This window comes from Rousettus aegyptiacus, unplaced genomic scaffold (genome assembly GCF_014176215.1).
Source record: "Rousettus aegyptiacus isolate mRouAeg1 unplaced genomic scaffold, mRouAeg1.p scaffold_m13_p_14, whole genome shotgun sequence".
NCBI lineage: Eukaryota > Metazoa > Chordata > Mammalia > Chiroptera > Pteropodidae > Rousettus > Rousettus aegyptiacus.
In genome coordinates this window covers 10,817,332-10,889,420 of record NW_023416289.1, presented here as the reverse complement: position 1 = coordinate 10,889,420, position 72,089 = coordinate 10,817,332, and the positions used below count along the sequence as shown (strand labels likewise).

At 34.3% G+C, this 72,089-nt stretch overlaps 2 long non-coding RNA genes, 1 other non-coding gene and 1 pseudogene across 5 annotated transcripts in view; 3 read left to right on the top strand and 1 right to left on the bottom strand.

Annotated features, from left to right (window-relative positions):
- Positions 1-2,280, top strand: part of LOC107511916 — an 11,477-nt gene extending 9,197 nt beyond the window's left edge. The window contains exon 4 of the long non-coding RNA XR_001597171.2: positions 524-2,280. This is a non-coding gene — a long non-coding RNA (uncharacterized LOC107511916). The remainder of the gene's footprint in view (positions 1-523) is intronic.
- Positions 2,281-13,805: 11,525 nt separating this feature from the next.
- On the top strand, positions 13,806-64,559 carry LOC107511915. Of its 3 annotated transcripts, XR_001597169.2 has the most exons (6): positions 13,806-15,536; positions 16,578-16,696; positions 54,463-54,568; positions 56,663-56,909; positions 64,118-64,269; positions 64,393-64,559. It is a non-coding gene; the product is annotated as an uncharacterized LOC107511915 (long non-coding RNA). The 3 variants fall into 3 exon arrangements; XR_001597170.2 differs by lacking the exon at positions 13,806-15,536 and having other exon boundaries at positions 16,348-16,696; positions 54,466-54,568; XR_001597168.2 differs by lacking the exon at positions 13,806-15,536 and having other exon boundaries at positions 16,348-16,696.
- On the bottom strand, positions 22,781-22,899 carry LOC118611849 (annotated as a pseudogene).
- On the top strand, positions 57,374-57,492 carry LOC118611673. Its single transcript, XR_004954537.1, has one exon. It is a non-coding gene; the product is annotated as a 5S ribosomal RNA (ribosomal RNA).
- Positions 64,560-72,089: the final 7,530 nt, after the last annotated feature.

Below are 72,089 nucleotides of genomic sequence, written 5' to 3'. Positions count from 1 at the left end.
TATACCCATCTATTTCTCCATTTAAATGTTCCCTCTCTTCTCCCAGCAGAAGCTGTGTGCAGTTGCAATCCAGGATTGTACAAGCGGTGTTCTTTCCTTATGATTTCTATTTGTAGACCATTATGTTCCCTTCTCTGCCTTCTTCTGAGCTGTAGAATTGGCATCTTTCCCTGAGGTTTTCCGAATGGCAAGTGGCACCGGCTGTGGCATGCATTCAAGCCGCTTCCTATGGCATTTCTCTTCCGATGTCTGCTTTTTCTTTGTTTGTTGTTGACTAGGCTGAATGGTGTTTTTTTAAGTTAATTATAAATGAAGTTGAATAGCAAACAAGCCAACAGCTTGCCAAAAAAAAAAAAAAATAGTAATAATAATAATAGCCCCACACAAGCGCCTTCTGCTGCAACAGATGCCCAGATCACCCCTGGCATGGGCAAACGGGCACACAATTTTGGTGGTTGTTAATTTTTTCTGTTTGTTGCTGTATTTGCTGTTTGTTTTCCTTGTTTCTTTTTGATTTTTCAAGGAGTCCAGGATCCCGGCCTCTGCTTGGAACGAACAGTGTCATGGCGGAGACGACGGCCTTTGTCTTGCTGGGTGTGAAAGCATCCGCTGTGCTGGCTCCACTGCGGCAGAATGAAGTTTAAAGGAAAAAAGTGATTAAAGTCAGCTTTGTGCCTCTTTGGTGTGGAAGACCCCCAAACCCCAAGTAGCCGAGTCCCTGGGTCCGAGGAAGGGCTCATAGTTGGAGCAGCCTACGCTGTAATCCTGGCACTTGCGCCTTCGGTTGCTGCTTGCTGTTCGCTCCTGGGGGTCTGGATAATCTCCCCTGGCTTTACCGCACTGTCTGGCCCGCATACAGGGCCCCCGTAACATATACCCGCTGCTGCTAGCACACGAAACTGTGGCGTTGCCCCTGAATGGATGGCACTGTGCCAACTCTTCTGCCATCCGCCCTTGCAGCTTTTTTCTTTCCTCCCTCCCTCCCCTTCTTCTCCTCCTCCTCCTCCTCCCGTCGACTTGACGTTAATTAACACACGGGTTAATTGATTTTAAAAGCCGAAGAATTACAGTTAACTTTTCCCACAGGGTACAGACGCCAGCCGCTTGGCACACTCTGCCTTTCGTACTGGTGCAGGGGGGCAGGGAAAGCCCGCAGCAAAACTAGCAACTGCTGAGGGAATGTTGCCTGCTCATTGGAGTAGAGCCGATAGAAGTCGACGTGGTACTGTCTCATCCTTACAGTATACTTAGCCTTTCTATATTTTTTGAATAATCAAAGCACAACCCTGTCTTTCTTCTTTTCTCTTCCTCTTTTAAAACAGGAAAATCCTTCAGAAGTTCTTATAGGGGAAGAATAATCCGTCCCCCAGACCATTTATCTCATCCATAATTTCCTTTTTTCCAATAATAAGAAAATACCTGGTGCCTTTTTTTTTATTCAGTTACGAGGAGGAAGGCTACCCCCCCCCCTAAATATCATAGGCAAAGAAAAAGATTTTTTTTTAAGGAAAAAGTTCCATAGTTTCTTCCTCTATATTTCAGTGTTTTGTTTTATTTCTATTCCCCTTGACTCGGATGAATTATTATTTATGGTGAAAGATTTCGATGAGAAAGTAGGTACATTGTAATTAAGAACAAAATTCATATGAAAGCTCTTTGGGTTTTTTTGTTTGTATTGATATAGATTTTGCTTTCTGTCCCCCTTCACCCCAGTCCCCTGTAGAAAATGAAAACAATTGATATTGTCCTTGGGAAGGAGATAGGCAAGGCTGAGAACTTGATGCTTTCACCTTTTCATGCTTTCATTTTATTTCATTTTGTTTTTTTAAAAGCAGGCAGCAAGTGAAGCGACAAGAGGAATCCATTATGCAAATCATGTCACTTTGCATAATGTGTCATGACTGGAATATGCAAATGAGCTGTATAATTTATGAGTGCCAGTGTCTGTCTAAAAGTGTTTCACATAATTTACAAAGTGAGCCTGAGAGACATGGGGAAGGCAGTTCTTCTAACTCCATTGCCAGGAAATCTGTATATTTTCCTACAAGTTTTCCCTAGTAATATTGTCAAGTGCTATTTCAAAGAAATTAAGGTTCCAAATGTTAATGAAAGATGAAGATTTTCCTCTCACTCCCTTCACCCAAATCCTTTGCCTAAAAGTTTGCAAGAAAGTATTAAACTCTAAAGCATTAATTTTTAGATTTAATTAGGAAAAGAAAAGTTATTTGAGCCAAATTCGATATTTGTATATGGATTTTTCTTTCTAAAGCAAGGAATGTCTTAGCCACCTTATCCATTTGTCTGCCTCTATGAAGGCAAAAAAAAAAAAAAATGGAATTTCTCATTTTGATTGGTTTTCTGTGTTCCCTTCTGTGTGTAACATTTTGTAAATTACAGTATCTTGGAAGTATTATTAGATATGTAATATGGAAGGCTGATGTTTTCAATATTCTTCTGAACATATAAGTCTACTTCCAGAAAAGTCTTCAAAAGAGAAATGCCATTCAATAAAAACTAGATTTTAGTGAAATTAGCTACTTGGCCACTCCATGTCTCATTTTGATAACTTTTTTGAGTAGATCATTCTGAAACTTTAGAGAAGTCATAATACCTTTGATAATTTGACTTCATCTGGCCTTATATTTTTTATTTAAATCACAATAAGTTCTGTGAAAGAGAGGTACAGAATGCCATGAAAATGTATAGCAGGAAGACCTGATCTTTGAAGACATGTCAGAAAAGGTGTCCTGAAGAAAATAAATTCAAGATCAATTCTGAAATTTGAAGAGAAATTAGACAAAAAGAAAAGGAGAAAGTATTTTTCACACAGAGTATGTTCAGTAAATCCCAAGGTAAGAAAAGATTATGGATGCTTGGAAGAACTAAAATAAAACCAGTGTGGCTAAGCGTATAGACAATGGGTCATTGGATCATACTGGGAACAGACTGAGAGGTAAGCATGTGAAAAGGTAACTTTTTCATTATCTGAATTTATTTGCTGGTGCTCAGTCTTTTGTGCCATTAATTGCGTATGCATGTACTGACATGCACTTAATGAAGTTCATATGAACTACTTACTATTATAATACCTCTTATAAAATAATTGTTGATTTTTCACTCATGCATTGAACCATCAGTTTTTTTTAATCTAACCTTATGTAACATATGCCTTCTTTTTCTAAAGTTATATTTTCAAAAAGTTACTAACCATTTCATAAAATAAAAATAAGAACACTCCACCTACCAAGAGCAGAATACAAAATCTTTTCAAGTAAACTTGGAACATCCACAAAGGTAGACTATATTCTGGTCCATTAAAAAAAAAAAAAAACTCAAATTTTAAAGTATTGAATTCAAACAAAATATAATCTCTGACAGAAAACAAACTGAACTAGTAATCAATAACAGAAAGATATCTGGAAAATCCCAATTTTTTGGTGATTAAACTTATTTCTAAATAACACATGGGTCAAAGAGGTGGTCACAGAGAAATTAAAAAATATTTGTAATTGAATGACAATGAAAGCACATTATAAAACTTGTAAGATATAGCTAAAGTACTTACCAAGAAATAAGCTTTAATGCCTTATTTTAGAAACCAGAAAAAGTTTCAAATCAATAATCTAAGTCTCTTAAGAAAAAGGAAATAAACCCAAAAAAAGAAGAAGGAAGGAAATAATAAAGATAAGAGCATAAACCAATGAAATTGAAACCAATAGGGGAATTTTAAAAAAGATAAAATATAAAATTTTTAAAAGATAAAAAAACAGTACAGAAATCAATATACTCAAAAGCTGATTTTTTGCAAAGAATACAAAAATTGATAAACATCTAGCCAGACTAAATAGGAGAAAAGGTGAAAAGACACAAATTATCACAACCAGGAATGAAAGAGGGAACATCACTAGTGATCTGCCAGATAGTAAATGGATAATAAGGGATAAGTAAATTACAACTTTATCAATAAACATTACAACCTAAGTGAAATGGAAAAATTCCTTGAAAGACAAACTACCAATATTTATTCAAGAAAAAATAACCTAAATAGTTTTATGTCTATTAAAGAAATTAAATTTATAGTTAAATGATCTTTCTATAAAGAAAACACCCAGCCCAGATGCCTTCACTGGCAAGTCGTACCAACATTTAAGGAAGAAACCATGTCAGTCCTAAATAATCTCTTTCAGAAAATAGAAAAGAAAGGAACACTTTCCAACTCATTTTATGAGGTCAGCACTACTCTGATGCCAAAACTAAAGACAATATTAGAGCAAAGAACTACAGACCAATAACTTTCATAAATATACACACAAAAATCCTTGAAAAATATTAGCAAGCAGAGTTGGATAATATGTAAAAAAAAAAAAAAAAAAAAAAAATGATGCGTCATGACCAAGTCAGTTTTATTCCAAGAATGAAAGGTTGGTTCAACATTCTAAAATCAATTCAATTCACCATATCACCAGGTTTTTTTAAATCAATGATGTAGAAAAAAGCCATAGTAATCAAAACAGTGTGATAATGTTATAAAGATAGACTTAAAGATTAGTGGAACAGAATAGAGAGTCCAGTAATAAACACAATTTTTTTTGGAAAAAGGTCAAAGACAATTTACTGAAGAAGCAATAGTCTTTTTAATACATGGTGCTAGAACCAAATAAATAAATGAATATCTTTGCCCATACCTCACTATATACAAATATTAATTTTAAATGGGTATTGGAACAAAATAAAAAACCCAACACTATAAAAGTTCTTGAAGAAAGTATAAAATACAATCTTGGTGACCTTAGGTTGTACAAGAGATTTTATAGATACGGGATAAAGACACCTGAACCATAAATGAGAAAGACAAGTTGGACATTAGCAAAATTGAAAACTTTTGCTATTTGAATGACACTGTTAAATAAGTGAAAGTATATGCTACAGACTGGGACAACGTATCTACCACCTATAATGAAGAAAAAAATTAATCGATCTAAACTCAACCAAAAATGACACAGAAGATAGGATTAGTAGATGAAGACGTTAAAACAGCTATCACAACTGAAATCCATATATCCAAGAAGCTAGAAGAAATCAGGAACATATTAAATAGAGATATGAAAGACTGCCATGTCAGGAAGATACTGACAGCTTAGATATTTCAGAAAAAATTATTAGTCAAAGACATAAATAGAAATTATCCAGAATGATACACGGAAAGAAAAATAATGAACAAAGTGAGTCGCAGGACAACTTCATGTGACCTAATACGTATGTATTTGAAGCCCTTGAAGGACAAATGAAAGAAGCACAAAAAAATATTCAAAGAAATAGCTGAAATTTTTCCAAATTTGGTGATAAGTATAAACCTACACGTTCAACTATCTCAACAAACCGCAAGCACAAGAAACACAAAGAAAACCACTAAAATACATCATAGTCAAATTGCTTAAAATCAGCAAAAAGCATAATGTTTTAAAAGCATCAGGAAAAAAGACATTATGTACAGAGGAACAAAGATGAAAATGACAATGGATGTCACTGGAATTAATACAAGCCAGAAAACAGTGGAGAAACTTCTATACAGTATTGAAAGAAAAAAAAAGTTAAACTAAAATTCTGTCAAAAGCAAAAATATCTTTGAAAAGCAAAGGTGAAATTCAAACTTTTTCAGATATACAAAAACTGGGAGAATTCATTCTTAGCAGACCTACGCGACAGAAAAAAAAATGTTAAATGAAACGTCAGACAGATGGAAAATGATGAAAAGCTTTGGAAATGATAGTTATGTTGGTAAATTTTAAAACCTTTTTTATTACTTAAATGTATTTAAAGGTAATTGACTATTTAAAGCAAAAATAATAACAATGTATTCTTGTTATAACATGAGAAGGCAAAATACATGACAATGGCACAAAAGCTATTAAAATGGAGAAATGAAAGAATTCTGTTTTAAGGTTTTTATAGTGTATATTAAGTGGTATACTCTCATTTGAAGGTAGACTGATAAGTTAAAGTTGTAGATTATAAACCCCCCAAAAAGCTGAAATGATACAACAAAGAGTTATAGTTAATAAGCTAACAAAAGAGAGAAAATGGAATTTTTAAAATGTTCAATTAATCCAAAACAAATGGCAAGATAATAGACTGAAATATCATCTTCAATAACCATATTAAATATGAATGGCCTAAATACCCTAATTAAAAGTCAGAGGTTGCCAGATTGCATGGAAAACAACAAGACCCAAATATATGCTGCATACAACAAAACCACTTTAAACATAAATATTTAAATGTAAATAGTTAAAAGTTATAGGGTTGGAATACATATACCATATTAACACTAATCAAATGAAAGCTGGCATGGATAGGATATGTTAATATAAGACAGTATATTTCAGAGCTCATAGAACAGATTCCAGAAAATTGAAGTCAGCCACTACTATATTTTCTTGCTGTCTGTATCATCTTGGGTTTAGCATCACCTTGGCAAAAATGTGTAATCTCAGTCTAGTCATAAGAAAAATTTAGACAAAGTCAAATTGAAGGACATTGTACAAAATAATTGGTGTTCTTCAAAAATCTCAAGATCATGGAAAATAAGGAAAGACAGATATTGTCACAGATTGATGGAAACTTGGTGACTAAAGGCAACTCCTTCCTCCTGTACAGACACTTTAATGAAAGATTTGTCATTGTACTAAAACCATAATAGCTACTTCTTATATCTAGTATGAGATGCTCTGTAAATATACTAAGGACATCTTACATACACAAGTGACCTTTAACACTGTGGCAAAGACTCCTTTCTTTACCTATTGCTACCTGTTCATGGACCATAAGTCTGTTGGCATGCCTTTTCCATGTAATCAGAGGTGGTAGTCAGCCAGCTTATGGGGAGAGTGGAGATCATGCTAAAGAAGCAGTTGACAGATCTACAACAGAGGTACAAGAAATCCATGACGACCAACTACCACAAACAACTTAGTTCTTCATTTAGAAACAAGATTTATGAGGAAAATCAGCAAAATGAACATGAAAGAATTAAATGAGAAGAATTAGTTACTGACCCCAGAGGAACTGTACAAGATGTAAGAAACACAAAACTTTTTAAACTTTAGTTTGAATCTTTAGATTCAGAGAGGAAAAAATAACACCTAATAGGCCTCCATGCAAAGGAGAAATCAGAGCAGGAAAGAATTCTTAATGGTTCACAGGCATGACCATCAAAACAGAAAATTCAATAGAATTGAAAAAATGATATGTTACTGGCTGAATTGGTAATATGAAAGGAAATCCCCCATAACATAGAGCAAAAAGACATTAACAGATGAGTTGAGATGTAGTTATCAATGTTTATCTCAGTTGTTGCTTGTAGAGCATTCCTTTAGGTATTCTTAGTCATTTCATTTTGGAAAAGACATCTCACAATATTTTCACTACTACCTCAGAAGTCATAAACCTGTAAACATTAATAATATCCAAAGTGTTCGAGATACAAAGTAGCTTTTCTAAAGCCACCAATTCTGTGTGTTTACATTGTTCACATTGCCTTTTTCCAAAGCTGGATGTTTGTTATTTACTTAGAACATAGTAAGTTATTGTTGTAAGATAAGGAGCCCTATAGATATATGAAAAGCTAAAGTTTGGCCCATTCTCACCGCCACTCACCAAGGGTAACCATTGCTGACAGTGTTCTGTATAGTCTTTAAGACTCTCTGCACATACAACTACATATGCAGAATGTTAAACAAAAAAGGATCATATTTTTCAGCATCTTGACTTTTACTCAGTATTAAAGCAATGGAATCTTTTCTTGTGTATGTCTGCATATCCATCTCATTAACAACTACTACCTAGAATTCCACACTATGGACACATTATAGCTTAAATAACCATTTTCCAGTTAATGAACCTTGTTCACTTAACAAATAATTACAATTATATCTTCAGGTTTGATTCACATCAATCAGCCATCCTTTGGTATTACTTTAAATTGTTTTCTTCTTTTGATTTTCTGTTTCTGTTTTTAGAACACTCATCCTTCCTTCTCTCTGCCTTTCAAAATTGTGTTTCCCATGTACCTAGTTACTCTTGCTTCTTCCTGCTTATTATCCTTCTCAGTTGTATTTCTTCTTATTACTTACTCTTTGAAACCTTACATTAATTTTGAAGTTCAGCTAGAAATCCTTAGATTCTAACTAATGACTAATATTTTTTAGCAGATGCTGTTCAGTAGCACTTAAGGGTGGTAGGGAAGCCTGTAGTTTGGAGTATCTGGCATTCTGAGACTGGGGAGAAAAAAAAATCACGATTAATAGAGTAGAAATCTCTTAAGTAATATGTTTGGGACCTGTAATTGGTCAGTTAACTAAAAAAGTTGATCATAGCTGGGACTAATGAAAATGTTAATACATAAACATTTTCCATCTTTGAAACATGAAATAATATTCATTCACCAATCCTTAGATATAAGGCTACTAAGGTCTTTTGGAGTATAGGTTATTGATTAATGTTCTCAGTGCTCTCACCAAAGTCACACCCTTAATGCATGACATATGATTTCTGTTTCGATTTCTTTGGAGATAGTAAAATATTTTGAAACAGTTTGAATATGGAATACTTTAAGAAATTTAGTTATTCTTCTGATCTCTTCTAGTGTCTCATTAGCACCTAATTCAAGTTAATTTTTAGTGACCTCTTTATTGAGTCCTTTTAGAGCATTCAGCATAGTTCGTTACTATTGTTTGTACAGGGTACAGCTTCGTTTCTGCACTCATATTTTATCAGCTTATGTAATAAAAGTGTGTAATAAAAGTAACAAGTACAATGGGCATAAACAATATTGGAAACAAGCACAAATGATCTTTAGTAAACTTCTGCTTAACTGGAGGGAGAAGTACTTGGCCATATAACAGAATTCTTATTAGCCATGAACCTTCAGCAAAGTGTATTATATATCAATCATGTTTTTATAAAGAGAATGAAAAGAGCAGCAGGGTAATATAGTGAATTAGCTAAGTAGAGGTTAGTTAAGATAATTTCTCCTGTATATTGGGAATAAAGATCAGCAGTTAAACTAGCACATTGGCAAAACTAGGTGACAAATAAGGGCAAGAGAAAGTTCATGGGCTGTGTTTGCTTGGCTGTTAACACCTGTTATTTTCAGGGGTGTATTTTACATTTAACTGTTTTTTAGCATTATTAAGGATGTTGGAGGATAAACCCATTTTAATCTACCAATACCTTTTTGCATTATTGGAACATGGTTTGGGTTAAGACTGAATTTAACCATCTAAAATTGCTTTTTTAAAAAAGATTTTTTGCACTGAACTGTGAATACTAATGAAATGTCCTTTGCTTACTTGCTTAAAAGCAAAAATTATTTTATCTTTCCTTTATAAAATAAAAAATGTTCACCTGAAACAGATCTTAAATCCATTTGCACTTCCTAAGAATTTGAGAATTCCATTCGGCAACAAAACTTAAAGAATATAATTTATATTGCTTTTTCTTATTACAGTAAATCACTTTTAACCTCTTCCTTCAATGGTTGTGAGATATTGTAGTAAAATGCTGAGATTACCTCAGTGCGTTCTCCCAAATTCCTAGGTTCCTGGCCATGCACACTGCCTAAGGGTTCAATAAGTAGGTTAATTCTTCCTTCAGGGTTGGCCTGAGGGTTAAAGTTCCTGATGAGCCAAGTAAAACTTACATGTAGGAAGAAAGTGAGTAGATAAAGTGTACTGTATACTGAGGGAAAAAAATAAATGTGCAGCTGAGGTCATAAGATGATCCTTATTTCATGCATTTCATCTATTTCTGTTTTCTAGTTTATTCTTTGCTTGGGGTTTATTTTACAGCCATATTATAGCCAAGCTCTTTCAACATCTGACAAAGGTTTATTATGAAAACATCTTTCAGTATTTTCATGCAGCTGTTTTAGTGGAAGTTGTACATCCTATTTCTTTTTAACTTTTCATTCTAAACTTATTTTCTATTTTACCTTTTAAAGAATATGATGAAATAAGAAGAGAAAATCATAGAAAAGTTTGGTTTTGCTTGGCTAAATATTTTTCTATGACATCTCTAATAGTAATGATGATCTCCATATATGCTGGTGTTTTGTGTACTTATGAATTAGCCATTTTCCTCATTTTTAACAGACTACATTTTACTAGAGAAGAAACAACAGACTCCCTAAATTTAAGTAACTTTCCCAAAGTCATACAGCTAGAAATCAGCAGAATAAGAAATAATAGCTAAGAAATTGATTCAAACTCAACTCCTAAGCCAAAACTTTTTCCTCCATGCCAGTATTTCTCAATCTGGGAATCCTAAAAGATTGGGGTGTCTTATGACAAATTTTTCATTCTTTCAACACATTTACTGAGTGCTTATTGTGATTTTCATGCTGTTCTCAGTACTTATGGAGGATACATTATGAGGAGTGGGGGAGAAAATTTGCTGCCCTAATGCACTTGTGTTCTTGTGAGGATATAGGTAGTAAACAAAGAGGTTAAATATATAATGTGTTAGCTAATAAGTGCTATAAACAAAAGAAAATTTTCTGGCAGTTTTAAGTACTGCTTTCATTTTATTGATTATAAACAATGCCATGAATAATCTTAATGGTCTCCTATAACAAAGTACTGACTTGATTTCAGGGCAGCTATTTATATTTGTTTTTTCTCTCACATTCTTGGCTAGTGAATGCAAATAAATGTCATGGTGCAATCTTAAAATGAAGGTGTCATGGTGGTTCGAAGAAGATTGATTCATAGCTGAGCATGGTAACAAAGGCACTGTGAACCCAAAAGAACACATGCTGCAGCAGCCCATTCCACATTGAATTTGAAACTGCCATCGTATTGCCCGGACCCTACCTTAGTAGGCACCTCTTTGTTCAATACTCAGTTCTCAATCCCATCAGTCAGGTTACTTAGTGTAGGTTTAAATAACCAGAATATTTAAATGTATCTTCAAATAAAAGAAAGCTCTACAATATGAACAATGACACCTTATTAAAATAGACACTCAAAGATTGTTTTCGAGCGGGGATTGGTTAAGTATGAATCTGATCACATTGTACTATGAAAGCCTTTAAATTATGAAAAAATTAAATTACTGTTTAACTTACGTATATTAAAGTACAGAAATCTATAGTATTCAGCTCAGGGAACATTAAGGCCATTTTTCTGTAAAGAGGCAGTATCCACATTAGTAATATTAAATTTAAAATTACAGAAACACATTAAATATAGCACAAGAACTGAAGAAACATCACCCAACATTAGCAATTAAGTTTTAGTAACTAACAAAGTAATTTATCATTAATATTTTTATTTAAATATTTTTGGATTTTTAATTTGTAAATATGCTTTAATTTTATAGTTATAAAGGCTTATAATGTATTATATCTAATTTTATGATTTTACGTTTATGCATATTTAAGTCATATAACATTGAGATGCTGTGGGATTTCATTTTAAAAGATCTATATATTTCTTACATTTGAGAAACATTACACTATGCAGCATGGTCTTCTAAATAAAAATTATTTGATAAACTATGAGCTCATTTGAGCATCTTTAATACACTCACCATAACTTTTCTTGTTTGATTGCCAAGTTACTATCTGGTCTTCTATAGAAAATGTAATCTATATCCATCTGGTTCCCCATTTGTAATGCTGTCAACAAGTAGTAGTCATTCAGGTTGGTGATCAGATTCAAACTATGTTGTCATTTCAAAACTTTTATTTGGTTGAGAAATTTTTACACGTATTTTTCCTGTATAGATCCTTATGGAAATTTTATCCTTTTCTTTGTTTTCATGTTTAATATTTTTACAATTCTAAATTTCTGAATTTTTGAATATAGATTATTAAGAGACTTGACTGAAGTAGAATTACCTTTTTAACTGAAATTATATTCAATAAGTAATCCATGTTTCCCAGACCCACTTGGGGGAAGATTTGAGGAAGTGCATTTGAGCACATGTTTACAACACGGCAATGAAAAAACTTCCAATTCAGTATCAGGATTCCCTATTCTTAAAAAATGTCTTATGCCATCCTACTTTGAATACCATTAAAACCACTGAATTGTATACTTTAAATGGGTGAATTATGTGAATTATATTTCAATGAAGCTGTATTTATTTTTTAAATATTAGAGCCTTGCAACAATCCATTTCCATGGATTATCTTTTCTTTTGTGATATTATTTTTATATATAGTAGATCTATATACATTTTAACAATAGTTCAGTATTATTATAGTTCCATTTAATATTCATATTCTTTTATTAAAAAAGAAAAATGTATCTCTTTATATTTACCCAAGTATTAACTATCTCTGGTTCTCATCATTTCTTCCTATATCTATGAGTTTCTTCAGCCTGAAGAATTTCCTTTAGAAGGTTTTGTAGTATAGCTCTACTGACAACAAGTTTGCTCAATCTTCAGTAATTAGTAGTAAATTTAACCAAGAGATGAAAGACCTGTACACTGAAAACTATAAGACATTGATGAAAGAATTTGAAGAAGCCACAAATATATGGAAAGATGACCCATGTTAATAAATTGGAAGCATTAATATTGTTAGAATGTCTGTACTACCCAAAGCAATCTACGGATTCGATGCAATCCCTATCAAAATACCTGTGGCATTTTTCACAGAAATATAAAAAGACAATTCTAAAGTTTGTATGGAATAACAGAAGACCACAAATAGTCAAAAGAATGTGGAGAAAGAGGAACAAATCTGGAGCCATTAAGTTTCCTGATTAAAATTATATTACAAAGCTATAGTTATTAAAAGAGTATAGTACTGAATTTAAAACATAGATCAATGGAACAGAATGTAGAATCCAGAAATAAACTCAACTAATCTCTGACAAAGGTGCCTAGGACACACAACGAGAAAGGATAGTCTCTTCAAAAAATGGCACTGGGAAAACTAGATATCCACCTGCAAAGGAATGAAATTGGACCCTTATACCACAGACAAAAATTAACTGGAAATGGACTGAAGACTTAAATATAAGACCCGAAAACTTAGAATTCCTAGAAGGAAACAGGGAAAAGTCTCCTCGACATTTGTGTTGGCAATAGATTTTTGAATATGACACCAAAAGCACAAGCAACAAAAGCAAAAATAAACAGGTGAGACTACATCAAACTATAAAGCTTCTGCACAGCAAAGAAAACAATTACAAAATGAAAAGGCCACCTCCAAAATGAGAGAAAATATCTGCACGTATCTGATAAGGGGTTAATATCTGAAAACATATAAGTAATTCATATAACTAAATAGCAAACAAATAATCTGATTAAATAATGAGAAAATAACCTAAATAGACAGTTTTCCAAGGAAGACATAACAAATGCCAACAGTTACATAAGGTGCTGGACATCACTAATCATCAGGAAAAAGCAAGTAATACCACAATGGGATATCACCTCGTACGTGGTAGAATGACTATTATCAGAAAAATAAGAGATCAGTGTAGGTGAGAATGTAGAGAAAAGGGAACTCTTGTAAATTGTTTATGGTAACGTAAATTGGTATAGCCGTTATGGAAAATGGTATGGAGATTCCTCAAAAAATTAAAAACAATTACCATATAGTCTAGCAATCCTACTTCCGTGTGTGTATACACATTATGTATGATGTGTGTGTGTATATATACCCAAATATATACATGTATATATATATATACACACACACAAAGGAAAACAAAATTAGTATCTTTAAGAGATATCTTCACTTCTATGTTCATTGCAACATAATCACAGTAGCCAAGAAACAACTTAAGTGTCCATTGACATATGACTGGATAAAGGAAATATGATACAAACACGCAAAATTGAGTATTATTCAGTCATTAAAAAAAGAAGGCAATTCTGCCATTTGCAATGACATGGATAAACATAAAAGACATGTTAAGTGAAATAAGCCAGACAAAAACAGATACTTTATATCTCATGCATATGTAAAATCTACAAAAAAAAAAAATGGCAAAGAAGAAAACTCATAGAAGCAGCATAGAATAGTGGTTGCCAGAAGCTGGGGAGTGGGAGAAATGGGGAGATGTTGTTCAAAGGGTACAAACTTTCAGTTATAATATGAATGAGTTCTGAGGATCTGTGCACAGAATGGTGACTATAGTTAATGATACGGTATCATACAATTCAAATTTGTTAGAGTGGATGTTAAACAATCTCACAACCACAACAAAAAAAATGATAACTCTGAGGTGAAGGATCTGTTACTTAACTTGGTTGTGGTAATCATTTTACAGTATATGTTTGTGCCAAATCATCACACCGTATACTGTAAATACATACATTTTTAATTGTCTATTATAACTCAATAAAGCCGAAAAAAAAAAAAAACTTTGTTATCCATAATGAGGTACAGAATTCCAGATGCAAAGAATGGCATGAGCTGAAAAATGCTTAGAATCAGAAAGTGTAAGATATGTTCTAGGGGCAGTAAGTTACTCTAGTTCTATTAGATAATAGGGGATTTGGTAAAATATGGCAAAGTGTGAAGGAGCAAGATAGTTAATGACCTTTAATGGCATGCTCAACAGAAATAGATTTGTTAATAATACTGTTTTTGAATTATAGCTTCAGAGACAACTACTAAACTAGAAAAGGAGTTCCACTTATCTAAGAGATTTGATGCGGCTCTTATTTTATTGTCTCACACTTTTCTCCAGCATGTTACCATGTGCGTCTAAGTAGTTAGAACTAATTAGAAGTTTGAAAAGCTAGTACAGTTATCCTCTGCTTTTGGAAAGTTTCTGTTATCCCATGAACATCTGTGCTTTATCACAATTTTATTTTGTGCATCTGTTAGCAAGATGTGTCCTAAAGTATCAGAAAAGCCTAAGAGAGGTCATAAGAATGTTATATGCTTGGCATAAAACTGAACGTAATTAAGCATTTAGATCATGGTAAATGATATTAAGACATTGTGTGTGCCTTGAACTTGCCTGCATTCTCCATTTGTACTATTTACATGCAGAGAGATAGAATCTTAAAAGCTTCTGAAGTCACTATTGGTTCTGCTAGTAGCAAAGTGGTCTTTTAGTTGGCATCCAGTAATGGATAAAATGGAAAGTCTATTGCTTGAGTGGACTGATGGGTGTAAAAAACAGGGTGTGTATTTATCATATCATTCCCACTTTTAATATATGTTAGCATTACTTTAGATTTTATGTGTTATTTGGTATGATTTGGTACGTTATTTTGTGGACTATGGGAAATGCCCAACATTTTTTCCATATAAATTAATGGTAATCACTTCTTCACTTTATGCCATTTCAGCTTTGGAAAGTTTTCATAGGAATGTGCTACTTTCTGATGGTGTAGGAAACCTGTATTTGGTTTTTCTAGACCTTTTAGTGGAGATGGGCAAATGATGTTGACATTAGGGACTTGGTCAACGAAACAACGATATCTCTACAAGTACCCATCACAGTGGAGACTGTACGAATTGGAGAGAAGAAATTGATTGCCTTGTCCCTAACATAAGCTGGGTATATATGTAACAAGGCAAGTTTTTTTTTTTGAAAGCATTGTTACTTATCCTGGGGTAGAAAATGGGTATAGTCTTTGAAACAGCAGGGGACATTACCTTTGCTCTTGAAGAAGATATGCAAAAACCAACAGAAAAAAAAAAGAGTTGTATTAGTCACAGTAGCAACTGAGTCTGGAGATCTTTTCAAATTAATCTACGCTGGTACTACGGGCAGCCTTAGAGAAAATATTTGTGCTTATATGTGTGTCCCAGCCTCAAAGATCTGAGCCTAGCCTATAAGTACATGAAAACTTGGCTCTGAGACAGAGTCACAAGAGGCCAGATGGGTGAGTGCAGGTGAGCTCTTTCCATACATTAGGAGGTACTCAAGCTCAGCAGGCTTGCACTGGGCAGGGTAGCCAGGTTTTTAACGGAGAGCCATGTCCAATTTACTGTGGCTCATCCAGTACTGAACAAGAAGTGTGGCACCAGAATATTTTAATAGTTGCAATGAATACTGTGCTGGGGCTACTGGGCCGACTTTGTTTCAACAGGCATATCTTGTGTCAGTGACATTACTAACAGCTAAAAAAAAATTCACCTCCTTGTTTGAGTAAGCAAAGGATGGTCGCCAGAACTGACCTATAAGTCTAAATAAGCATCCTGAGAGATTTTGGAGTTTAAGCAAAGTGGGCATCCCTAGAAGAAAAGAAAGGAAATAGAAGCATTTATTTTGAAAATTAAGAGGAGTCTAACATTATTTTGTGTTTTAGACTGATGATAGAAAATGTGTATATATACATATAACAATCATATATATACTGAAATGTACTGCATACCAAAAAATTCTAAATAAAGAGCATAGATGCTGAGTAGAGGGCATATTTTATCTGTGTGCTCTCAGTCTAGGAGAGATTTCTAAAGTTAAAATTCAGACTGGATTTTGAAGAGGATAAAGACTATGGATCTCTGAAGATGAAGGAGAACAGTTGTAGAAAGTTAAATTCTAGGCTACCAAGCCAAAAGTTTTTTTCAGTTGAATTTCCTTTTTTGATCACAGAACAAATGATCACCTCCAGAAGTTTTGCCCTTCCTTTTGGTGGATTCCCACTCTCGTCACAGTAATGAAAATGTTCTTTCGGCCGTGTTATACCTATGGCAGACCAGAAAGTATGGAAGGTAAGCAAAGAAAACTTGAGGATAGCAAACTCAGTAGAGGAGTTAAGTGGAATTTTTTTTTTATGGAATTACGGTTGTGGTTAATAAAATTATAGTTTCAGTGATGAAATACCTTGAGTGATGAACTTACTAATTAAGACTTTATAAAATGAGGGATAGGCAGCCACTGTAGATACGTGAATAACAAATAGTATTGTACAAAAATTCTCAATGTTTAATGGGTGTGGAAAAGTCAAATGATGAGAATTCCAAGTAAACCATTGGACTTGTTATGTCCAGAGAGCTGGAAAGTGGAGAAATTAGGAACTGAGAGTAGGGGTGTTATGAGACTATAATGTTGATGGAAAAGTGAAGATTAAAAGTTAAAAATCTTAAGGTTTTTACAAAGAAAAGATTAAAAGAATTTGTAATTATAGATCAAAATAGAAATGGGGTGAGGGGAAAATGATACCTAGGTTTTGAGCCTAGAAACACTGAAGGTGTTGTTGTTGATTATGGGAGAATTTGTAAAGATAGCTCTTAGGAGGAGAGGGGACTTTTTTCCAATGTTTCAAAAGGTGTAGTGGCCTTTAGATTAAAATGGTCTATGGAGAATGGTGCATGCGGAACTGGGAAGAAGGTAAGAAGCGTCTTGGTAAATGAATGTAGGTAACATCTGAAACCATAAGACTCATCTAGAACCTTCAGATATGTCAAAGGAGTAAAAAGTTTGGACTTTAGCCTTGGGAAATTCTCAACTATAAGAAATGAACTAGTAATGGACACATCAGAGAGAGTTGGAAGGAATTGTTTAATCTCCAAGTTCTCATATAATCCATAATGCCATGAATTCACTTCTAAATATCTATAAAAGTAGAACTCCCATCTCAAGAACCTGAAGGCACAGTGTTTCACTTAAGCCAAAGCAAGAGAGAGGAGAGAATTAAGTTCGATGGTTTACATTGAATGACATTGCAGGATTGTACAGGGCTTGCTCAGACAATGTCTTACCTTCCATAGCAACTCAGTGAAACGACTTTTACTACCCCCTTTGTACTGTGGGGAACTATAAGAAGGGCTAATTAAACTTCTTTAAAAAATGAAAACAAAGTAGAAAAAGAAAGTACAAAATTTGGATAAAGTAGTCATTTGAGAGAACATCGTGATAGTTTCTCAAATTTTACATTGTGACTGAGGAAAAATTATTTCCACATTGGCTGCCTTTTAAAGGTGAGAACTTCTGCTCTCTTAAAAATCCTTGCTGATGATGGAAAACTTTCTTTAGTTTGTTGTAAAACAGTCTCTTAATGCAGAGCAGTAATAAGCAAATTCTCACAAGTTTATTATGAAAAATTGATGGGTTCATTGGTGAATAAACTATTTTAATATTTTATTCAAAATACATGTATCTGTATATTTCATCTTGACATGACTTTCTATGTCTATGGCCACTATACTTGAGGAACTTCTGTTTTCTATAAACTACTGATTTAAACTATAGCTAGAAAATGCCAGAAAGAAAATAAATTTATAAATATAATATGGAAAACACAACTATCTGCATTTTATTGTAGATTCAAAGAAGCACATGCTAACCCTTAACCCCTCCTCCTCCTCATTCTGAACCCTAACATTGTCTTCAATTCATTGTGATTTTTTTGCCACTTCACAGTCTCTCTTTCATCCCTATCTGTCTGTCTGTCTGTCTGTCTGTCTGTCTGTCTCTCTCTCTCTCTCTCTCTCTCTCTCTCTCTCTCTCGCTTTCGGTCAAACCTTCCCAGCATGGATCCGTTTTCTTAGCATAGTCTAGTCATTCAACAAGGAATAGCTAATCAGACAATCTCTCCAATATGTGGCCACAAACAGCCTTCGAGGTGAGAAGATGGAATGTGAGCTCTCCCAGCTGGATTCCATCTTCATTCCATCTTCCAAAATAAGCCCATTTTCTAAGTTAAGTACAACTTTTTACATATATAACAGTTAAAAATATTTTTTCCAGTAATATACATTGGTATGTTTATATGCATATCTTTCTCTTTTATAGGATATTTAATCTAAACATAATGTGTTTGTGGACTCCTAATCAGTCATACCATTTACTACTACCCTGCTCCAAAATTAGTTATAATCTTTGTAAATTTCAAAATCTACCTTTCTGTAGATGTCCTATATGTTTTCCATTAGTTGAGTGACAACCGAAAACAACTCCTAAACATTGGAAATATAAGATAGTCCCATATCCTTTATCCATATTTGCCAGTTGTTTCATTTTTCTCTATGCAAAAGGCTCTAGGTCCAAGGATTCCAAACTGTGTGCTAAGGTACCCCTGGGCCTTGCTGTCAACTCACAGGGGCCCTGTAGGATATTTTATGTTTTCGAGAGGAACACAGTGACATCTGTTGGGCATGACCTGAACTACTACTATTAAGTTGGGACTTTGTTTCCTTTTAGCCTAGGAAAGCCTTGGAAAAGCTACTGCAATACTGAGGGTCCCATGAACTGAGAAAGTTTGGGAATCTTCTGCTCTGGGCATTAAAAATTAACAAATTAACATTATAATTATTTTTTGCACACAATTGATCAAAATAGCATAAATATATTACCCAATTTTTTATAAGTAATTATTAAACAAAAAAGTAAAGTTTTATCAAAAACACCTACTAGTGAGTAGCATGAGAATTTTTCCCCCAATTAGGTCATGTGTCTGGATGTGAATTCAACTGACTTGCCCGAATCAATTCTTTTTTATATGTTTGTTTTGCTGATGTAAGCCTTGATGAAACTTTGTTTCCATAATAGATAGAAATAGGAAGGATTTATTATAGCAATATCATTATTCTTTGAACTCCTTTTGAATTATATAGCAAATATATAAGAAAAGAGTTGGCAAACTACCATACTTGTAGAGGGATTTGTTGTATAGACCTGTGGTGACCAGTAACCATTAGCCAAATGTAGCTATTTGTATTAAAATTAATTAAAATTAAATAAAATTTAAAATTCAGTTTCTCAGTTACACTAACCATATTTCAAGTGTAGCTAGTGATTACTATATTTGACAATGCAGATATAGAACATTTCCATCATCATACAAAGCACAATTGGTTAGGGCTGGTGTAGACATTAAAGTCATCCTCCTTCTCAATTCTTATACCAATATTTTAAATAATTTCTGGTTTTGGTACTCAGAGGTTTTCCTACCCCAAGTAAATGCAGCACAGTTTTTTTATTTTAATATATATGTTATCATACTGATGTACTTTTTAGTATTTGACTCATTCGATTTGTTTTTGAGATTGTCATTGATTTATGCTGGTTTTATTTTCTTGTTTTGCTGTTGAATAGTCCATTATATGAATATACTTTTTCAACTTTCCACATGGATAGTTTTTTTTCCCTGTTTCTTTGTCATTAACACAAGTGCTACTCTGAAATTCTTGTTTGTGTCTCCTAGGGACCATGTGCAAATTTCTCTAGGATACATTCCTGAGTCATAGGATATTTCCATCTTCAGCTTTACTGGATAATGTCAAATTGTTTCCCAAATAAGTATACTAATCCACACTTTCTTCAGTTTTCACTTCATATATTATTTCAGATTAAGTTCAGCTATGATTGACAAAAACACAGAAACAAGCATGAATAACAGTGGCTCAAACAAACAAACAGAAGTTTATTTTCCTTCATGAAGATAAGATATGGAGATAAGCAATTCAGTACAGTGTGGTGGCTCCAGGATAATTAGGGTCCAAGTTTCCTTTCTACAACACGTAGTTTTCACCTCATGCTATAAGGAGGCTGCTTGATCTCTAACCATCATGTTTGCATTCAGCACCTCAGAAAAAGGAAGAGGGAAAGAAATCCATGCTTCTCCTACCTAACATTTATAAGAACATTTCCTAGAATTTAATTTGAGCAATCTCTATCTACTTCATAACCTGTTAGCCAGACCTTAATCAGATAGTCACACCAAGCTACAAGAATTACTGAAAAGTGAGGTCTTCCAAGTAGCTATATTTCCAGCCAAAAATTAGTGGTCCTTTGACCAAATAAGATAAAGAGTATCAAGGGAAAACAAGTGCTTTTTTCCACTTTCCAAACATTTCCCTTATTACTGGGTAGGATGAGCATCTTTTTAAGTTTATAGGCCATTTGAATTTCTAGTTCTGTGAAGCAATTGTTTATTTCTTTTGCTCATTTTTTTTTCAATTCTGTATTTTTCTTACTAAGTTTTAAGAATTTACTAAATGTCCTGAAAATTTCATTTGTCTTTTTCTGTGTAGGCATTTTTCTTGTCACCAGCATATAACAGAATTTTTAAAACTCCAGTCTAAAATCTTCATCTTTTTCTGGTGAGTTTAGTCCATTTATTGTGACTACAAATATGTTTCTATTTCTTTTTACCATCTTATTTTGTGCTACTTGTTCTCATTTTTAAATTTCTTATTTTTAATTGAAACTTTTTCTTAACTCATTTTGTTCTTCTACTGGTTTAGCAGTTACATGCTATATTAATATTCTTTTAATAATCACATTTTAAATTCTAATATGTATATACATATAAAATCTAAAAACAATTGAAACATTTATCCCCTTTCAAGACTCATAAGAATTTCAGAATGTTTTAGTTCAGTCTTGTCTTCTTGTTTATTTGCTGTTGTCCAGTGTCTTTGTCCTGTCTTGTTTTTAATCATAGAACTTAGACAGTTTGTAACCTTTATATGATTTCATACTTACGTAAAATTTACTGAAATCATACAAAGAATTCCCATTTGTACTCTACCCAGATTCTTCAATTGTTTGTATCTTTCCTTTGCCTTATCATTCTTTCTCTTTCTCTCTCTCCTTCTCACCTCCTACCCCCATCTAAGAGGAATTCGGAAAGTTGGAAACATTATTATCTTTTACCACCAAATCCTTCAATGTACATTTCCTAAGAACAAGGACATTCATACATAACCAAGTATATTATACAATTCTGAAAACTTAACATTATACAATACTATTATGCCATAATCCATATTCATATTTGTCAGTTTTTCCCGTAATATCCTCATAGTCATCCCCCCAACTATTCAGGATGCTATCCAGATTATAGACTGCATTTAGTTGCCATGTCTCTATAGGCATATTTAATTTTAATCTAGAAAAGCTCTTCAGACTTTCTTTTTTACTTGATAATTTTAACTTTTAGACACGTGTGTGTGCATATTTCAGAATTTATCATTGTTATCTGTAGAAAGATTTGACTAAGATCATTTACTTTACTGTTGCCTGAAGTAGAGACCTAGTTTAATCATTTTATACAGCAGTGTTGATTTAGATATACCCATATCTAATATATCCCTTTTTTGATTGTTTCTGCTTGCCATTTCTAATTGTACCACCTACCTTCTTTCTGGGATCATTTACCCACTTTCTGAGGTATTGCCCTGAAGAATGCTTGTGAGGGTTAATAGTAAAAAAAATTATCAATTTTTGTTTGAAATGTCTTTATTTAAGCCTCATCCTTTGAAGATAATTTTCTCAGAATACAATTTTACATTGCAAATTATATTTTCTCAGAAATGTAAATATATTCTATTTCTGGTTTCTAATTTTCATTGTCGCAGATGAGAAGTCAAATATCACTGTTGCTTCTTTCATGGTAAATTGTCATTACTTTATTTACTCTTAAGATCTTCCCTTCATGTGTGATGTTTTACAGATTCACTCTGGTAAGGTAAAATGTATGTACAGATTTCTTTATATTTAGCATACTCAGGATAATTATGCTTCCACAGTCTAAGGATTCATGTGTTCCTGAGAAGTTCTTGAAATTTCTCAGTAATTATTCTTTCAAATATCGATCTTTTCTTTTTTTATTATTACTGTACCTAAATCTATGAATAGATGCTTATTAGATTTTTTTATTTTCTTTTACATATCATAATTACTTTTTCATATTTTCCATCTCTGTGTCTCTCTATTCTTTATTCTGGCTAATTTCTTTTTTTTCTTTTTTCTTTCTTTTTTTTTTAGGTGAGGCAACCCTTGGTTGACCTCACAGATTGCAAAGACCTTGTCAGCTTACAATCCCTTCGGTTTTTTTAATTTATTTTTTATACCTACAGCACCTGGTTTTTCTAGGTGGTCTTCCATCCAAGTACTAACCAGGCCCGACCCTGCTAAGCTTCCAAAATCAGATGGGATTGTGCTTGTTCAGGGTCGCATGGCCATAGACCATGGCTAATTTCTTTAATTTTATCTTCAAGTTCACTAATTCTCTCTTCATCTATGTCAAATCTGTTGTTCTGACTGCCCATTGATTTTTAAATTTTAATTATATTTTTTCCATAAACAATCTAGTTGACTCTTTTATAAAAATCTGGTCATATTTTGTATTCTCTTATATCTGGCTTATATTTCCATTCCCTCCTTTATTTCTTTGTACGTATTAAACATGCTTACTTTATATTCTGAATTATGTAATTCCAATATTTGAAAAATAGTATTTCTTTATCATATCTTTCTCTTTATTTCCATTGGCTCTTACTCATAGTATCTTGTTTCCTCATGGGTTTTATGATTTTTCTTTTTATTTTCCATCATGAAGTTGTATAAACTATGACTTTTTCTGAGCAAATTCTATGAGGCCACAGTTTAGGATGCTTTTTCGTAGAACGAATTTGAATTTTCTCCTACTACGTGCCTGTAAAGAACTATCAACCAAGGATTACTTTAATTCCTCATCTTGGATATTTTTTAACACATGTATGTAGTCTAATTTTTATCTCAGTACCTACATGACAGCTAACCTGTAGTTAAGGCAAATCACACATCCTGATTTGCCCAGTATAGTCCCAGGTAAAATGCCCTTTGTCTTGGTATAATTATTAATAATTACCTTTTTTCCCTCTCAGAAGATTCCCTCTTTGGATTATAAATTATATGTTGCTTGATTAAGAATAGTAAAAAGACATTTTTCTGTTTCTTCCAATCATAGCCAAGATAGAGTAGAGGTTTTATTATCTCTCCTTTTGCAGGACAGAATTTCTAGTTCACTCTTTCACTAAAGGTATATCTCCTATAATCCTGATTTTAAGGTGGGGTTTCCATTCCAACTTCTCAAATAAGAAGCTCTAGGTTTCTGTGGATTGGCAGGTGCCCTCAGGGCAGCTGCCGGCTTTAGCATGTTTACCTCTCCGGATTCATGCTTCTGCTTAGTTCTTTGCCCCTAAGGATTATCTTTACTTTATTGTGAACTCAGCTATATATTTAAAAGGATTTTGTAAATCTTTTATTCAGAATATTTAGTTGTTTGGTTGCAGGAAGTATTATTCCCACTAGAACAAAATCCCTGGGCTCCTCATAAATACTGACTTAACTGCATGTGGTATTGGAAGAACCGATTTCTCTGGTGTTGAGGTAGCCCAGAAACTTCAAAGAGCAGGTTTCCTACTTGAGAGCTGGCACTTGTCCCACTTTGTTGAAAATAGGACAATTGACTTGAAGGAAAAAAAGTGTTCAAAAAAATTCTGTTTTAATGTTTTATATTTTCCAGGTATGAACTGAGAGCATAAAGTAAAACCACTTTTGTTTTTCTAACAAAGGAAATAGACACATATCAGTGTGAAATATTAAAAAAATCTAGTATATGCATTTTATAGGTGAAAAAAAGAGACACTAGGAGGCTGAGTAACTTATCCATGGCCCACTATTAGTAAATGATGGAGCCAATATTAGAACCCACAGCCCGCCAGTCTATAATACTCATGCCCATCCCCACTGCCTCATCTACTCTTTAGCATAATTATATGCATTCTTCTATCTCATCATCATAAAAATCTATGATTATGAGGGAAAGTATAGCTACATTGATACCTATTATAGCCTTCCTAGTATTTGGGGTGTTGATAAATTTTCAGAAGGTATTCAGTGAAGAATATAAAGGATATAAAAAGTTAAGGGGGTGGGGAAAATGTCAGCTTTGTTACAGATTATAAATACTATGGGGAAACACAGACATTTTATTCTAAATCATAAACAATTTCCATTTTCACTTTCTGTTCTGTCTTCCTGGAAGTCTCTTTCATGTTTGTTTACCTGAAAATTTCTTGCTTATCCTTTTTATAAAGCTAAAATATCATCTCCATTTAAAAAAAAAATCTCTCATGAATCTCATCCTCCCCATAGGCTTTCTCAGACAGAATTAATGATTCACTCTATTGTATTCTCATAGCATTTTTACATATCTTTATAATAACATCTATCAATTGTATTATGTTCAACCATGTTAAATTATTATTTTTATAGGTCAAAAGTGGTTAAATGTCAGCAGTGTCATATGGTTCAACCTAAATTTATTGTGTATATGTATACCCCACTGGATTTAGGGGTAAAGACCATGCATCATTTATCTTTGTTTATTTAATTTAGTGCCTGAGAATATGCTCAGAATATGATTGTTGTATTGAATGAATGTTCATACCCCTGGGGCAATATTTAAAAATATTAATCACTGATATCTACTGCGTAGACATCAGAACTGATACTGGTGTTATACAACTGTTAAAACTGTGCCTGTTCTATCATCTGCATATTAGCCCAGCCTAGGCCAAGGATACATGCAGAATAAAACTTTTGATGTTGTAGTGAACCCCAAAGTGGGGTTCTAACCCAGTACATTTAATGCTTGAACCTTCTGTATAACAGTGCCACCAAATATTACTTACACCTGTAGTAACAGAGAACTAAGAACTTTCTATAGTAACCAGTCCTATCTTTGAGCACCTCTCATCCCTAGAACATTCTTTCTGCCATTAGACACTATAGTCTGTCTACCTTGAACTTTCATCACAGAGCCTAGTTATCTGCTCTTCTAATATTTGAATACTGTCATCATATCTGCCCCCAAGTCATTTCTTCTAAAGACAAAGTACCCTTGGTTTCTTATGGTATGACATAATACTCACCTTTGTCAGAAGGGGCAGATTCCGGTTATGATTTTACATGGTTCATTTTCTCGCATAATTGTAGTTGTCTTTGACTATTTTGTCTACCTATGATGTCCAGGAAAACCTTGTATTCCAAGTGGGATATGACCAGAACAAAAGAGAGCAGTAAGCAGTTCTGTCTTTGAGCACCTCTCATCCCATCCTTCAATCCCATTTAGGACAAGGTTTGACAATATATTACACATGACATTGTGATACACCAAAGCATTTCCTGTGGTATAAAACAAGAGTATGAGCCCAGTCCTAAGGAACCATTCTATAGGATGGATAAGCTAGATAACTAAACTAGACCTCTGGTTCTTAATCCTGGCTGTGCATCAGAACTGTCTGTAGAGCTTTTTAAAATGAACCCCATGCCAGACCTGCTGAATATAATAATCTAGCTATGATACCTTTCAAAAGGATATGGGAGGGAGTATAAAATGTTCAAGAATGTGTGCTATGGAGCAGGACTGCCTGGATTCAAATCTGTACTCACATAATTTTGCAAATTGTTTAAACTGTATTTTTTCATTTCTAAAAAGTTATAATGGCTTCAGAGGGCTGTTGTGAGGATTAAATGATGTACTATAAGTAAAGAACCTAGTACAGTTTCTCCTCTCACTTAACACATGCTAAGTGAATATTTTCTATTATTGTGATGTAGGTATATTAAATCTCTACTGCTGGCTTTCATCCACAGGCTGAGAAAGCTCTGGTGTAGGGCATGATATGACATGATGCTCACCTCTGTCAGAAGGGGAAGATTACAGATGATCCTCCTGCCTTTCTCAAGCAAGAATTCCTAATTCTGTACTTTCCTATTGGTTGGTTTATCACCACAGTGATCCTACAGAGACTTCAGTTCTCTGGAAGTCATCAGGAACATAACTGCTGCTTAGACAATGCCTTCTTTCCCTTCCTTCCTCTACACTTACTGAAACTTATTGAATGATCTGGATATATGCTTCTCACATCTTTAGATCTTATAAGCTACTTCATAAAATGGGAACATAGATTTGCCAACCTTTCATATTACCAAGCAAGAACATTCAAAAATTATAATTACATCTACTATCATTATAAATCGTATTGAAACACTAAAGAAGTAGAAAGTTTTAATCTCAGGATGAATAATAAGGCTACCATAATTAAGTTCAATCCAAGACCTCTCTCTCTTTGTCTATGACTGTAGTTTATCTTTGTTAATTGCATACAAGGGAAATTTATCATTAGTAAAAGTCATCACTTTCTTTGCCTGTATCCTCACTTAAGATTATAATTATAGCATAGTGAGCCTTTTGGTAAATACTGCCTGTATAAAAAAGAATAATTTTGCTCTTGATTTACAGCTAAGTTTTGGCATATTTATGTTTCTGTGGCTTTTATTTACTAAATTGGATTTGTTTTGATAATCTATTTTAATATAAAATTTATGTAGCTGTATTTTGGAATGAATATTAACATATTTTCCTATACAGTTTTTTTCTCATTTTTTGCTAATGAAAATTCTGCCAATTAGGCACTGAAAAAATATCTGCCAGTAGTTAATGCTAATAGAGACACCAGAGCATTCTCTCTGCTATTAATCTGTGGATAATGGAAGTCCCATTTCTTAAGTACACGCAGAAGAAAGAATAGAAAAAATACTAGCTATGACACCAAATGAATTGCCTTCTTTCCACACTACTGTGCCCTTGTAACCTCGGGCATGTAGAGCAGGCTGGCAGCCATCGCATTACAGATTTAAAAGTGCTGGAATCTCTCAGTCCTGTAGCAGGTTGCCTGATGGATTGGTGAGTAATGTACTTGAAGAGTGCATTACTGAGCTCTAGACTAATGGCCACCTCTTGCCCATGGCCTTTATGGTAGATCATTCATTGTGCTGCCTCATCAGCTTCCTGCCAGTCTTTATCTGGCATGAGCACTGGCTGTTCCAGAGCTGATTAATCCCCTAGGAACAAGTCCCCCTGCAGATCTCTGTGTGTATTACACAAAAGTGGGAATGTTCTGGTGCTATGAAGACAACACAACTTTTCTCTGAATTCAAGAAACCTCATTTTAGAAGATGAAATTACCTCACTAAGCAATTTGCTATATATATAGCAAATCTTATTAAAAATGTAAGAAATTTCCAATAAAATAAATGCAATGATTGGTAATTTCTAGGTTTTAAGTTCTACAAGGATGAAAAAAATCTTAGAGTGGATATCTACAATGTAAACTTGTTAGCATATAAGTCATCTAAGACAATATCATATCTCAACATAACTATATATTGCATTTTAATTTAGCTTTTCTTTTTCTCAGATATTTCGCTGAGTCCAGAATTTTAAAAGATAAAAAGCCTGTACTTTCCACCTATAAAGTGATGTAGGTATTTCTCTGAAAGGCTTACAACATAATATTTACTATAAAGAGTCACAAATGGAATTTGACAGTTAAGATTTTATCCAGCAGAAATGTATGATATAACATTTGATTTAGGTCAGAAAATTATCTTGAATATTTAAAGAAAAAAATCCTTAATTTATATATTGTCAAAGTAGAGATCTGTATTATAAATTTGCTACATTGTTATTAATTATAATTAGCACATTATAGGAATAACGCACATTAAATATTTTAGGCCTTTGGTGCTTTAATCAGCACAAGGATATCATATTTATTCAAATTAATTTTCTGAAATTGAGTGTGAAATAAGAGAAGCAAGAGCAAATAATAAAGGACCACATGTAACTCAAGATTAAATGCAGACTATAATTCTAGGAGAATTTAGAGAAGAGAGAAGTCAATGGTGGCTGGAGGAATAAGAAGCATCATAGAGGAGATGAAGGTTAAGCTGACCTTTAAAGACTAGAATTAACATAGGCAATGTGGAGAGTGGATATTCCAGGTCAGTAAAATGGCATGAACAAAAGCACAGAATTATTAAAGAACAATGCATATTATAGACTAGAAAGAAGAAAAACCTATCTAGAGCAGCAGATGTGGGTTTAGAAATAGAGTTGAACAATATGGGGGTTGGGGATGCCCACAACCCATGCAGTCAAAGCTCTGCATATAACTTAAGTTGGCCCTTCACATATGCAGATTCCCAGCCTTAGATCAAAACTACAGAAGTAGAAAATAAAGTACAAGCTGAGAGGACGTCTGATCCGGACAATGTGATAGACTAGATCATCTAAAAACCCTCGTGCTGCAATCATCTGGAAATGCTAACTAAAATGAAAATCTTTTGGAATACATAGATTACCTTCCGGAAAAATGATAAAAACATACAAGATTCAGAAATGAGCTAGAAACTTATTTTTATTAAATTTATTTGGATGACATTGGTTAATAAAATTATATAAGTTTCAAATGTACAGTTCAATAATACGTCATATATATATTGCATGGTGGTGTTCATCACCCACAGTTAAATTTCCTTCCATCACCATATATTTGACTCTCTTTACCTTTATCCACCTCACCCCACCCCACTTCTGATAACCACTAAACTGTTGTCTGTGTCCATGAGTCTCTGTTTGTCTTGCTTGTTTATTCCTTTCAGTTTTATATCCCACATATGAGTGAAATCATATGGTTCTCAACCTCTTCTGTCTAACTTATTTCACTTGGCCTGATAATCTCAAAATCTATCCATGTTGTTGCAGATGGCAGTATTTCATTTTTTCTTATGACTGAGTAATATTCCATTGTATATATGGACTATATCTTTTTATCCAGTCATCTATCAAAGGACATTTTGGTTATTTCTATGTCTCAGCCACTGTGAATAATGCTGCAGTGAACATCAGAGTACATATATCTTTATGGATAAATGTTTTCAAATTTTGGTGGCAGATACCCAGAAGAAGGATTGCTGGGTCATATGGTAATTCTATTCTTAATTTTTTGAGGACCCTCCATACTGTTTTCCACAGTGGCTATACCAATGTACATTCCCACCAGTAGTGTATGAAGGTTCCTTTTCCCTCACAACCTCTCTAGCACTTGTTATTACTTGTCATATTGGTGATAGCCATTCTAAAAGATGTAAGGTTGTAGTATCTCATTGTGATTTTGATTTGCATTTCCCTAATAGTCAGTGAAGTTGAGCATCTTTTCATGTCTGTTGGCCATTTGTGTGTCTTCTGCAGAGAAGTGTCTGTTCCGGTCCTCTGCCCGTTTAATTAAATTGTTCGTGTTTTTGCTGTTGAGTTGTATGAGCTCTTTATATATTTTGGATATTAGCCCCTTACTGGAGTCTCTCAATTTCATTGATTTCTCCAAAGAACCAGCTTTTAGTTGTTTCCATTTTCTCTATTATTTTTTTTCTATTATATTTAATTCTGCTCTCATGTTTATTAGCTTTTTTCTTCTCATTGTATTGGGTTACATCTGCTGCTCCTTTTCTTATCTCTTAAGGCGGAGTCTAAGGTCTTTGGCTTGATACCTTTATTCTTTTCTAATATAAAAATTTCACATTATTTCCCCCTAAGCACTCCTTTACAGATAACCCACAAATTTTGATATGTTGTATTTTCATTTTCATAAAGTTCAAAATAATTTTAAATTTCCCTTTGGAATTTTCCTTTAACCCACAGGTTTTTATATGTGTGTTAGTTTCCAAATATCTGTGGATTTTCTAATATCTTTCTATTGTGAATTTAATTTAATTTTATTGTGATTAGAATATATATGTTAGGTCAACTGAAATCCATTTAAATTTGAGACTTGTTTTATGGCCTACAGTAAGGTATGTTGGTAAATGTTCTATCTACGTCTGTAAAGAATGTGTAGTAATCTGCTATTGTTGGGTGGAGTGTTCAATAAATGCCAGTTAGGTCAAGATGGTTGACAGTACTCAAATCTGCTAAATCCTTACTGATTTTCTGTTTACTCGTTCTATCAATTATTAAGAAAAGGGTCTTTAAATCTCTGACTATAATTGTGAATCAGTCTATTACAGTTCAATGAGATTTGCTTTATGTATTTCGCATTTATTTAATGCATTTTAAAACTCTGTTATTAGGTGCATCAATGTATAGGATTATTATATCTTCATGATTTGACTCTGTCACTATGAAATAACCTTTCTTATCCCTGGTTATCCTATTTGCTCTGAGATGTACTTTGAGATTAATATAGTTACCCCAACTTTCTTTTAATTAGTGTTAGCATGATATATATTTTTATATTCCTTTATATTTAACCAATTTGTGCCTTTACATTTAAAGTGCCTTTCTGTAGGCAGCAAGTAGTTGAGTCTTATTTTTTATCCAATATGACAATCTCAGCCATTCTTAACTTATCACACTTTGTCTTAAATTATTTTTATACTCATTCACATGTAAATTAAGAACCATCAGCATTATACTTCCATTCATCTCCTTCCATACTTTGTGCTGTTTTGTCATATATTTTATTATTACATACTTTGTAAAGTCTACACTAAAATATTGCTTTTGCTTTCAACCATCGATTGTTAAAGGAATTAGGAAAAAAAATACTCTTATACTTAACTACTTTTTTCTTTCTTTTTAAGATCCATTTCCAACACTCTTCATTCTTTCCTACAATTAGAGTTTCTATTTAGTATTATTTTCTTTCTACCTAGAGAAATTTTTTTAGCATTTCTTGTAGTGTTGGTTTACTATTGACAGACTACCTCAGGTTCTGTTCATCTGAAAATATCTTTTTTTTGCCTCTGTTCTTAAGGATATTTTCACTGGCTGTAGATTCTAGATTGATAATTTTCTTTTTTCAGTAGTTTTAAAATGTCATTCCATTTTCTCCTGGGTTCGATTCTTTCTCTTTTTTCTGATTTTATTTTACTTTTATTTTTTAATTTTTATTTTACAATTAGGGTTGACGTTCAATATTATTTTATATTAGTTTCAGGTGTACAGCATAGTGGCCAGACATCCCTGTAATTTATGAAGTTATACCCACTACTAGCTCAGCACCCACCTGGTACTACACACAGTCACCACAATACCATTGACCATATTCCCCATGCTGCACTCTACATCCCTGTGACTATTTCATAACTAACAATTTGTACTTCTTAATCCCGTCACCTTTTTCACCCAGCCCCAATCCTCCCATCCATATGGCAATTGCCAGTTTGTTCTCTGTGTCTATGAGTCTGTTTTCATTTTGTTTGTTCATTTATTTTGTTCCTTATGTTTCACATATAAGTGAAATTATATGATATTTGTCTTTCTCTGTCTGATTTATTTTACTCAGCATAATACCCTCTAGGTCTATCCATGTTGTTGCAAATGGTAAGATTTCTCTTTTTTTGGCTAAAGAATATTCAGTTGCATATTTGTATCACCCCTTCTTTATCCAATCATCTATTGATGGGCACTCGAGTTGGTTCCATATTTTGGCTATTATAAATTGCACTGCAGTGAATATAGGGCTGCATACATCTCATTGAATTAGTGTTTTGGTTTTCTTTGGATAAATACCCAGAAGTACGATTGCTGGGCTATAATGTAGTTCTATTATTAAGTTTTTGAAGAACCTCACAACTGTTTTTCATAGTGACTGTACCAATTTGCAATCCTACCAATAGTGCATAAGGGTTGCTTTTTCTCCACATCCTCGCCAACACTTGTTTGTTGATTTATTGATGATGGCCACTCTGACAGGTAGTGAGGTGATATCTTATTGAGATTTTAATTTGCATTTTTCCAATGACATAATTTCCAATTACAGGTCTTTTACCTCCTTGGTTAAATTTATTCCTTGGTTAGATATTTTTTGATGCAATTGTAAGTAGGATTGTTTTCTTAATTTCTTTATCTGATAGTTCATTATGCAACCCAATTCTGAATATTAATTTTGTATCCTGCTACTTTACTAAATTCATTTGTAACTTCTAACAGTTTTTTGGTGGAACCATTAGTGTTCTCTATATGTAGTATCATATCATCTGCAAATAATGACAGTTTTATCTCTTCGCTCCCAGTTTAGATGCCTTTATTTCTTTTTCTTGTCTGCTGTGGCTAGGACTTCCAATAATATGTTGAATAAAAGTTGGGAAAGTAGACATGCTTGTCTTGCTCCTGATTTTAAGGAAAATGCTTTTAGTTCTTCCCCATTGAGTACACATTGTTTCTTATCAGAAGTCAACCATAGTTCTTATCATTGTTTCCCTTCTGTGACTTCAATTTCATATCGAAGTATTAGACTGCTAGATATTGTTGCATGAATCACTAATACTCTGTTCAGTTCATATTTTCTTATCCTTTCTCCTGCATTCGTTCCTTTTTAAGAGTTTCAATTTCTCTGTTGAAATTACCTTTCTTTCACCAATTCTGCCTATCTTGTCTAAATTTTTGAACATATTTATATTAGTTTTAAAGTCCTGGTCTGCTAATTACCCTATCAGAAGCATCTGTGGATCTGCTTGTTAATGTTTTTTTCTATTGAACATGCATCACATTTTCTTGCTCTTTTACATATCTTATGATACTTTTTATATGCCAGACATTGTACATAGAAGAAGGATAGAGACTGAAGTATATTTTGTTTTGTTTCATTTGGCTTTTCCCCCAAAAGAGTGAGCTCTCTCTGTCTGGCATTAAGGTGAAGAGGTGATGATTTTAAACTTCATGCGAGGTCAAGTTAATCTGTGACTGAGTTACAGCTTTAATAAAGATTAATCTCATCTTGGATAGGTCAATGCTCAATTTCCCAGGCTACCTCTGCTGAGAAACTAACCCCTTTCATCTTGTCAATAGTGAGTTTAGAAGGGTTTGGCCTGCAGTTTTTGTTAATTTTCATTCATCTTTTTGTATTGTACTGCACTAGGGTCCTAGGTTTCAGGCACCTCAAGAATGTAAAAGATTGTTCAAATTCTTTATTCTTTTAAGCCAGCTTACACTGTTGCTCTCAGCAAAATTTGGGATGAAGGAAGAATTATCATGTCAAGGAAACTAGACGTGTTTATGGGGCTCCTCCAGACTCTAGTCTGCCCCATCAGCCTTCACTATTACTAGTAGTTTGAATGATTCTATTGACTTCACAAATTCTCTCCATTTTTATGGGCTTTTTTTTATCTTTGATGCTTACTTTTGAAGGATTCCTTTTTATTTGCCACTTACCTTTGAAATGAGCTCGTCCAGACTACCTTGCATTCACCACTCTTTAATAGTCTCCTACGTTAGTATGATTTTTATTTTATTGTATTTTTCTCGTTACCATGAGGCAAAGCATAATGAAGTTTATGATTTAGGAAAATTCACTAGCAGCTGTATGATCCCCTAGATTAAAGCAGTAAGTGAGCAGAGACAGTGAAACTTGTTATTAGGTGATTGTTATAATCTGGACTGAAGGCATTAACATGAACCAAATTTATTATGGAAGAATGTAGAAGAGTGAACCAATCTGAGAAATGTGAGTCTGGACCTATCAATATTGAGTTTAAAAGAGTTTGGCCTGCAGTTTCAGCTAATTTTCATTCATGTAGAAATGCTTTAGGGTGGAAATTATTAAAGGGAGATAAGATTACAAGATTATCTAGGGCCAGTTTATGAATTTAACTAGGATTTTTTTTTTAACTCAATACTTCTTGGGGATTTTTGAGCAGAGAAGTTGAGAGATTAGTGTTTTAAAAATATTAGTCTAGAAATGACAAGGAGAACAGAAAAAAGAGGAAAGTAAATTTAAGAAAGGGAAAGTCAGATGGGACAGACGTTGGCATAATATGCAGGACTTATTAAAGCTCTAAACTTAGGGCAGTATAGTAGAAATAGAGATGAAAGAATAATAATAATAAGCAATAATAATTTTAATAAGTTTATTCTTTCCATATAGTGAAGGGGAACATCATTACCACTCAAGGGACTAATTTGAATCTGTGTCAAGTTTGATCATATTCAAAGTTTCTATGCACTTCTAGCATTTGGTACCACATTACTAAGTGATTACTCAATATGTGATAGGAGAAAAAAGGAAAATAAACCAATTTAAATGATTAAAAGCTTGATCGCATCTGGCTACAATTAGAATCCAAGCTAATAAATGAAGCCTCATAAATTCTAAAAATCGTTCCCTATACAAATACTTTAAACTGGAATAGAATTATGGTTTCAATAATGCAAAAGAATAGTTCAATTACATATACAATTATAAAAGGAAAAGTATCCTAATCCTGATTTTCAGCTACTATCATAAGAACATTTTTCTACATACAGTCAAACTTTCTGTAAATAAAGGCTTTCTCCAGTCTGAATATGAATCCTAGACTATCCTGAAATAGAAAACAGTAAAGCTTCTTTGTCTTCCCTCTACAGTAGGGGTTCAGCAAACTTTTCCATAAAGAGCCAGATAATAAAAGTTTTAGGCTTTATGAACCATACAGTCTCTGTTGCAACTATTCAACTCTGTTTTTATAGCATGAAAGCAGCTATGGACAATGTAAAAGAATGAACATGGCTATATTCCAGTAAACCTTTATTTATAAAACCTGGTGATGGGCCAGATTTGGCTTGTGGATTGTAGTTTGCCAGCCCCTGCTCTAGAGTCTATCTGTATGGGAACACCCTGGAGACTTTACTCTTCCAGTGTTGTCTGGAGCAGCAGTCTCCAATAGAAATGTAATATGAGCCACATATGAATCCTAAATTTTCTAATAGCTACATTTAAAAAAAAACAGGCAAAATTAATTTTTAACAATGTTTTATTTAACCCAGTATATCCAAATTATCCTTTCAACATGTTATCAACATTAGAAATTTATTAATGAGATATTATATATTGTTTTTTCTCACACTACGTCTTCAAAACCTGGTGTATATATCTTAGGCTTACAGTTCATCTTAATTTGGAGCAGCCACATTTCTAGTATGGCTGTTAGCTACTGCATTAGACAGTGCATGTCTAGAGACTTCATTGTTATCTGAGATCTAACTGCTTCTCTTCCAGCTTAGAAATTACCCCACTGGTAAGACCATTTTTCACCCAATAAGGTGTTCCCACTTCCCTCTTCCTTCCCTAGCCTCAACTTCATTAGCCTCTCCACTAAGAACTACCTCAAGAAATGCCTCTCAGACTTTAATATACATAAGACTCACTTGGGGATTTTGTTAAATTGCAGGTTCCGATTCAGTAGGTATGGGACAAAGCCTGAGATTTTGTATTTCTAACAAGCTCCCAAGTGATGCAAATGATTCTGGTCCAAAGACTGTACTCTAAGTAGCAAGGATAGAAAAGACCACTCCCAAGAGGTTAGCCAAAATTGGAACCGAAGGTCTACCTTCCTGAAGAAGCTATCAGATCTAATCCCAGCACACCTAATATCTCTGTTCAGGTCATCACCAGAAATGAAAGCTTTTTAGGCAGCACCATCCAACAGGAATATAACGAGAGTTATGTATGTAATTTAAAATTCTCTAGTAGTCACATTTAAGTTTTTAAAAAGCAAAATTAATTTAAATAACATTTTCTTTAACCTGATATGTCCAAAATATTATTTCAACATTTAATCAATAAAAAAAAAAAAAATGAGATTTTTTAAGTTCTTTCTTTTTTTTTTTTTCAAATGTAGTCTTCAAAATCCACTGTGTGTTTTACACTCACGGCACATCTTAATTCTGACCGGGCACATTTCAAGTGCTTAATACACACGTGGGCCAATGGCTACCGCATTGCACAGTGCAGCATTAAGGTCTTCATTATGACCTGTACGTTTATCCCTATGTGGCTCTGTACATCCCTGAAACTCACCCAGTGACCCATGCCTGTCTGTTCCCACGAAACACTCCTACTATATTTTCTGGAACTCACAATCTGTCATCAGGAAAAAAAGTCCCCTTTACTATTTACCTCATCTTTGAAATGTTCATTTCATCTTCTCGCTTTAACTAAAATCTGGTTATCCCTTAGGACTGCACCTTCTCAAATACCCACTATACCACTTCCCAAATCTAGATTTAAGAATCTCATTTTTTAAAAAAGTTTTTAGCTCACTGAAATTTAAGTGTCCATATGCCAACCATTCTTCACCGATTGTATCCACCCATCAAATGATTCAGCCTCATACTTACCTTCCTCATACCATCAATTCTCACATCATCAATATTAGATTCCATGGTCTATTATTGTAATCAATCTGCTATACTCATTTGCCCCTGTTTCCCTTATTATACTTGCTGGTAAACCCAGTGTTGGAAAATCCAGCACATTACCTACCTGAACAGCTAAATGTGCTTAAGGGAAAACATACAATCATACTAACTGCTGTCATTTAAATTTTTTTACTACAAATCTGAAATCATCCTTTGTATTACTCTCAATCAATAATTTTATGTCCTATTTCATTGAAAAATTAGAAACTTTCCGAAGAGAACTTGTTCCTCCCACAAACAAATCTACCAACTATAAATAACCTCTACCTTCTCTGCTATTACAGTGAATAGCATGTCCTTGCTCCTGTCGAAGGCCAGCGCCTTGACATGGGAACTGAATCGCATCCTTTCTTCAATCACGGCCATGGATCCTGCAATTACACATTCGTTCTTACACATCATCCTTTTCCTTTTCTGTTAGGATCATTCTTGATGGTGTACAAACATGCTGTGGTTACTCCCAACTTTAACTTCCTTCATCCCAGTATAACCCTCCAAACTACCACTTCATTTCTCTGCTCTCCTTTCTGAGAAGAGTCATCAGTAGAGTTTTCTATACTTGCCAGCTCAGTTTTTTTCACCACCATCCCCTATTTTGTCTGTAACTCACTTTAATCAAGTTTTTGTCCTTTTTACTCCACTAAAACTCTCTTGTCAAGATGGCCAATAACCTCCATTTTTCCAAATTATATAACCAATTCTCAGTTCTCATTTTACTCAAACTCTTGGTGGCAATTTATACACTTGGCACTCCCTCCTTTTTCAAATGTCTTTTTTCATTGTTGGTCGTAGTAGTGGTGGTTTCTAGTTATTTTCCTGTCACACTACTTACCCCTTTTCAGTCTCTGATACCTCCTTTTTCTCTTCCTGGCCTCTGATTTTTAGAAAGCCATCTTTGGGCCTTTTCTCAGCCGCAGTTCCTATGGTTATCTCATCCATTTAAATGGCTTGAAATGATATCTATAAGTTCGTGCTTTAAAAAGAATCTATATCTTTCTTAATTCCAGACTTATCCTCCAAGCCCCACTCTATCTACTCTTGGATATCCAATGGTCATCACAGATTTAACTTGGCTAAAATGAAGGTTTTTATTTCATCTTCAATCTTTTCTCTTTTCAGTCTTCTGCTACTCAGTTAAAGACATAACCGTTAAACTTCTTCATTTAATTCCTCAGCAAGTCCTGTAGCTCTATCTTAAAAATATATCCTGAATCCCTCCACCTCTCCCCACCTCTTCTGCTACCACCTTAAGTCCAAGATACCTTAATAATTTCTTGTTTAGACTTTTTAAAATAATCTTTTATCTTGTTTCCTTGCTTTTATTCTGCTCCGCTAACTCCACCCTTGAGTCTATTCTTTACAAAACAGCAGGGGTCATCTTAAAGCACAGATACATGACTTTTGATTGTTGCTATCTTGGCTAGGATAAAATTCAGAGTCTTAAACATAGAGTCTACTTCTGGCCACTGTTTATTATTCCCACCACTTTCTCCACTCTAGCCATACCAACTGTATTTAAATTTTAATATGCCAAGCTTATTCTGATCTCAAGGCCTTTTTACATTCTATCTGGAAACCTCATTCCGAGGTCTTCAGAGGGCTTGCTCTTTCACTTCATTAAAGTCCCAGCTCGAAGGTCAACTCCTAAGTAATAGATCACCTTTTCAAGTAATTCCTCTTAACACTCTGAATTTTTTTATATGGCTTCCTTTTCCTTCATAGCACTTATAGCTTCCTGAAATTACATTCTTGGCCATTTACTTTTTACTATCTTAAACCTTCACTAGAAAATAAGTTTTGTAAATAAAAGGATGTTGTCCTACTCACAATTGTGTCTCCTACATCTAGAATAATACCTGGCACACAGTGAATACTGAGTAAATGAGTCTGAAAGAGTTTAGAATATAGGTCACGTGTCTCACGTAACCAGAATCAGTTGCTTGGGTTGTCTTCTAATGCTGATCCAGTCCACATTAAACCTTTTATTATAGGAATAAAAGGTTCTAGTACAGACTTACAGACTTATTCCTGTCATCTGTTCCATACCAGGGAACTTGTTTCAAAGCTCATCAGTAATTAGGATGTAGAAATCCTCAATGATGCCTGTTAATCAACTAATTTGACTATTTCCATCAGTAGTTACTAGCTTTTGGTTTCTCCTGCCTAATCTCCACCTAACTTGCCTTACAAGAGCTTGCTTTTAAGCCAGGAATTTTCTTTGCTTGTTTTACCATCTCCTTGCTTGGCTTTTCTTTCTTTAACAAGCACAACAGCATGCTGCTGCATCTTCAAAGAGTAAATTAATTCCGTCCGCAAAAGGGTCAAGTGCTAGAAAGTGCATAGCCATGCAGTTTGCATGGCAGGATACAGAAGATATGATGCTAATAAGATTCTAAGATGAGAACAGCAGACTGTCTCTGGGGATTCAGATGAAGGGGTCTGTAAATTTTAAAAGAAATGGTCTCCGAAAACTAATGATGTCTGCTTTCCAATTCATTAATAATGTGGAGTGGGGAGATGGGAGTGAGATTCAGGCCATGCTTTGAAATATCAGAATATAACGAGGAAGAAAACAGTAAGAGCAATCTCAATGGGGTCGTAAAGCTGGGAGAAGGAGGCAAAGTGTAAGAAGATGTGGTGGTGCTATATCTAGGGGAGGGAATCAATCCACCCCATGTGTGTATATTTATGTGCATATAGTACCTTTATCTATACATGAGTAGATAAAAAGTTATTCTGTTAGGAAAAAAAACACTGCAACATTGATAAGGCTTTTGCAATTTTCATATTTAAGGTGACTCAGAGAGAATATTTCAAGTATTGTAAAAACACAACTAAGCTGTCTGCCTTTCCATATTTACAAACTCTGCCCTTCACCTCTTTGCATTGCATACAAGGAACTGAGTAACAATAACCTCAACCTCCTTTGTAGTTAATAGTGGAAGAAAAAAACCCTCAGGCAAAGCCTAATGAACCAAGAGCAATTCTGAGCTCTCCTCTGTAATATCTGCCGAGGCAGTGTGTTTCCAAGGGCTTCCTGGACATATCGTGTGACCTTGCTGCTTTACATCATTAAAATTTCCTATTACTGGAATGGTGTTTGCATGGAGGAGCCGTTTTGCAGATATTATAGCCGAGTTTCTCCCTGCTGCATTCAGAGTTGGTGCTAATAGAAAACGCCTCTCTGCTTGAATAGTTCCCTCAGTCTGGGAGGTATACAGCAGCGGGAGAGTTTAGCTTTGGCTTTTATTTTGACAAAGCTATTACATTTTGCAGATTGAGGTTATGGTCTTTTCTTCTATCTCTATATTTTATCTGCATGATATTTTCTGATCTCCCTTTTAAACCACCATTAGTTACGATTGAGGCTCTGGGGTACCAGCCTGCCTTGGAGCCGTGATATCATCAGCTTTTCCTACAAACCACTAAACAGACTGACTGATTCAGTAGCGTTCAGTCATGTGGAACCTTTCCAAGGGGGCTAGCCTCAGAAAGGAGACACTAGTATGCCAGACAGACACTTGCGTGTGTCCCGCAACCTCCAAGGGACAGTCTTAAAAGCTTAAAAGCGCAGCCTCATTCTCCAGAGCCATAGGTTCCATCAGCCAAGAGCTTCTTCTGAGCTTCTGAGCTTCCTTCTTCAGCAGGTGGCCTGCTGCACCATGATGCTGGGGAGGGGGACAGCACTGGTGGCATTTCCAAACCCCAGGCCCACCCTCAACTTGTTTTACTTCCCTCCTAAGAAGCTACTATTCTTGCTATACTCTTCCTAACTTTGTTTCACCCAGTCACAAGTTGCATGTTCATGCAACTCTATTTTTAGGATTTTAGCAGAAAGTTTCACAATAATGAATGTTTTTGCCTAGAGAGGTGGATATATTTCAAAGTACTGGTTACACAGAAATAAATGGTTTATGACCAACTGAAAAAGAGAGGTTTCTCTGCCAGCCCTCCCACGTCTCTAAGCAAACCCTAGCCAAATGAGAGACTTCGAACCCACAGCTAGTGCTCTGATTTCCAAAGCAAGAGAGTGTCAGCATTTCTATCTTTGTGGCTTTCCGATTTTAGGTAAGCACAGCAAATTCTTCCCTATAAACACTTCTGAAACTGGGAGCGTAGCCATGTGCCTTGAGCACTTCACTTCATCCACCTTCTCTTGAATGTGTGGGTCGTGGCAGTCTATAGTGGAGAGTGTCACAGAGAGGGGGTTGTAGAGGTGAGGAATTTATTTCCCCAGGAAATCTCATTAGTGATGCAGTGCCTGTTTTTCATTGAGGATTCTGCTCCTCGGCTTTGTTTTCGGCTGAGTAACCGAGCCTGAAAGCTGTCTGGTGACTCACAAAAGGTCACACTGAGAGTCGGGGCCCTGACCAGAGCACGCTGCCTACCTGTGATTGATGTGTATTAAAGCTGTCTTGAGCCACTCATAAACACAGCAAGAATCCTGTTCTCTTTTCATCAGTGCTCTTGACCAAGACTTGATTTACTGTTTTGAAATCAGCTGCTCCTTCAGTCCTCTACAATAGCTTCTTTAATAGCTTGTCATAACAGTTGATGACAATTTGGAAAAGCTCACATATTCAATATATTTTTTAAATTGGCTTTGCACTATTCCAGGTACCAAGGCTTTATAAACAGTCTAATTGTTCCCCGAGTGTTTGCTGACCTAAAGAAAAGTGTTGATGAATCAGACTCTCCTTTTCTATCTATGAGGGTATTGAGATGTGTATTCAATATCATAGCAAATCACTACTGAAAATTGGTTCCATGTCCCTGAGGCTACTTCCCTCGAAAGGTGAAACAAGAGAAGTACCTCCTAGAGAAGACAGACCAAGCTCTGCTATTTCATGATGAGATTGCTTTAAAGCTATATTGAGAGGAGATTGAAATTGAATCCAAGTGTTATAAGTGACAGTTTGTTCTGGTAAAGAATAATCATCATCATCCATGCCAGTTTAATACATGTGGCCATATGATAATGAAGTTTAAGACTGATGTCAATATGACTGAGAGATTATATAGTTGTATAGTCTTAGAAGAAATATGTGTGTAGACTATACGACTTAACTGAAACACAGCAACAACTAAAAATAAATCCCTATTTCTGATCAATTTAATTGTCACCTTTTGATGGCATGGGCAAGTCAAACTGCTCCATGACCTCCCAACAGTCACTTCCACCTCTGTGTTAGGGAATGCCCGCTGGGGTGATCTTCAGAATATCTAACAACTCATTTGACAGGTACAGCAGCCATTCAGAGTGGATTCGCCAGTCACACAGAAGAGATGCTGGTGCCACTGAACCGGAACATCCAGCTGAACGGCAGCTCCGCTCTTTATTCCTCTCCATTTGTACAAATTCTATCCTTCAAGTTTTGGCTTAGGCTTTACTTCTTTCGTGAAGCCTTTCTTGTTCTATTTCTTGATTCTGAATTTCTACAATATTTACAGCACGTGCCTCCCAGTTCTACCTGTATCATCTGCTATCTTCTATTATTATTCTACTTTTTTATATTCCCCACGGCACAGTATGATGCACGTTTAGACATTTTAAAAATATTTTTAAACATAAAATGTTCCGGTGAAAATACCCAGAAGTGAAGTTTGAAAGTGCTATATTTGGTATAGTGCTAATTTGAATTTCCTTTGCGAACTTGAGCGTGGTATCCAGATAGCCCATTTTCTTTTAAAGGAGCCGCCTAAAAAAAATTACATTCCAGCAAAGAAATGTATAGTCAAGATACTGTCACCAGTGCCTTTTCCATTTTAAGTGTCTTTTCTCATTTATTCTGCCCATTTTCTAGATGATGAGATGCTTTGTTCCATTCTTTTTAGTTTGGAGAATTCTGAGTGAGATCTGCTGAAACAATAGAAAAGTTCAATTTTCACCAGAAAAGTTTTCACTATGAAAAGTTATGTATGATTCTGTTTATATTTAGTCACAGTTTCAGATTTGAATGGCATATATCATTTCTCTTCAGAATAGAGAAAAATTACATAGATAAATTTATAGAAATTCTCATGTATTTGGCTTTTTGCTGAAAGTTTAGTTTGATTATTAGAACCAGGAACATTTCTTTTCCTCACAGAAATGATTTCAAGAAAGTCAAGGTTTCAAGCTAGGCCCACAATGACTTATGATGAAAGCCTCCAGTGAAGAAGAGGGCCTGGACTCTAAAATCCAAGGGGATTATTGGAAAGAAAGGTGCAGATAGGCTCTCTGAGAAGGGCTATGAGGGTAGCTGGGTGTCATCCCCAGGTGATGTTTAATGTATTCTTTTATAAAGCTAGAGTAGAGTATAAGGGGTCTTATAAAGAATATGTGAATAAGTGGGGAATTACGTTTCTCCCTGAAAGTAACTAGGGTGAACCATGTAGAACAATAAAATGGGCACCCAAACAGAATTAAGAGAGCGAATTCTAGTCCTGCCTCTGCTACAGCCTCTCTGGTAGACCTTGAGCATGTCACTGCCTCTCTCTGGGCATGTTTGCTCATCTACAAAATGAAGGGCTTCTTTCAGGTAGAGCAAACCACAACAATCATCTTTCCTATAATGCCATCTCTATTCAAATCCCTGTTCTGTCCTATTCATCCTGCCTCTGTGTCTTATGTTTATTTCATTCTACTAACTCCAGCCACTCATTTTCGTGATGCACTTCCTCTCACCTTCCTTTCCCCACAGGCTAGCAATAACAGAACAGAGAGGGGGGAAATACTTAGGTATCTACTGTCTATCATAGACCATATTCTATTTAATATAAATATGCCCATGCATATTTTCTCTTAATCCAAAAGTTCCTTGAGAACAAAGACTAGGCCGCCTTTTGTTTATTTCTACAGTACCTTATGGATTTGGAAAATATTTACTGAAGACAGTGTTGACATGTTGAGTTAAAAGTAATATTCTTCCACAATTAATAAGAAAAGTATATTTGCAAAGCAAAAAGAACAATAACACCCTGCTAAAATCATTGAGACTAATGATGCATTTGGGGAAAACAACTGGGATTTGGGGTAGAGGGGATAAAAATAAGCTAGTTGGCTTGTTCACATTTGAATTCTGCATGGAACTCTCCCAGATGAAAAATCTGGCTTACCAGCAGGGACACCTAAACTCAAATTCTGATTTGCCTCCAAAATGCTATGTTTGAGGAATACAAAGGAGTATGAGGAAACCTTTTTGGGGGTGGAGGGGCGGTGGAAATATTTGATACCTTGATTCTGATGGCAGCTACACAGCTGTATTTGTTTAATAAAATTCACAAAACTATACATGTAAAAGAGAGTGAATTTTATTGAATGTAAGTTATGCTTTAATAAACATGACTTAAATTAAAAGATTATAAAAGATACCTACATCTATGTTGGAACAAAAGTAAGTAAAGTGGTTTGTGGACTTACTCATTCACTTATTTTAAATTTATAAGAGCGAACTATAAGAAAATATAAGATATATTTTTAAAATTAAACTGATTGACTCAGGAAAAAAGTAGTATTCCTTTTTCTATTCTTTTAATATTCTGAATACATAGCAGAGTATTGCTATTTGTGCATATACTTATCATTAACTTTATGCTGGTTTTAGTGGATATAGTTGGTACAAACCACTGTTAATTGCTTTTATGACACTGCCAATTAAAGCTACCCATGACTATTATTTTGGCTTGAGTTATATATGAGTTCACAGTGAACTGAGAAGCCACTCAGTTGCATGCCAATGTGTATGGGTGATTATCCTCCCTTACAGAAATACAAATAATGTTATTGTAGTAGTTTAAGTTTTGGTATTTTTGTCAGATAAGAGTACTGGTGGCATCATCTAATATTTGGAGGAATATTTTAAAGCTGAGTTTTTCCATGTAGGCCTCTTAAAGATTATACAACAACTTCCAAGTTTATGTTTTCATGAATAACCTACGTTCTTAACTGCTGTGTCATTGGATATGGGAAAGGATGCACATATGCAAATATGCAAATCTGTCTTGTGGATCTGTTCTTTCCTTCTGTCATAATAGGGGTATAGCTAGTGACATGGTTAGTCATATAATTACTCATCCTCCCTTGCAGTTAGTATGACTAAATAAGTAAGTTCTCTCCAATGGTATTTGAGTGGACAGGATGTATACCATTTCTAGGCTGGGGATTTTAAGAAAGCAGGTGCACTTTCTCTGTGCTTCCTTTTTCCTTTTACGAGCTGGACAGAAAAACCATTGGTATGTGTTTCTCTGCATTAGTAAGCAGTAAAAAATATTTCCTAGTATGCCCCTAGAAGACTTCCTCTTACAGCTGGAAGACATGGCTATGCATAGCTCCAAGAATATCTGAGAAAATGGATATCTAGCTATTTTACCCTATATGCTTGGAAGTAGGCAAATATAAGGGGGTTAGGAATGGGTCACCAACAAACAGTCTGCAATAATGACCTACATAGACAATGCAATAAGTTAGAGGAAAAACAATAAAATAAACTCTATTCAGAGGGAGAAAATTAAAAATCTAAAAGCAGAAAATAATGAAGCAAAAAGCCTTAAAGGACTACTTCATAAAAGCTTTACCTGGTTCTTTAAAATTCCAACATAACTGTGAAATCTCTGTCAATTCTGATTAATAAAAAATATAAGAGATACAACAGAAGATATGGAATATAAATACAAACATGGAAATGTTTTCACATGTAAAGGAGAGGTAGGTATAAATTAATCTCAACAAATTTGGAAATTAAAAGGTTAATTTTTCTATAACAATATTTTTATTACGAAAATTGTCCCAACAAGATATAGGATGATATCAAAGAAGAAATCTAAAAAGTGGTCAAATACATATTCCTTAAAAAGACTCCAGACCAAATAATAATATGGGAAAGCATATTGAAACTTGAAGAGTTAATTTGTAGGTTAAATAAATTTTCCAGAATATAAAAACAATGGAAAGCCCCACTAACTATATGGTTAGCATAATCTTGATTACAAATGCATACAAATAATAATAAATAACAGAATAAGTTAGTTTAATCTATGAACATATGTTTAAATCCTAAAGAAATGAAACTGCACTGTTTTAAAAGAAAATAAAGTTTCTAACATATAAGATTCAAGTTATTAACTGATTAAAATTTATGTCTGGAATGCAAGGATAGTTTAACATTAGGAAACCTATTAATATATTATCAAATTAAAGTAGAAAACCCACATAATCATCTTAAAAGATGCCAAAAAATAGTTTACTACCTATTCCTAATTTAAAGGAATTTTAAAAATTCTTTCATAGGCAGAGAAAAGGAAAAAACAAACACCTTAATCCAATAAAGGCATATATCAGAAATCCATAATAAACATTACAATTAAAGTTATTTTGCAGAGATAGCCAACTGTACCCTACCACCGGTTCCCTTCTTTTTTAGAAATACAAACCCCGATTTTTGCCAGGCTCATGGTTGCCTGGAATAAAAGCCAAATTTCTCAATTCCCCTGGCCACTAAATATATCCATGTGGCTAGGTCTGACCAATGAACATAAACAAAAGAATTTAAAGCAACTTCAAGGAACTGTCATTGTCAACAACTATGAATTTTAAAAGCCCACAGTATTGTTACAAAAGTCTATGCATGTTATGATACCAATGTATTAACGTTAAAAACACACAAGAAAATAAATATAACTTAGAGATGCACATAAACATCATAAAATTATTTAAAATGTGCATAAGAATAAAGCACACCAATATCAGAGTACATAGAAAGAGAAGAGGTCGGTGCTTTAGTTATATTTGGAATGTTTTATTTCCTTAAAGCTAATACAAACAAAAACAAAAGAGTTCTGAACCAAACATGGCAAAGAGTTAACAGCTTTTTAACCTGAGTCATCTTAGAGGACCCAGCTATTAAGGTCATATTATTTTATGTACTTTTCATGTGCATAAAATATTGCATAATTTTTAAAAATTTAGTTGTGTAAAACAAAGACTTGAAACAAAGAAGTCAAAATAAAACAGCAGGGGTGAATGTTAAAAGAGGAAGAAGTCCCAGCCATTTTGCTTTGTTTTCAGATTCCAGAAGGATTGAACATACATGAGCCTCAGGGCTTGGCCTAATTGCCTCCTCCCCAAGTAAATAAGTGTCCCACAGCAAAGGCTGAAGGTAGTCTCTTTGATTTGTCCCAGAGATCGTTCTGATGAGGGAATCAATTCAAATGCTTTAGCAATAGATTATTAAATGACTACAGTGAGAATAAACTACCCTTGTACATTTATTTATTGCAGGATTTTGTGGGGTTTTATGTTTGAGGGTTGTTTGTTTGTTTGTTTTGCTCAGTTTATCTAATAAAGTTAATTAAGATAGTGAGAATAAGAGCCCTTTCATAAACACAAAGCAGAATGTCCTAAGAATAAACCTAACAAGAAATATGCAAGACCTACATGGAACAAAACCATAAAATTTTACTGAAAATTCTTAAAGAAAATCTAAATAAATAGAAAGAGAGTCTCTCTAGTCTCTAGATAAGAAAACTCAATATTTTATTGATATTGTCTCACCAAATTAATCTATATGTTTAAATAATAATCCCAATAAAATGAACCTTGATAAGCTAATCCTTAGATTCATCTGAAATAGAATCTCCAGGAATATTTTCTAAAAGACAACAAAAAAAGTGATCCAATCAGTTGTCTAAATACATTATAAAGCTTTCAAATTGAAACAATATGGTATCGCTAGGAAAATAGAACAGAATAGAGTCCAGAAACATTAATATATATGAAATTTTATTATAATAAATTTTTTATTTTAAATCAGAAAGAACAAAAATAATATATGCATTTATTAGCTATACGATCATACTTTAACTGTGACATTCACAAATATAAATGGGTTAAAGACATAAACATAATGAACAAATCTATAAAACTATCAGAAGAGAATATAATAAGACATTTCTCTGTTTTTTAGTGAGGAAGGTCTCCTTAAGCTAAAAACAATACCTGGAAGTCATAAGTAAACAGACAAATTGGACTTCATAAAAACTGAGACAAACTGGGAGAAAATATTTGCAACTTGTATCACTGAAAAAGGATTAATAATTAGAATTTATAAAGAGATCCTAAAAATCAAGAAAAGCCCAAAGAGAAGAAGATATGAAAAGACAGATGTAGAATAAGAACTAAAACAGCCAATCTACATGCGAAAAGATTCTCCATCTCATTAATAATCAGGAAGAATGCAATTTGAAAAAAAGGAAGTAAGATTTGCCAACATTTTAAAGGTGAATAATTCTTAGAGCCTACGGAGAGGGATACTCTCCTACACTCATTACCTCTCTCTTCTACTTTCCCCATTGCTCACTCTAGTACTTCATTCAGGCTCTTCTCAGATTGCCATGATACTTCTGCCTCCTAATTCAGATATGCAACCAGCCCCTATCACTCCTCTTACCTATTGACCTGCTTTATTTTCCTCCACATGTTGCATAAGCTGTGGGTAGGTAGCCACTGCATAAATATTTTTTGAATAAATAATATATGCCACTCAAGAGTATAAATTGGTATGAAATTTCAGGACATTTTGCATTTTAGTTAAATACTAATATAGGTAAAATATGGGTGACCTAGCAATTCCACTTCTAGGTATCTGTCCTTAATAAATACATCTGTGCACAAAGGGACACATGCAAGGATGAGCAAGGATGCGCAGTACATTTTTTTAGTAATAAAAACGAATGCCCACCAATTAAGGAGAGGTTAAATAGTGTATGGAATATTTATACAACACAATCCTATGCAGCTATTATAAAGAACAAGATAGGTCTGTATGTACCCATAGGGAGAGGTATCCTGATATTATGTTCAATGGAAAAAAGCAAGTCACCAAGAAATATCTAAAATGTAATCTTATTTATGAAAAAAATAATCCAGTGTGTGTGGATATATAAAGATATAAACAAATGGATGCATATAAATGTATATAAATGCAAATTTAAGATATAAAGGATACACACCAAACTGTTAATAATTTATTAACTTCTGTCCGGAAAGAAGGAATTGGGGTATGAGAGAGCTGGCATGGGAATATATTCTACATGTTTTCATATTTTAGTTTTTTACAATGAAAATATATTCATGTATTACATTTCCAATTTAAAAAATAGAATGTCTCAAAGGTTATCCTCTTCCAGTGTCAGTCTCACTCATTTGTATCTTGAAATGCTCTCTTGGGTGGCAGTGAATGAGATGAAGTAATGGCCAGTGTGCTGGGAATTGCGTTTAGAAGAGCATTGTGCTAGGGAACATTAGTCAGCCACGTGAGCCTCCACAGAGGGGGGAAAAAAAAAAAAGGTTGAAAACTGCTTCAAGCCCCATTGTTTCATTTCCTCCAGCAGAATCTAGAAACAAAAGAAGCCGTGTGTTGCCTTTATTGTGGTCACAATGTGTCAAAAGTATAGGGGGGAGTTGTTTTCTCAGTTTAGACATTTTATACCTACAAAATAGCTCTTTCTGCAGGATTCTGTGTAATTTTAAATAAATAAATGTTTCCCTGCTAACATCAAATGCAATGAAATAAATTACAGGGCTCAGGATACATAAATGAGTATGCTGGCAGGCCCTTCTTTTAACTGTCATGTGTGGATCAGAAAATGTATAGCACTCTAATCACCTTTTCAGGAATTTAAAAACATTTCCTTATGTGCATTCATGCTCAGTTGTTTTATTGGTTCCTTCCAATTTATATACAAGCAAGTTTGTACTAACACATGAGAACACACACACATACATACATGCTCACACAGCCAGAACTGCTTGTCTCAATCCAAGGCTTTTTTCTAGATAAGCATCACTTGACCTTGTATCTTTTTGCCATCGACATCCTTTTAATGACTACCCAGGGTTACAACTCACTGACCCACGGGCCAGTGACAACCTTCTGGGGCAACTCTGTTTAAAATGAGATCCCCTTCCCTTCCTCCTTTTCTCCTTGATTTGACAGGGTAGAGTTGAGTTGCTGTGGCATGAGAAGGAAGGAAATTATTTCCATAAGATATATTAATAATGATAGAAATAACCAAAACAATGATAATGATGACTAGTATTATTGAGCATTTGCTATTTGCCAAACACGATTCTAGGCACGTTATGAGTCTCATTTAATCTTCACAACAACTCTACAATCCATTATCATTATTATAACTATGCTCATTTTACAAATAGGAAAATAAAGTGTGCAGAGATTAAATAACTTGCTCAAAGGTCACACAGCTAGGAAGTGATGTAAACCTCCACACATACTAGGTTATTTTTTTGTAATTATATTGTATTTTAGAGACTTTTTAGTGACTTACTTTTTCCACTAACATCATAACATTGGGATATCTTTCCATATGGCTACATACAGACACACAAGCCCATCTTGTTTTTGATAACAGCTACATAGTATTGTGATGCATAAATATTGTATGTAATCTCTGGCTACAACCCTTTACTACCATTTCCTTGATGAAACCAGGCTTAACAGGCTGGGATGCATCTTTCCATGCTTTCTCCATATTCGTACCAACATAAAGGTGTACATACATTTACATAGGGCTCATGGGGGTAAAGGGGAGGGTGTAATGTGGTGTTTACATTTACCAAAATTCCTTTCCCCAGAATTGCCTTCTCTGTATGGTTCTGAGCTACAGAGAAATTTGCATGAGATTTAGAAGGCAGAAATGAAGCAGCAGAAATGATTAGATTGGGAAGATCGGCATAGGGTCAGGTACTGGAGCAGTTTATACACCTTTCTGTGGCTCACCTCATCCCGGTAGAACCTCTTCCTTCAGCTTCTCCTACTCTTAGCTCAGCTGCATGTTCTACTCTGTGACCAAGCACATCTCCTGTTAGGAAGTAAAGATCTGAAAGGGGAAGTTAGAGGATCAGAGAAAAGTCAATACCTAGCCTTCTTAAATGTGCGTTCTTCGAAATCTAGAAGGCTAGACACATACGGGTACCAAAGAGAGAAAATGAAGGGAAATTGGCAGAAAAATTTCTGGGAAATTGGCACCTCTACACAGCTCCCACTTCTGAGATCTTCATCTTATAGCAGGCATGGGGCTACTTTTGGTCAGGAGATCTAGCAGCCAGAAAGCAGAGTTGGTTGTGATGTATGGGAAAACAGTGACCAACTGTTTCTGTCCATCATATCTGATGCAGAAGATCTTCAGATACAATGGCTACCGCTCTACTTCCACTTCCCAAGTCTTGTGTGACTTTTGATTTTGGCCAACTCTTGCACAAAAGGGAAAAGCTTCTGAAAAACAATCTTTGTAATCCCTTTGTAATCTCTTCAACATTAGAACAATCCAGCAGACCTGTTTTAGCGGTTTCTTTTCCAGTGCCTATGCTTTTGCCTTTTTTTTTTTTAACTTTTTCCAACTCTTTGCCACCATTAAAATCTCCAAGACAATGTTAAAATAATAATTACTACCAATAAACCTTCCTAAAGAGTTCCTGGTCTTAATTGGAATTGTTTTAGAATTTCGTTATTTAGAATAACATTTTCTATTGGTTTCTGGGAAATTGCCTTTATCATAGTAAAATAGATACCTTCTACTTATTACTTATTAGGACTTACTCTGAATTATATTAAATGCTGTTATAACATCTACTAATATAGTAATTTTTCTCCTTTTGTATTTAGTGACATAATGAATTATGTTGATAGATTTCCTGATATTGAAAAACTCTTTTATTCCTGGACTAAACCTTTCTTATCTATACTGCATTATTATTATTGTGATACATTGCTGGCTTCCATTTGTTACTGCCTTATACTTTTACTTATATATTTTAAAATGAGATTACTCCTTTAAGATTCATCTGAGTGTATTGTAGAGTATTCTTCCATGATACTTCACAATGAATGAAGACTTATAATTTGAATAGATCATCTGAAGCATTACTAGGTGACTAGAAGGATGGGAAAATGAAAAATTCAATGTTCACTCTCAAAACAGCTTTTCCGTTGGTTGATCTCTGGTTCCTGAGATAAATTATGTACTGCACAACTGACCTGCAGTTTTTCCTGTCTTTCTCTTCAATGTGTTTATTATTTTAATACATACTCATTTAATAGAAAGGACCATCTGCTATGATATTTTCATATAACAAATTTAGTTATTCATTTGGTGCTGAGAAGATAGGGGAAGATATTCAATATAAAATGCTTTCTATTTTATCTGAATTTGGTAGGAAATAAGCAGTATTTTCTGGTCATACCTTCAACAAAAGTAATAGTGACATACTGTTAAAAACATAACTTTGATTCCATAAAGGCCTCACTAGGAATACAACTTTTTTCATACAAGTCAACCGCAGTGATTTCAATAAGTTTGTGTCAAGTTCATTCCTTGAGCCTGATGCCATTCAATAAAAAAATTAAAAAATAAAAAAAAAAACTAATCTTCTACTTCACATGTCCTCTAAATATGTAGATTTCCTACTTGAATTACAGAAAGAAAGATTTGTGTACATTCATAATTTGTACAGTTTGTTTGATATGAGGAAAAAGGAAAAGGTTGCCTTAGTTTTTCTTACTTGCCTTTGCATAGGGGACAAGTTGATATAGACTTGTGGGATAAATGCCAGGCTTGTGTTGGAATGGCTCAGAAACAGAGCAAGGACTTTTAGGGGTCAAAGAATCCATAAAGGCAAATTGGTCTGCCTCAAGCTGTGGTGTTAATATTAGAAGACAGGATGCTGTAGAAATGTGAGGGAGAAAACTATAAAAAGTAATATTTAAATAGTTGTGAAGCTTGAATTTGAGCCCTTTTCCATTATTCCAGAATCATTAGTAATAGAGGGAAGCAGAGAAACCCAAGCCCAAAGAAAAGCTATAGGAAGCCACAGAACACATGAAAATCCCTGCTGGTGACTAAAAATCTATCACGTTGGCAAAACAGTGTGAGTGAAAATCTTTTAAACATGCATCAGCTGCAGGGGCTGACTGTTGAGAAATACAAGATTAAGATGATGCTGGGGAGGACTGGGGTCACTCGTGCTCACCCCTCTAAAAAGAGCCTGCCTATGCTGTATTGAGTCACACGCCATTAGGGTGATAAGGCAAGTTCAGCTGCTTGAGACCATCTTTCTTATAATGTATATATCAAAAAACACAGGAGACATGTTATGGCTCAGCTCCCTGAATAGAGTAATCTCTAAAATGAAGATTCAATATTATATAGTTCTGTTGCTTTATTATTAGAGTTATAACAAATCTGAGTGCTAAATTCCTTTAAATAAATTATCCTTTATACCAAGCTAGCAATACCATAAATATAATAACTGAATTAGAATATTTAAAAATTATTTTTTGATCACCTACTATGTACAAAACTAAAAATAAATCAAAAGTGGTCCTGGACTTCCAGGAGTAAAATTTCATGTTCTAATAAGGGAAATGGTGAAACATAAACAACTTTAATACCAAGCCAACTGTAACAAGAATGGTAACAGAAAAGTAGAATTCACGTGAAGATATTGATTTACTTGCATTTTCCTTCACTAATTACAAGATTACAAAATAATATTTGTTCTGAAATTGGGAAATATTTTTAAATTAGGAATTGGGAAAGGTAAACTCTGAATAAATTTTTCATAGCTGGGCACCACATTTGTTTTTCCCAGGTATGTTTTGTTATTTTCAAAAATAGATATAAATGATAAACACCTGCACTTACTTATTGGAGTCCCTTTTACTTAACAGGGTTTTCTTTTAAAAATCACAAATAACAAAAGCAAAGATATTTGAGTTAAAATAACTCCCACCTTTCTCCATGTTCCAGAGTTCTCTGACTTAACACAGTAGAGTTATTCTACATGAGTTTTCCTGGGGTCTACTTTAGAATAAGTATGATAGAAAACAGAGTGACCATCTTGTTGTCTGACAGAAATTTTTCTTTGGGAAAACAAAGGAAAGTGTAATTTAAACTGTGTATCAGGGGATTTCAAAAAGCAAAAATGATGGAGGAAGAAAAGTGATAAGCAAAGATATTGGCAGAGTAGAAATAAGGGCATTCAGGAAACAGGGAATATGACAATATGGAGGATTACGTCCTGTAGAGCAATAAAGGCTTAGACCATTGGGTGGAGGTGCTTGATACCTTGTATTTAATTTGGAGCCAAGTGTAAAGACACAGAAATTTTAGGCAGTGAATAAGAGATTGGAACTGTGTTTTGGGAAGACCAATTGGCAGCATTTCACAAAGTGGTACAGAGGAGTTTGGGGAAATTTTTAGGGGACTTATAATATTCCGTGTTTGAGATAATGAGGGTTAGACAAATAACAGCATAAGAACAGGGAAGAGAGTGGAAACACGACTAAATGGAGCCCTGTGAAAAGGGGACAAAAATAATAAAGCTTAATCCAGTTGCCTGGTAAAACTCCTGGATTCTAGTTCCAATTTAGTAGTAGTAATCTTTGGGTTATAACTTTCCCTTGGGCCTACATTGAACAAAGTGTGGTAGAAGACATAGTAGCTATCTAGTTGTCTGATAGAAATCTTTCTTCATGATGAGAGTAGGGGATGTTTGAGGTATCTTTAATAAAATGAGGCATGTTAGAATGATTCAGAGAGAAACTTGCAGTAAGAACTGCTTTGAATCCCAGACTAAAGCAACACACATAACTTCATTGAGTCTCTGTTTCCTTTTCTGTAAAGCAGGAATAATAATACCGACTTCAGGAGTTCTTTGCAAGTGTTCAAGGTCTAATGACATCGTGCATATGAAGTATCTGCACAGTATGAGGCATAAAGTGGATGCTTGGTAAATATTACTCCCCTTTGCCTTTCCCTGGCTGCTATTTCTAATATTTGGCAAGAATTATTTTTGGTGAGGATAACTTAAAGATCTGTACATGTATTCTCTGAAACTATTTACATGGATTGATCTCTTCTACCTTCCTTATTTTCACTTCATACTTCATCAATTAGTTTTATAAAGTATCGTTTGGATAAATTAGAAAGGATATTGTAATTGAAAAAATGTTTTCATTTCAAAAAAACAAATCCGATGTGGGTAAATAAATGTAAGAATGATAAAATTTTGAAACAAAAGTACATATTTCACTTTATACAATGAACATGATTCTTAAAATTCTAGGGTAACTCAATTTTGTAAATTTAATTCTCAATTTTATCTTCATATTGATTTAGATTATAATTTTACATTTATTTAATCAATGTTCTAATGTCAGCAGCCCTAATATATTCATTTTAGTTTAACCTTCTTATAATATAATTAATATTCTGTATAAACAAATTCGAATGTGTTGGCAATTTAAAGATAGTTCTTTATTTTAAGAATGGGAGATTTATAACACCTCTCTCAGAAATCTATGGATAACATAAACAAAAATAAGTAAAAAATACAGAGATTTGAATAAGTTTGACACAGTAGAATTCTCAATATGACACGTTTGTGACAACTAACCCAGATTGGAGCAAAAAGGCCAGAGGGCTCTAGAAGAGATGCTTCTCAAAATGGAACAGATTGGTCAAGTGACATATAACCCATTTGGGAAGACAATTACGGCTCTGTCCAAGTTTGAGAGAAGAGTAAGTTATTGAAAACTAAAGAGATGAAAAATCATATATTAGTGACTCAAGGAAAAAACAAAAAGTTATAGAAGTAAGGGAATCTAACCAGAGTATACTGTATGACTCAGCTGTGAATAATATTCCCCTAGTCATAAAAATGTAAGCATTGAATAATGTTTTAGTGAGAAATTATAACCATATTGAGAGGATGGGTGAATGGGGACATAGATGTAATAAGAATGTGTGTGCATGCATGTGCAGCATGTAGGAGAAGTATAAGAGAGCTAAATCCTCATCTGCCATTCTACAAAGAAAAAATATCAAGATGTTGCAAATGCAGGCATGTGTTATTTGGAAATATGGTGACACATACCAGAAGAAACAGCTTAAATATTTGAAAGTAGTTAACTCTGAGGAGTGGAAAAAGAAAATAAGGAAAGATTGTTTTCTATTATAATTTTTAGAATATGTCTTTCAAAAAATACCTAATTAAAAATGTTGATAAGAACAAAAATTAAGTAAATAAAATCCATTGAATCTAAAAAGCAGTTAACTTGTGATACCTAATAATCATAGGAAATGATATTATTGAATTAGCTGAAGGTCAAGGATGTACAAAGGATTTAGCACACAAAAGTGTAGGGAGGGGATAACAGACCCTTAAAGTAGCAGGCTTGGTCTAATTCGGCATGCCTGTAATGTTTCCCCATTATGCTAAATATTTTTTAAAAGTCTTCTTGCTATGAATTAAAAATTATATGAAATGTCAGTAAAATGCTATTGCCAGTTAATATATTTTGGTTGTCATTTTAACTTCTCTCTTAGTTTCTCATACAATGAGAATAATGATTTTACTTTTCTCATAAGGTCATTGTGAGGATCGAATAAGATGATGCGTGTACTCTGCCTGGCACTCACAAGGGGCTTGGTGAATATTAGCTATTATCATTGGTTAATAACAATAGTATAGCATTAATGTTGTTAGGCTATTTTCAGTATAAAATACATTTTAATATTTTCAACAAACAAAAATGATATTGGAACTTATATCAAGTTACTTTGGACAATGTTTGCAATTGTTCGTTGACTTCACTTGCAGTTATTAATATTGACTAGTATAACTCAATCATTATGGGTGATGCTGACACCAAAGTAGTAATTTTAGGTATTTTGGATATTAAGTATTGATCTAATCATGTGATCAACACTGATAATACCTACCATTATGAGTATCGAGTGGATATTTTAACCTGTACTTAATAATGGACAAATAATTTTTGCTTCTCTTTTGTGTATGGGGTCTCTTCTCTGTGCTTTCTAGGTTCTAAAAAGGAGGCAAAGATTTTGAAGCCATAGGAGACTACCGCAGACATTAACAATGCCATCTCCCTAAATGATTTGGAGGCTCTGTATCAACCATATGAAGAACATCAGTGAGAGTCAGGATGCAATTCCAAATGGGTGCCACTCTTCATCCAAAATGTGTCAAGGTCAGATGCCTATGTGTTCAGACTTGTGCCAGCAACCATGAAGACAGGAAGACTGGAAGGAAGAAACGCAACAGTTTAGTGAGTACCATTATCACGTAAACCATAATATTTAATCCTGATAATAACTCTGTGAGGAAAGATTTGTTAGACCCAATAAATAACAAATACATGGGTCAAATCCAGGCTCAAAGGTGATATTCTTTCTATATGTACTGCCTCTCATAACAGGTATGCCAATAAGGGCCTTCCGGAAGAGTATTGTTGCTATATGACCTCTTCTCTTTGGTCTGTCAGATTTTCATTAACATGCATGTCATTTTTCACCAAAATATATACAATTTATAAAGAACTAAGCCTAGATGATTTTCCTCAGTTACCCTATATCAGATGTTGGAAAATTTTCTTTGTAAAGGGACAGATAGTCAATATTTTAAGCTTTGGGACCATAAAGTCTCTGTTGTAACCACTCAACTCTAACAACTATAGACCATATGTAAACAAAAGGGTGGGAACAGGTACATTCCAATAAAACTGTTTTTACGGTCTACGGCCATGCTACCCTGAATGTACCCGATCTCATCTGATCTCGGAAGCTAAACAGGGTCGGGCCTGATTAGTACCTGGATAGGAGACCACCTAGGAAGACCAGGTGCTGTAGGTGTAAAAAATACAAAAATAAAGGGTTGTAAGCTGACAAGGTCCTAGCAATCTGTGAGATCAACCAAGGGTTGCCTCACCTAAAAAAAAAAAAAAAAAAAAAAAAAAAAACACTTTATTTACAAAAACACAATAAGCCAGATTTGGCCCTTCGACTGTAGCTGGCCAATCCTTGCTCTAAACCCAAGATAGTCATTTTTGACATAATTTAGTCTATATAGTGTCAGAGTTTTCTATCTCCTATAATTCTTGAAATCTCCTTGATTCTGTATCCAGCAGTGATTCCCCAGTGGCCCTCACCATGGAAGCCCTTATGTTTATCACAGTTCAGCCTTGGAGAGAAGGAGGTGAAACAGTACTCAAGCCTGTGCCCATCACAGTGAAATTTGTGGTATTAGAAGAATATTTATAAAGCGTCTTAGAGAAGTCAGAGTTGGTGACCCCACTTCCTTTATCAGAGCTGGCCCCATGGTAGGAAATCTCATACAAAGGGTGAGCTCTAATTTCAGAGGATAAGAACCTGGCCTCCCATGGAGGTCACGGTTGGAACTATTGATTACATAGTAGAACAAGATGAGATTGACAGCACTCGAGCCACCAGTATCTAAATTCTGTGTAGGAAATTTTGTGCCAGTCAACTACACTGCTATCCCTGCCAGTCTAGCCTGTGTCTTGGTTTTAAACCCACACAACTATACCAAATTATTCATGTTGGCCTGATTTTCCTACTTGTCCTTCTTTTCTAACATTTTTTATTTTATATGTATGTGTAGCTGCTTGAGAGATATTTTGCTACGTTTCTGGACTTAGCTTGATCAGAGGGAGTAGACAGGTTGTGGTTGGAATCTTAATAACCTGTCAAAACAGAGCATTTAAATCCTGTTCATGTTATTTTTTTTTTTTCCTTCCCTTGGAACACTGATAGCCAGAAAGACAAATAGGAGAGGTCCCTTGGTATTTTTCCCTTGTTTGTGTAATCCAAAGAGTTTTGATGAACTGGCCTTTGCAAGTTACGTTGAAGCTGTTCAAGCCAGCTTCAGCTGGATGTGACTTGCTTAATGATTTGTCGAAGATCCAAGGCATCAGAAATCAAAACAAAACAAAACAAAACAAAAAAAAACAACTCAGATCAGATCAGCATACATCATAACAATATAATCATTCAACATCATATCTGGTTACTTATTATAGGTTGTGCAGTGATAGAAGTGGAAATAATTTACTCCTGGCCACCCTGTGTTACTGTTAAATCATTTATGTGCTGTGAAAAGAACTGCAAACTGTTGAGACTCAAAGATCCCTTAACTGCATCCTCCCAAGGAGTTCTCCACCTCTATCTCTGGTTCTATTTCATATTTTAAACATTTTCTTAGCGTATGAGCTTTATTATCCATGTTTAAATTCAGCAAGCCTTACTAGTCCAGATAGATCACCATCAAGAAATAAAGTAATGTAAAATAAAGCTATTTCTGACATTTTTACAGTGGATAATGTATAATATAATGTGATATATTAAGCTCTCTGTAATAATTTTTAATTTTTGAAATAGCTGATTCTTTAGGGACCATTTAATACACAATTCCATAGATTTTAGTGATATCAAGTATCTTTCAAGTATCATTTTAATTGAGCTCTGGTGCTTTTTTTCTCCATTGACTGTGAATCAAACAAGAGTCTGTCAACTCTTTTTGGGTGACAAATCATAAGCCAAAGAAAAATTGGTTCACAAGTCATGCCCAAAGACAAGTAAGATTCAATCCCTGCCTTCAAGGAGCATATGATTTAATAGGGAGTGAGAAGATTTTTTTTAAAAAAAAAAACCTACAAATAAAGTAAAAATGTTATAAATTTATTAAAAAAGAAAAATAGGAGTTGGAGCAAGAAAATGGGTAATAATAAAAATTATTATATCAGCTACATTTGCTGAGCTACATTTACTATGTGCTAAGTACTGTTTTTTATACTTATATCTATTTGAAAAATTAAACTTTGAGATATAATCCATTGTACAGATGAGAAAAGGAGGCCTAAAGAGGTTAAACAACTTGGTTAAACTAATATCTAATAGCTACAACTTAGTCTGTAGCTATTAGATAGTAGACATGGGTTCAATAAGAATATAATAAACAATGAAAGTACAACTTAATAGTAGAAAAAGTAGATCAAGAGAGATTTAAAGAGGGAGTCTAGATAATGGGATATTGAAACAATCCATGGGAAACTGAGAGAAACTGGACCAGAGTGGTGGCAATGGAGTGGAGAATATAGAGGGGAGCAGTATTTCTATGAAATTTTTGGAAGAAAGACTCACAAATGGGATTTAGTAACTAATTTGAAAATATGGAATATAGGAAAAGTGAGTCGAAGATGACTAGTGTTTTGAGTTCCAATGAGTAGAGTAGGGAGAGGGGATCTTAGGGGATTAGCCAGCTTCGTGGGGCTCCCAGAGCGCACTGTGCACGTTTCCCTATTCCCAGTCTTTATCACGTTGTATCCCTAATCACTGGTTTATGGGTCTCTCGCTCCCCTGGTAATTCTTAGCTCCTTATGCCTCATGATTTTTATAGGCCTAGAACCCAAGATAATGACTCAGATATAGTTGTCTTCCATAAACATTACTTTGGAGTAAACTTTAAACATTGTCAAAGAAGTCCTCACTGAATAGCTAAATATGATTGTTCAGTAGGCAATTGGAAGTATACTTGGACATTTTAGAATGATATTGAGACTACAGAGGTAGATATTTATTATCATTAAAAAACGATATTTGAAATCCTGAGAACAGGTTAACTCTTTTAATGAGAATATGAAAGAAACAACAAACTGAGTAGAACTGAAGTTAAAGAAAGCAATAGGGAGAAGAGGAAGAAAGGAATAGAAACAGGATTCAAAAAGTGAGATCTTTATATCAAGGAATGGCTAGTGAATAATGTCAAGTGCTAAATATTGAACAAGTTTCTGATGGTCTATAAGGATCCAGAGGAAATTTGTGTTTTCTTATGAAAAATTTTCTAATTGCTATTGGAGAACATTGTATTTGAAGAAGTAGTACAGATGCTATATAGTAATTAGAAGGTTTCTTAAACATTAACTTCTTCTTCTCTTTTAGTAAATGTCTGTATACTCCTTAGAGGAAAGGAAAACATTCATAGCTAATTCGTTAAGATTAAAAGTAATTAATATATTAAAATGAGCTAACCATAAGCTATCCCATTTAAAACACCCTCGTTTAATCACCCAGTGTGAAATAATTATTATCTTAAACTTACTTGACATGTATCATTGTAAACTTCATAGGTAATACTATATTACAATGCCAGTTATTAAAGATCTCTGTTTCTCATCTCTTAGTATTTTCTATACCTTTTCCCTTTTAGAAAAAAGATTACATGTTTTGGATAGGTTCTGAAGTCATTTTGGAGGGAGAAATTCAGCAAAGTGATTATTTAGCTGACTTTTTTTTGTATTTGAAATATTTAAAATGCACTTGTTATCTGTACTCCTTAATGTACAGAATCATGAAAGCTGACTCCAAACATCCTTGCATATATTAGTTTGATAATGTAATTGTTTTGTTGCCATTTTTAAATAATCACAAAATATCCCATCTCCTTAGAGAGCTATGAACTAAGTCCATTAAAGAAAAAATAACCAAAGTTATTACCATTATAAATATATCAGTTTTGTCTTAAAATATAACTGATACATTGTAAGAAATTATCTTTATCCATGCATCCTGGAGAGCACATTTCTCCTCAAACTCAGAATAATAACCCTAGAATGATTACCTTTAAAAATTTATTCTGCATTAGAATTAGAATAACATTAATAGCTATAAATGAAAAAATTTTAAACTCAATAGATGAACTAAAATCTACCTTATACCCAACAAAGAAATAATTAGTGACATGGCAAGAAATTCACAGAATGACAAAGAAATAACATATAAGTAAGTTAACATATAGAGGATGTACTGAGAAGCTTCAAACCACATCTAAAACTAGATCATCCACAGGAAATGAGTAGAAGGAAAGAAGAAAAAACTATATTTGAAGAGGTAATAACTTGCAAATTTTCAGAATTCAAAACTCAATGGCCTTCACATTTAAAATGCACTTTAAATAGTGAACAGGGTTTTTTTTTTTTTATGTAAGATCACATCAGTTCACATTATAATGGATCTGTAGAACAAAGAAGATAAAGAGGAATCTTAAAAGCTACCACAGTGAAAAGATAGATTACCTTAAAAAATAAAGACAATTTTAACTTCCAACAATTGTCTCAACAGAAACAACAAATGCCAAAATATAAAGGTATTGGGGAGAAATATGATCAATTCAGAATTTTATTCTCAGTTATACTAACATTCAGGAAAAAAAGAGAAACCACAAGTGCTTCTTTATAAGAAGTAAAGTTTATCAGAAAGGAGGCATAGAATACATAAAAGTACAGCAAGCATAAAAATTTATAACTATTTTATAATTATAAAAAGGCTTAGTAGTTTTTTGGTTTTAGAAAGGTTAATCCCAAAGTATAGACAATAACAACAAGAAATCTGAAAACCTTTATGTATAAAAATGACAAGACATTGTTGAAGGACATAAGAAGACCCAGATACATGGAATGATATATGATGTTTATGGATGCAAAGTCCCACTACTGTAAGGGTTAAATTGCTCTCCATGTTAATGTATGCAACCAATGTAATTCCAAACCAATTACAAATAGGCCTTTTTGTGAAACTTGAAAAGCTGAATTTAAAATCTGTATAGAAGAATACAGAGTTAAGAATAGATAATACTGTTCCAAAGAACAAAGTTACAAGAGTCTTGTCCTAACAGATATCAGAAAATAAAGTAAAGCCATATTAATCAACCTAGTGTGGTATTCATACAGGATCATGGGAACAGAATAGAAAGTTCTAAAACACACCTATCAAAATGTGGAGACTTTCTATACAGGGAAGGGGTATTAAAAATCAGTGGGAAAATCATGGGCAGTTAAACTAATGGTGTTAGAGCAATTGGTAATTCATATGGAAAATAAAATTAGATCTCTACCTCATATAACAAAAAAGGCTTCAGATAGATCGAAGACCTACATGTGAAAGGTAAGGTAAGCAAAAGCATTAAGCTTCAGGATGAAAATATAGAAGAGTGTGATCAGGAAGCACTTATTAACCAAAATGCAAAATGCATAAGCCAGGAAAGAATATGTTAATCAACTTGTATACGTTGAAACTTTTAAAATGTCCCGTTCAACAAAAGGTACCACAAACTAAATTCAAAGATGAGGCACAGATGGGGGAAGATAATTCACAAGGTGTACCACTTGTCTGTAGTCACAATATACATAAAAGGATTCATAACCCCAATTTATCCAAAATGTAATGAACTTTTATTCTTATAAAGAAATTTTTAAAAGACAACTGAACAGGAAAGTAAACAGAGGATAGGAATAGACATGTCACAGAAGATTAGACCCAACAGAAGACTGAACTCAAATGGCCACATGAAAACATCTTCAGCCTTCAACTAGTAATCTAAGAAATCTAAATAAAAACAATGAGGCACTATTTAATTTTTATTATATTTGCAAAAAAAAAAATGTATAAAGCTTGATAATCATAAGTGTTGGCAAGGATGTGGACTTAACAAGAAATTGTGAAGTTATAAATTGATTAAGCCAAGTGGAAGTGCCTTCTGGCAATATCCAAAAGACATGAGGATTTGCATACCTATGACACAGTTTTGTTACATGTGGTGATATATTGAATAGTGTTTCCAGTACTGGACTGGAATGAGATAATCCTTTATTTGTGATCATCAATACATTGAAAGACATTGAGCATATCTGGTCCCCAGCACTAAAGGTGATAGTTCTCCTCCCAGTATTTGGACAACGCAGAATGTTCCTACACATTTCCAAGCACTTCTGGAGTGCGAAGGGTACAGTGTCCCACCTAAGGTGAGAAGCACTGTTCCATAAAAACTATTTTTCACATGCAGAAGGAAACATTTACTAGACTGTTTGTATCAGCATTGTTTATAATGGTAAAAAAACTGGGGAATAAATTAACAACTAAAAATGATAATAGAAGAATGGATAGAAAGTGTGGTTTATTCATATAATTTTAAATTTACAGCTGCAGGTATCCATATGGATAAATTTCAAAAAACATCAGGTTGCATGAAAAAAGCAAGTTGCAAAATTATGTATCTACTGTTATTCTACTTATTTAAAATTTATAAACGGAGTAATAGCCCTGTATATCATTTATGTATATGCGTGTTTATATATATACATATATATGTATGTGAGATACATATATGTATACAAGTATAAAAAATGCATTGAATGATGCATACCAGGCACTACAGTGGTCACCAGTGGAAGGGGAGGGGCAGGTGAATGAGATCATAGAAGGGTACACAGAGGATTTCAACAGTATCTATAATGGATTACACACACACACACACACACACACACACACACACATATGCATGTAGGTATATATAAAATGAATAAAAGATGACAAAATGTTAAGATATTTTAAAACTGAGTACTGAGTAGATTATAATTGCCCTCTGCTCCCTGGTTTCCTTGTTTTCTTTGTTCTCTCTTGGAAGGAACCTGATCGGAGTGTTTGGAGAGGAACTGGGCATTCCCAACTTAGGCTCACCCTCTGCTTTCTGGGATCTTCTCATCTGCAGAGAGATTGTGCTCCGGTCCGCTTTAAGCTGCAATGCGTTAATGTTAGAAACCAGGGAAAACTATCCAGGTGGGTCCAGGCTTGGGAGCCTGTGTTGCTCCACACCCAGGCCATGTTTTCCAGATTTACCAGAAGTAGGCTGCTATTTAGAGCCCTGTCTTCCTGTCTTTGTCCCTCTTCTTTGGTTTTTAGAATTTGGAAAGGAAGATATGTTGTGTATCATTATATACACGTAGGCCATATTCTCCAACAGAGACTTTATTGGTTATACAGCAGATTTTATTTCCATTTGCCTGACTTCTTGGTCTCTCTCAACTAACTCAGAACTTGGATAAGGAGAATGAAGGATGTAATTTACTTGTCCCTCAGACTTCAACAGTAAGTACAAAGATGTTTATTACATTCTATTTTTTTCATACTAACAATATTTTAATATACATATATATATATATATATCAAGGTTCTAAATAATTGTGGAGATATATATGTATGTATATACACTCATATGCGTATGCCTCTAAATAGTTGGCTTTTTCAGAATAGATTTCCCACAATTATTTAAAACCAGTAATAATAGTTAATGAATTGGGATGACCTAAACAAGTAGCATACTGAAAGCAAAGCAAAGTCAGAAATTATCTGCTAGAGAAATAAGCAACTTCTTTTTTCTGCCTACCTGAATCAAATAAAAAGAACACTGGCAACAAAAGCAACCCTGTTTTGTGCCAACAAGGAATATCTTTATATCATCTCTAGTGGAAAAATGTAAATAATAGCGAAAATGGGTTTTGTAGGTAGAGATTTTCATTGCTTATATACAGAATCGTGGAGTGTAAGAAATTAGTAAAACAGGTATCAAAAGAGATGCCTGGTTAATATAGTAATATGCTTGTTAAATTCCCCGAACTTGAAATTCCTTGGTTTTCTAACTTCTTCTCTTCAATTATTATACTTTATTGTTTTCCTTTTGGCCACATTTATATACTTTCAGGACAAGGGCTCACCCTGCAGAAAAGAAAAAGCTTAGCTGAAATTAGAAGGTTTAATCAAAGCTTTTCTAGACAGCATGAGCCATCAGCAAACATTGAGCTAGGCAAAATGAAATGCCATTCAAATGGAAACAGCTAGAGCTTGCAGATTTCCCCAACAAAGAACATGATTCCAGTATTTACTCCCCCTCATTTCTTCACCACATACTTTTTCCAGTGTTACATGTGAATGAAATTTGGGTTGTTGACAGAAGTGGGATGGTGAGAGGTGGGGGCTGAGTAAAGAAGAGTCACACAACATTGCTTCCTGGTTGCTGCACAGAATGCAAGTCATCATTTTTCAGTGACAGTATCCAGAGACAATTTGAATTTGCAGAAGTGCTGTTCTCTGTGTCTTTTTCTTTTTTTTTCTTTTCTTTTTTTTTTTTTTTTTTTTTTGGCAGTGGTTTTCAGTTGCTAGAAATTGGCTCATACTTCAGCCTGTAGACACATCCCAATGTGTCATTTTTTAACTATTATGAGAGAAACAAAATGGACTTCTGACTTTGGAAAGGAGGTCAAACGAGAAAAACCATATGTCAGAAGGACCTCTACGTATAGAAGAAAAAAAGATCACAAACTGGATTCTTTTCCAGCAGGCCGGTATGTTGTGTCATATTCTCAGCCGTAGATTTATTGATTATGACTCATGAATAGGCATTTTATCCATTAAAAATGCTAATATTCGAGCAATTAAGCTGGCCCAATTATATTGCTTTCAAATAGCTTCCCAAATTTTGTAGCCAGCAATTCAGAAATGCAGCAAAAATATGAGATGTCAGGTTATTTAAATAGTAAATCCACTGATTCTTCTTTCAGAGCTGGATTTAGAAGAATCAATTTATATCCTTTCTCCGGGACTGTAATGACCAAACAGTCAGTGAAACAGAAAATAATCTTTACTCCTAAAAAGGTAAGATATTGCGTTTTTGAGGGTGTTTGTTTTTGTTTTCGTTTAAATGAACATAAACTCATATTTTCTTATTTATCAGATATATTTTTCATAGTTACCATCTTTATCAAGTATGGCAGGAAACAGGGGTTTATCTAAAAATAATGAAATGAATGGACTAGATATAGGGTTAAAGGAATCAAGATGGAATGGTGAGGTACTCAGAGACAATGGAAGCCATTACCATCCACTTCTGAGCCTGAAGGGACGAAGGGAAGAGTAGAGTTCACCAAAGCCTCTTGAGAGCTGAGCATAGAAGAAGAGTTGTGAAATGAGAATGCTAGCCATGAATGACTTAGCCACTGTCAGAACCAGAAAAGTGGCAAACAAGGATGGAGTGGGAGGAAGAAATGCCCAGATCTCCTTCTACCTTTCCATCTCCTGCTGCTACCTCCACTGCACAAGGAAGTACAGGTGATACAGTCAGTAGAGATCAACCTCTGAGACACAGAGCTGGAGAAGAGCAAAGAATGGATCTGGGAATAACTAACATGTTGTCCACAGAGAGTTATGTCTGTCTATCCACACATTCACATTTTAGTTCATACCAGAGATCATCTATAATATTATATAAGAATCTAATAAACACAAGTCCCATTTCTTATTCATTCTAAACACTACACTTCGCCCATACAGTATTCCCCATCATCTTATATCCTGACCTCCACCTACCCTTCCAACATCATCCTTACTAACTATTTTGAACTTTATTCTCTATGTAATAGTTTAAGTTTTTAAAGAGATTTAGGGTTATTTGTTTGGGAACATAAATCTGGAAACAGTTGAAAGGTGAACTTGAGTAAAAAGACATTGGCGGCAGGGAGAGTGTAGCTGACACTCAGGAGAGAGGAATGGTGAATTCTTAAACTAAAGTGAGTTCAGACTGGATGGATGGGTTCAGGTGTTCCTGTTGAGATAGAGTGTATAGGATTTGGTGACAGATTTGAAATGAGAGAGGGAAAGGTAAGAATTGAGAATAAAGCTGATGCTTCTAATTTTGGAAGCCAGGTCAGTTGTTATATCAATCATAAAGATAAAGTAAATATAAAGAAGCAGGTTTTGGTGAGAGAAGATAATGAATTTAGTCGTAGACATGTCAAATTCAAGATGCTTGAAGGAACTCTCTGAAAACAAGTTCAATGGGGAGAATTCTGGTCACTATGACTATAGGTTCACATTTTGAGCAACCGTTTACCCCCACTCTACAGAAAAGCAACAATTAATATAAAAAGAAAACATAAGATATATGTTTGCATTCATAAGTGAGAGAAATACCTCTGAAGCCAAGAAATGAAACAAAGTGAGAAGAGTTGAATCCATGGATCGAAGGCTCCATGTATAGAAATGATGACAGGAAGGCCAGTCCCTAAGGGTGACTAAAATAGTTGTCTCTTATGAGCAAGGGAATGGGAACCAGGAGCCAAATGGATTTCTGAAACCAGAGACTAAGGTGGGGGCTCCCCATGGCCCAAATGGTGGCTCGAGGAAGAGCTGCTGCCAGTTCTTATCAGGCTTCAGGAGAAAGCAGACAATCTCGGTACCAGAAACCAAACGAATCTGCTCCCTGGCTCAGTGACTAAAATGACGATGTTCCCAATATCACTGTGATACAGGGGTCCTCAACCCCAAATTTAAATCTTGGTTTTGGACTAGGAGTCATGAGGAGTTTCCTGAAATTAACTACAAACTTACGTAGAGGGTAGGGAGAGAGAGAAGAAAAGAGACAGTTAAAAAGCCTTCCCCTCAGAAAACCTTGCAAACAAAAGTTCAAAAAGATGAATCTATGCTAAGAGTGTTAGAAATAAGAAATTGAACACAAATTAATCCTAAATAATATTAATCTAATAGCCTTATTGGAAAAGCCTTTAAAATACCACTACATCCATACACACACATTTTCCACATAGAAAAAATTTCTTTTAGTACATGACATGAAACATTCATTCTTTTCCTGCTCAGGAATAAAAGGGTCTCCTTTTCTCAGGAGTCTAAAGTCTTTTCAGCAGTCTAGTGACCTGAGAAGGGGAGGGGGGTCATGTCCTGCCTGAATGGCCCCTTGGGAAGGGCATAGCTGGGGTCCCAGACTTTCTAATACTAGTCATAGAGGTTGGATCCCATGGAAGGAAGAATCTGCTTCTTTATCTCTTGCCCTTTCCATTTAGTGAAGAAGCTCTTGGATCTCCACCATCACCCTTATATTGAAGTCATGCCCATCCAGGTAGCCAACTCTGGAACCTCGGTAGCTGCAGTCCCTGGGGTTCCTCGAGTTCCCCTTGAAACTCTGGAAGCCTTCCCCAGGGGGTAATTCTGCTCCTAAGAGTCCTAGGAAACAGAGCTTGTATTTATCCTGCATTATTGAGCAGGAAAATAAATAAATGGATAAATCCCCTTATCTATTTATTGGCTCTGTGGGTTTGGAGAAGTTACCTAATCTCTCTGATAATTCAGTTTTCTTAACTCTAAAATGGGAATATTACTACTTACTGTGACTACTGCCCATGACACACAGTAAGTTTTTCATTAGAGTCTGCATCACATTTTTAAATCTCATCAATGTTAAGTTTTTCTTCTTTGAGAAAGAATTTGATAATTTTTCAGTTGGTAAAATTTATTCATAGAGAAGTTTTATAACATGGTGAGTGATTAAACTGAGTCATACTCTATGATTTTTAAAAACAAGGTGTTAAGAGGCTTGTTTTCCCATAGCTCGTGTGCTGACACTGAGCGCGTTTCTGTAAGAGAAAGTTCAAAAAATGCTTTCACAGCAATTAGCACTGGTGGTTAGTGAGTGTATAATCCTCCAAGGAGACAGCTTTGCCGTGCGGTGTGTAAATTCTGGTTTCTTGTTCTACAGCATGTATTTTGCCGCATTTGTATATGCCCTGTAAGCTTACGCGTGCCCTCTTCTTTCTTTCTCTTACCAAATATTTTGCCTACTGGATTTTCATTTGAGGTTGTACTTTTTTTTTTTATCCTAGCCTAGGAAAGCCGCTATCCCCCTAAACCCAAGAGACAGAGAGAGCAACTGTGTGCTCCTAGACCCAGATTCGAAAAGTGTAGGTGGAGGAAGGAAAGTCAGAAAATAGGTTGTTATTTCCATTGCTGGCAATTTAGACTCAGAGGCATTTCATCTGCAGTCCCCTCAAGTGTTGAATTGAATAAAACTAGTAGCAGAAACAGTGGGATGGGTGGTTGGGGGAGGGGCTGCGAACACTTCAACCTAAATGTGAAAAGACAGGCAGCTTGTAAGCATGCATCCTCAGCTTGGAATAAAAACCACAAGAAGCCTGAGAGCCAGCCTTTATTGAAACAAGATGCTATCGTAATGAAACAAAATACAGACTGAAATCCATCTACACTGGCAGAGTATAGTGATTACTGAATATGTGCTCCTCCGACCAGCAGGGGCTATGTAGACAACTGTGTGAATGAGAGGAAGAATGAAGCATTGCAGCATTTACATCTAGCCTAACATGTGAATGATTTAAGAACAGACATATTGCATATGCACCTTTACAAAGAGCGAATGAGCCTGTAAAGATTTACTCCTTATTTTACATTTAATTCAACCAGCATTCACATTTGCATTGAATTAGACACTATGAAATACAAATTGTGTACAGAAAGCTGTTGTTTACAAACATATGTTATCCCAAATATCATTTTTAAGCTATTTTAAGACAGTTTTCCTTAGAAATATTGTTAGGGATAGTAGGAATCATCATCAGCTAGCCTTCAAAGGTCTTTCTAACAAATATTATACCCAAAGTGTAACATTAATACAAGGAAAATAAATAAAAAATAATGCTAAAGGAAAACGAGAAATTTAAACAGGAGAAAATAATTGGATCTTGAGTTATTTTTGTTAGGCTGAGAAAATGGCTTAATTAGGAAAATGAAGAAAAAGATGAAGACTTATGAGTTTATGAAGGACACTTCAATGTACTTCAATGATTGTAGAGTTTCACAACACTGATCCTTTATTATACCTAATTTGCCTCAAAAATATGACTTTCCTTTTCATTGATATAATTCCAGAGTCATATAATAGATACCAATTAAGCTCATTCTGCACAAAAGGTACTGTATTATGTGCTGTAAGAGATACAAAAATGGTTCAAGACAGGGAACCCTTTATCAAAGTGCTGTCAGTTTAGTTGGGGAGATGAAACATACACTGTACAAAAGTATATATACATAATACCATGTGCAGAAATACAGACTTACATGGAGAAGTGGGAGTAGCATGAACCTCAGAGTCATACAGCTTTGGTTTTCAAAATAAACTCCGCTGCCACCAGCTAAGTAACCATTAGCCCTTTTTCAATTTCTTGGAATTTTGGTTTTCTTACCTATGAAGTGGGGATAACAATATCTACATTATGAAGTGATTGTTAAGATTTAAAAAAAGATAATACAAATTAATAAAGGCACATGATAGGTGCTTAATTGGTGTTATTTGTCACCCTTTTTTATGGTTCACAGGAGGCATGAAAAGAATCACTCTACCTCTACCTGGTAGGTTAATGAGGAGTAAATATTTGTATTAGACCCCAAAAGCATGGTAAAAATATGGTTTAGTTTATTTTATGTTTATTTTATTTTTTAAATTCCCAACACCTAAGCTTCTTTCTGATTACTGGAGCATTTCCTTCCTTATGAGTATTGTAGAAAACACCACATACTCATTTCCCAAATCTCTCTCCAGCTAGACTAGACTTGGCCAATTGGCCATTGTAATTATTAACAATATTCCCTTATTTCCGTCTTGATGTTTCAGCTCTAGCCGATACCTAATAGAGTCCAGGCTGAGGCTCTTTCTCCATTCACACTACTTTCCATCTTCTTATGTACACCTCCTTCCCTACCCACAATTTTCATCAGCTACACATGTTAAATTGAAAATAGTACATCTACAATTCTTTCTATCACTTCTCTTCACCAAACTTTTGGTAGTTGTTTTATTTTATTTTGTCAATGTTTATAACATTAATAATCTTTTCTATAACTATCATAAAGTCTTAATGTGCATTGTGCGTAGCATAATTCTAAAGACTCCAGATAAAATGCAGGTTTTACATTACGATTATATAGTCACTATGAAACCAAGTAGAATGATTGAACCAAGAGAAGGGAGTGTAATCTTAGATCATCAAAAGGTTGCCATTTGAAGGAGAAAGTCTCTACTCAGTTTTTAAATATCTTTCTAGCTTCCTTTACTTCTTCAGAGTCATATGTGGCTATCACTGCTTTTTGCATTCTATCTAATCCTCTTCTTTGGGTTCCTTTGTCATTTACTCAAATAATCTATTAAGCAATTTTTTATATAGGAACTGTGGGTGGTAAACTTTCTAACTTAATTCCACCTCATATTTATTTTTTTGCGTGTATGAATACATTGTTTGATACACTTAAAACATGTATTTTTAATTTCAAAAGCTATATTTCAATAAAGTTGATTTTTATTTTTTTACTTTTTTTTTTTTTGTTTTTTTTGCATATAAACCTAATCTGACCAATGTGCTCTTGGGTCTCATATTTTTATGGAACTCCCATATGTACATAGCTAAATTTGTTTTATACTAATATTTAATTGGTATTTTGGCTAAAAACAGAATTTTTTTTCTCCAAGAACTTCGAAGACATTGCTTCAAGGCCTACTAACATCCAGTGTTACTAGTACAAGATTTGATGTCAGTCTGCTTTTTGTTCTATTATAAATAACCTTTTCCCATTTACCAAAAGCTATTAAAATTTTCTCTTAACTTTTGAAGTTCTGAAATTTTGCAAGGATATGTCTAGGTGTGATCCATTATTCCCCTGTTCTCTTTGGTATTCATTAGTCCCTTTCAATCCAAAGATTTATGTCTTTTTCAGCTCAGGAAAATTTTATTATAGTCCATTATTTT